The following is a 72,089-nucleotide window of genomic DNA, read 5'->3' as shown; positions in this document are numbered from 1 at the left end:
TGTAACATATGCATGATCCCTTCTGATGGGGGCTTGGCTGAGCCTAGGCCGGTCGAGTTTGAGGCCTTTTATCGCACTTTGACGGTGGGAGATGAGAGAGGAGTGTCGGCCACCACGACTGCTAGCTTAGACTTTCGTGCGGTACATTATTTTTCTTTATTTGTTGCTAAGTGTCTGCTTGCTGGAAAGAAAGTAGGCGCGCTCACTGCACCAGACTTTGCTGTTTTACGCCGCGCACTGGAGGGTGACAACACTTATAGCTTGGGAGCTATTGTGGCTCGTCGTCTGCATCTTAATAAATCTCAGGGTCAAATACATGGTGGGATTTTTGCTACTCGTTTGGTGGCTCACTTTGAGGTTGAGATACTCCCTCATGACTACCCTCTGACCAGGGTTTACCTAGACCGAGCAGCCATGGATCACCACCATTTTACTGATGACAGATCTCCTAACATCCATATTCCGTATAACCTGGTTTTTAGTGTAAAGACTCATGAAATTATTCTGTTGCCTACTCCTGCTTTGTTTGATCCTATTGCTAGGGGCGGATACAGGATTATGCCTGCAGACATCATTGCCTACCGGAACGCTCAGGCTGCTACAGAGGCAGCACATGAGGAGCCTCAGCACTGGGATAAGTGGATGCCTGCTCCTCAGCACCCCTTCTACCCTCCAGGCTACTGATCGATTACCAAGTTAGGCCAAAAGTCTAAGCTTGGGGGAGTATGTGTTTTCACCGTCCAAACATTCATGTCCGCATACTTCATTTGTCGGTGTTCACACTTTTTCATTGTATTATCCATGCTTAGATTTTTCTTTCTTTCTTTCTTCTTGTGTGTTTGAAAAACTTTAGAAAAAACAAAAAAATAGTTGTAGCTAGTTTACTTTCTATGCATGCTTAGTATTAGTATTAAAAAAGAAAATCCAAAAAGATTTCCTTGTTCTTCTTTTGTTTGTTGGGAGCTTTCCCGTGTAAATGTTTTTTCTCGTTTTCGCTTTCCCTTTTTATTTGCCCATTCTAGAAAATCAATAACTCCAAAAATATTTCAATGTATTTCTCTGAAGTTCTTTTCTTTTTATTCGAGTCTTACCAAGGAGAAGACCACGATGAAAATGTTGAGTGGCTCTCATACGAATAATTGTTGAACTAATAAGAGGACATTTTACCTTATCTTCTCCTATTGAATAAAATGTTTGCAGAATCCAGCTTAGTCCATGGCATTCTTGCACCATTATTATTTTCATATCATTCGGTCGTGCAAGTGAAGGGCAATAATGACGACATCCGATGAACTGGCTGTGGCAGGGAGAAACTGGTATGGACTCGACTTGTTCTGTTTTTTGTAAATATGTTTAACCTAGTATCCATGATTCAGACCATTATGATTAAACATGTTTGGAATGATAATTAGAGATTATAGTTTCTCATGCCATGCATAAGAAGCTGAGAGTTGATAATGATTTATCTTGGATATCAACATAGCGTTGAAATGATTGTGATGTATTATGATGATATGGTATCCTCCTCTGAATGTTCGAGTGGCTTGACTTGGCACATGTTCATGCATGTAGTTGAATCAAAACCAACATAACCTCTATGATATTTATGTTCATGGTGTTCATATCCTACTCATTCTAGTGTCCAATGTTACTTATGCATAATGCATGGTTATGATAGTTGTTGCTCTCTAGCTGGCCGCTTCTCAATCTAAATTGCTAGCATTCACCTGTACTAAGTGGGAACTCTGCTTGTACATCAAAAACCTTGAACCCAAAGTTATTCCAGATGAGTCCACCATACCTACCTATATGCGGTATTACCCTGCTGTCCTAAGTAAATTTGCATGTGCCACCTCTAAAAACTTCTAAAAAATTATCCTTTTTGTGTATCTGGATTGTTCATAGAACGACAGGAGGTGGTCAATATCTTCCATGCTAAGCGGGTTATTCTCAGATCGAGTGTTTATTCACTCGCCATCGCATGAGAAAATGAGCGGTAATAGGGATGCCCAGTCCCAAACTGCAAACATGAAAAAGAGTTCATCTCTGAAATAATCAAACAAAAACCTCCCAATGGAGTCAAAACCTTTACATTTCCACTTGGGAATTGCCACTAGCATGCTTAGCATGGAAGATATTGATAAATGATGATCGTGAAGTGAATAGGAAGAGTGCATGTCTCAAAATATCATTTATATCTGTTTTAAAAATTGAGCTCTGGCACCTCTGCAAATCACTGCTTCCCTCTGCGAAGGGACTATCTATTTACTTTTATGTTGTCTCACCACCTTCTAAAACAAGCGCCAGAAACTGAGTAGAGCACATCGGGTATGATTTATGCATTATGTGTAGCTCATGTTAGGTGCATCATGACTGGATCTTTTCTACCATGAATTACAATGTTTAGTCGCTGCTTGAACTTTGGAGGTGCTCTGCATTTATGTTTTGCGGTCTCAAAAAGGGCTAGAGAGATACCACTATTGTCATATTATATCACTGTTGTTTTGACAATGTGTTGCTGTTTGAGATATTTTGTTATTGCTCGCTAGCTGATTATGTCATTGACATGAGTCATTATAATCTTTAAATGTTATTGTTGACATGGTTAGTAATAATGTTGGCTACAAACCTAGGTGTTGTTTAAGCTTATTTATGCAAACTAGAGCAAAAGAGTTCGTAGAAGTTTTTCTTTCTCACTTTCAGTTTATCAACTGAATTGCTTGAGGACAAGCAATGGTTTAAGCTTGGGGGAGTTGATACGTCTCCAATGTATCGACCTTTTTCTCACGCTTTTCCTCTTATTTTGGACTCTAATTTGCATGATTTGAATGAAACTAACCCCGGACTGATGCTGTTTTTAGCAGAACTACCATGGTGTTGTTTTTGTGCAAAAATAAAAGTTCTCGGAATGGAACGAAACTTTGCAAGGAATTTTTATGGAATTAAAGAGGATTTTTGGATGGGTGGGCACAACCCACCAGGGCGCGGCCCCTCTCCTGGCGTGCCCAGGTGGGTTGTACCCACCTAGTGGCCCCATTGATGATCCCCATGATACTATAAAATCACATTATTCCAGAAAAAATCAGGGAGAAACAATTATCGCGATCCACGGGACGGAGCCGCCACCAAGCCCTGTTCTTCCTCAGGAGGGTAGATCTGGAGTCCATTTGGGGCTCTGGAGAGGGGGGTCTTCATTCTTCATCATCACCAACCCATCTCTATCGCCAATTCCATGATGCTCCCAATCGGGAGTGAGTAATTCCTTCGTAGGCTCGCTGGTCGGTGAGGAGTTGGATGAGATTCATCATGTAATCCAGTTAGTTTTGTTAGGGATTGATCCCTAGTATCCACTATGTTCTTAGATTGATGTGGCTATGACTTTGCTATGCTTAATGCTTGTCACTTTGGGCCCGGGTGCCATGATTTCAGATCTGAACCATTTATGAATTCATCATTATATCCATGTGTTAGATTCGATCTTGCAAGTTATAGTCACCTATTACATGTTATGAGCCGACAACCCCGCAGTGACAACAACCGGGCCCACTCTCGATGATGACCACAGTTTGAGGAGTTCATGTATTCACTATGAGTTAATGCTTTGTTCCGGTTCTCTATTAAAAGGAGGCCTTAATATCCCTGAGTTTCCAATATGGACCCCGCTGCCACGGGAGGGTAGGACAAAAGATGCCATGCAAGTTCTTTTAATAAAGCACGTATGACTATTTACGGAATACATGCCTACATTGTATCGATGAACTGGAGCTAGTGCCGTATCGCCCTAGTTTATAACTATCACATGATGAATAACATCCAACAAGTCACCGATCCAATGCCTACGAATTTATCTCATATTGTTCTCGCTAAGTTACTACTATTGCTACTGATACCGTTACAACTACAATATCACTGTTACCACTGTTATCGTTACCACTACTAATGCTGATATCATCAAAACTATCATACTACTATGCTACTAATCACTTTGCTGCAGATAATTAATCTCCAAGTGTGGTTGAATTGACAACTCAGATGCTAATACCTTCAAATATTCTTTGGCTCCCCTTGTGTCAAATCTATAAATTTGGGTTAAATACTTACCCTCAAAAACTGTTGCGATCCCCTATTCTTGTGGGTTATCAGACGTCGTCGCTGCCTCTTCATGTACACGAGCCCTGGCCGTACGTATGCGTGAGCAGGCGTTCAGACCCCGCCCGTATGTACGTACGTGGCCATATTTACTTTCTTGCACCCTGGCTGTACGTACGTGTACATGCTACATGTGCGCCTCTACTACGACACGTGCGTGCCTCTACTACGACACGTGCCCTTACTTACTTGGTCACGGTTCATCGCTACAGCCTACAGACAGACCGATCGACAGTATGGACGTACACGTTCGCGACTAGAATGACAACGCTATGTATGCTTCGACCAGGTGGGTCTCGAATGTCACGCACTTCCTTGCGTGTGAAGATGTAGCTGGTGGGTCCCAGAAGTCAGGGGGAACGTTTTTTCGCAAAATATGGTGACACGTCCGATGGGTCCCTGCTGTCAGGTGGAGGAATAATTATTTTGTGCGTAATAAGGAGGCATTTCCTTGCTGCGGTCGTGGACCCAGCTGTCAGCCTCTCCACATATAGTACTCTTCCAATGGAAGTTGTTCCTTGACCACATTGACCATGCCGCACCGAGAGAACCAAGGCGGTGGACGACGGCGAGGCCTAGGAAGGGGACGACGCGGAGCCAGGGAAGACGTGGCAGTGGATGCCCACGCGGAGAGGAGTATGAGGGTTGACTGGTTCGGCTGTGGTGTGAGGCTGCCGTCACCGCAAAATAATAGGGGTTGTGGGTGAGTAGAGGGATGGCCTGGCCATAGGATGGAGTAGAGTGGGGCGGTGAGGCCTGCGTGGCAGCAGAGCCGTCCATGGGAGGCAGGAGCAGGCGGCACGACTGGCGCTGGTTTGGGCGGCTGGAGCAAGAAGACCAGAGGTTGAAAAGCACTACGGCCGTTGGATGGACATAGTATGGTCACGGGAGCTAGAATCGTTCATATTGACTAAGTTGACAAAGCCCTCCGTCCGTGTAAACTTAGTAGGCCCACAAGTTAGCCTCCCACTATGGTGGGTCCCAACTAGCAGGGGGAGTATTCATTTTTTTCGCATAATAAGGAGGCACTACCTTGCGTGCGAAGATATAGCTGGTGGGACTGAGCTGTCAGTGGGAGGAACATTAGTTCCGCGAAATATAGAGGCCCTTCCAGTGGGTCCCAACTGTCAGGTGGAGGAATAATTATTTTGCGCGTAATAAGGAGGCACTTCCTTGCGTGCGGTCGTGGACCCTATAGTCGGCCTCTCCACATACAGTCCTCTTCCAATGGATGTTGTTCGTTGACCACGTTGACCACGCCACGCCGAGAGCACCAGGGCGGTGGACAACGGCGAGGCCTAGGAAGGGAACGACCTGGAGCCTGGGAAGACTCGACAGTGTGATACGTATCCAACGTATCTATAATTTATGAAGTATTCATGCCATGTTTACAATAGTTTTATATGATTTTGGTATGATTTGATTAGAACTAACCCGAACTGACGCTATTTTTAGCAGAACTACCATGGTGTTGTTTTTTGTGCAGAAATAAAAGTTCTCGGAATGCGCTGAAAATCAATGGAGATTTTTTTTGGAAAATATAAAAAATACTCAAACAAAAAGTTATCGGAGAGGAGTCCCGTGGGGACCACGAGGGTGGGGGGCGCGCCCCTGTGCCTTGTGGACTCCTCATGGGTCCCCATGACTTGTTCTCGACGCCAACCTCTTCTATAAATACCCAAACCTCCAGAAAATAACCTAGATCGGAAGTTCCGCTGCCGCAAGCCTTTGTAGCCACGAGAAATCAATCTAGGCCCTCTCTGGCACCCTGCCGGAGGGGCCATCATCACCGGAGGCCATGGGGAAGGATCTCGGAGGGTCCATCATCGCTATGAAGGGCAAGGACCAGAGGGGGGGCATCTCCCCAACTAGGGGGAGGCCATGGAGTAAGAAGCACAAGGGGGAGAACCTATCCTCCTCTCTCCCGGTGGCGCCGGAGTGCCATCGGGAGGGGAATCATCGCCATGGTGATCGTCTTTATCAACATCACCATCCTCATCCCTTTTATGCGGTCCACTCTCCCGCACCCCGCTGTAATCCCTACTTGAACATGGTGCTTTATGCCACATATTATGATCCAATGATGTGTTGCCATCCTATGATGTTTTGAGTAGATATCCTTTGTCTTTGGGTTGATTGATGATCTAGATTGGTATGAATTATTTGTTTTATTTTGGTGCTGTCCTATTTTGCCCTCCGTCTCGCGGAGTCATGAGGGATTCTCTCTGTAGGGTGTTGCAATATGTTCATGATTCGATTATAGTGGGTTGCTTGAGTGACAGAAGCATAAACCCGAGTAAGGGGATTGTTGCGTATGGGATAAAGGGACTTGATATGTTAATGATATGGTTGGGTTTTACCTTAGTGATCTTTTGTAATTGCAGATGCTTGCTAGAGTTCCAATCATAAGTGCATATGATCCAAGAATAGAAAGTATGTTAGCTTATGCCTCTCCCTCATATGAAATTGCAATAGTGATTACCGGTCTTGTTAACAATTGCCTAGGAAAATTCCGCGCACCGACCCATCACTATTCCACACTCGCTATTTATAATATTTAATAATTTATTCTAACTTTATGATAACAGCACCTACTTTTATATTTTAGCTCTCCTATATCATACAAATTTATCCTCTTCATACCCACAACATAGTTTTATTTCTCGTTTCTAGTTGGAAGCAAACGTTCGGTGTACGTAGAGTCGTATCAGTGGCAGATAGGACTTGAGAGAATATTGATCTTACCTTTATCTCCTTATGGGTTCGACACTCCATACTTACCACATCAACCTTTGGGAATTGCTACGATGAATCCCTGCACTTGGGGATAATCAAGCTCTTTTCTGGCGTTGTTGCTGGGAGCAATAGAGTGGGGTTGATATTCTCGTGTGTGCTTGGTTACTTTCTTCACTATGTAGTTTTTGTTTTCCCTTTTTTTTCTTAGTTGTGGGTTAAACATACGAAAAAAATTAAAAAGTTAAAATACCAAAAGATTCACTTGCCTCATATGCATACAAAGTTTTTCAAAAAGAGAAGTGATTGGAAAGTTATACATTGGAGAAGTGAGGGTCGACCTTGAACACTTGTGTTCATGCTCATGGAAACAATGTAGAATTTTTCATGGAAGTTTATCTGTAAATAATTATCCCCTTGTATATATCCATTGTATTATAAAAATAATGTGCCAAGCTTTGGTTTTATGATGATTAGATTGCTTGTTTACTTTGTGCAGTACAAAAATAGAAACTTTGGCTGTAGCGCATGAATTTACATTTTTTTACTGGAAAGTCAAATGGGTCAGAATTTTTTTTCACATTACTTTTGTACAATTTTTTTAAAATTTCATATTTTTTTAGAAGTTTTTGGAGTTACAGAAGTTTACTAAATTTCTAGATTACTACAGACTGTCCTGTTTTTGACAGATTCTATTTTCTATGTGTTGATTGCTTATTTTGATGAATCTATGGGTAGTATCGGGGGATATGAACCATGGTGAAGTTGGAATACAGTAGATAAAGTGCTAATATTAAATTTAAATGAGTTTTCAACAGTACCTAAAGGTAGTGATTTGCTTTATTATACTAACGGATCTCACAAAGTTTTCGTTAAGTTTTGTGTGGATGAAGTGTACGAAGAACGAGGAGTTACTGATGCAAAAAGAATAAAGAGAGGCAAGGGTTCAAGCTTGGGGATGCCCAAGGCACCCCAAGTAAAATTTCAAGAATACTCAAGCATCTAAGCTTGGGGATGCCCCGGTTGGCATCCCATCTTTCTTCTTCAACAATTATCGGTATACCTCGGTTTTTGTTTTGTTCGCATGATTTGTGTGCTTTGTGTTTTTCTTTTTCTTTAGGAACCATGCTAGTATGAGATAGCCCTTCTTCACTTAAATCTTTTGAGTATGGTTTTATAGAATGCTTCGTGTGCTTCACTTATATATTTTGAGCTTGGATATTGGTTAGTACTCCCTCCGTCCCAAAATAAGTGTCTTGAGCTTAATACAAATTTGTACTAGAGCTAGTACAAAGTTGAGACACTTATTTTGGGACGGTGGGAGTATATATTGATTGTAGAATGCTCCATGAACTTAACTTATATTTTTTGGAGTATGAATAAGACTATCATGGAAAGTGGGTTTGGAAGAGTGTCAACTTTAGGAAATAACGATCCCACTATTTTGGAGGATGTTTAATATTAGTGTGATATCTATGAAAGTGGATTTGGAAGAGTGTCAACTTTAGTTAGTAGTGATTCCACTATTTCGAAGAGGTTCCAATTGATTATGAGAACAAAGTTGCTATCTATGATGCTTGTTGTGATGACATGTATGCTATAAAGAATAATGTTAACCATGAAACTTGTCATCATGATTTTAATTTTCAATTGGATTATGCCTCACATGGCAGTTATTTTGTTGAGTTTGCTCCCACTATTCCGAATGAGAAGAATTTTTGCTTATGTGGAGAGTAGAAAATTTTCTATGCTTGTAGATCATGAAAAGAATGCTTTATGTGATGGTTATATTGGTGAACTCATTCATGATCCTACTGAAAATTATTATGATGGAGGAATATATGCTTGTAGGAGTTGCAATAATATCAAGTTTCCTCTCTACGTGCCTGAAGTTTTGAAGTTATACTTGTTTTGCCTACCTATGCTAGTTGATTATTGTTCCTAAATTGTGTGCTCACAAAATCCCTAGGCATAGGAAGTGGGTTAGGTTTAAATGTGCTAGTCATATTCTTCATGATGCTCTCTTTATGTTTTAATTCTTATCTTTTATGTGAGCACCATTGAAATCATCATGCCTGGCTAAAAGGCATTGAAGAAAAGCGCTTGTTGGGAGATAACCCAATATTTACACTTACTGTTTTTGTGTCTTCACATGATTAAGCTATTGTAGTAATCATGTTTTATAGCTTTTGTTTCAATAAAGTGCCAAGTAAGACCTTTGGGAAGACTTGGGTGAAAGTTAATGTGATCTTGCTGTAAAAAACAGAAACTTTGGACTCACGAGATTAGCGGTCAATTTTTTTACAGAAGAGTGCTTTTGAGTTGATTCTTTTTGAAGAATATTACCTCACGTCCACCAATTTATTTAATAATTTTTGGAGTAGCAGAAGTATGGTTGTTATTCAGATCATTACAGACTGTTCTGTTTCTGACAGATTCTGTTTTCATTTTATAGTTTGCTTGTTTTCTAGTTTCTATGGCTTATATTTCTCAATATAAATTTTAGAAATGATATGGTACAGTAGGCATTTTGTGAGAACAATTATGAATCTTGTCTTTGATAGTACCAAAGTGAATGATTTACCCATCTCACAAAGTTCCGTTAAGTTTTGTGTGATTGAAGTTTTCAAGTTTTGGGTGAGATATCGATATGAGGAGAATAAGGAGTGGAAAGACCCTAAGATTGGGGATGCCCAAGGTACCCCAAGGTAATATTTAAGGAAGACTCAAGCGCCTAAGCTTGGGGATGCCCCAGAAGACATCTCCTCTTTCGTCTTCAAAACTATCGGTATACCATACTTGGAGCTATATTTTTATTCGTCACATGATATGTGTTTTGATTGGAGCGTATTTTCAATTTTACTTGCTGTTTTGAATAAAATCATTGGATCTGAAATCTTGAATGAAAAAGAACCTCCCATGGCTAGTTTATTATTTGACTACTCATTGTTCTTCATTTATATCTTTTTGGAGTAGTTTGTCATTTACTCACGTGCTTCACGTATATCTTATGAGTAAATGGTTGAATGAATTGAATATCATAAATCTGAATTTATATATGTTTCATATGCTTATAACATGGGGAGTAATGACTTCACACATAATAAGTATAGGTAGTAAACTTATTAAAAGTTAGCAAACGCAGAATTGGTCAGTTGAACAATTCATGAAAGAATATTGAAGGAAGAGAGATTTCACATATAAATATACTATCTTGGACATCTTTCGTAATTGTGAGCACTCATTAAAATATGACTTGCTAAAATGTTGATGTTGGACAAGGAAGACAACTTAATGGATTATGTTTTCCTATATCCAAAACGTTATATTGTCTTGGATCATACAACATGTTGAGCTTGCCTTTCCCTCTCATGCTAGACAAATTCTTTGCACCAAGTAGAGATACTACTTGTGCTTCCAAACATCCCTTAAACCAGTTTTGCCATGAGAGTCCACCATACCTACCTATGGATTGAGTAAGATCCTTCAAGTAAGTTGTCATCGTGCATGAAATAAAAATTGCTCCTTAAATATGTATGATCTATTAGTGTGAAGAAAATAAGCTTTATACAAACTTGGGATAGGGGAGAAATAAAAGCGATGGACTACATAATAAAGGTCTTTATCACAAGCGGCAATATAAAGTGACGTTCTTTTGCATTAAGATTTTGTGCATCCAACCATAAAAGCGCATGATAACCTCTGCTTCCCTCTACGAAGGGCCTATCTTTTACTTTTATCTTCTACCCTTATTAAAGAGTCATGGTGATCATCACCTTTCCTTTTACACTTTTTCCTTTGGCAAGCACTTTTTGTTGGAGCGATCCGGATATATATACCCACTTGGATGTAGGTTTTCATAAATTATTATTGTTGACATTACCCTTGAGGTAAAAGGTTGGGAGGCGAAACTATAAGCCCCTATCTTTCTCTGTGTCCGATTGAAACTTTGAACCCATAAATATCACATGAGTGTTAGCAATTGTGAAAGATTAACTAATAGTTGAGTATGTGGAGTTTGCTGAATCAAAGCCCTTACATAGACCCTTCCCAAAAATAAGATGAATTGCAATTGTCAGATGACTAAGAGCATGGTTTGTTAGTTTTCAAGAAAGTTTATGATCTATACTTTAACATGTGGATAGCTTGTTACTTGATCATGAGAAGTTTTATGAGTTGAGATACTGTTATGATATATAATGATGCTAGAAAAAGTGATTGGAACTGTCATTGATCAAACTTCAACACTTGCTAGCATTCAAACTTCATAAATTATTTCTTTTATCATTCACCTACTCGAGGACGAGCAGGAATTAAGCTTGGGGATGCTGATACATATCCAACGTATCTATAATTTATGAAGTATTCATGCCATGTTTACAATAGTTTTATATGATTTTGGTATGATTTGATTAGAACTAACCAGGACTGACGTTGTTTTCAGCAGAACTACCGTGGTGTTGTTTTTTGTGCAGAAATAGAAGTTCTCGGAATGTGCTGAAAATCAACGGAGATTTTTTCTAGAAATATAAAAAATACTGGAACAAAAAGTTATCGGAGAGGAGTCGGGGCCCATGAGGGTGGGGGGCGCGCCCACCCCCTGGGGCGCACCCACCCCTTGGGGCGCGCCCCTGTGCCTTGTGGACTCCTCGTGGGTCCCCCCGACTTGTTCTCGACGCCAACCTCTTCTATAAATATCCAAACCTCCAGAAAATAACCTAGATCGGAAGTTCCACCGCCACAAGCCTCTGTAGCCATGAGAAATCAATCTAGGCCCTCTCTGGCACCCTACCGGAGGGGGCCATCATCACTGTAGGCCGAGGGGAAGGATCTCGGAGGGGCCATCATCGCTCTGAAGGCCAAGGACCAGAGGGGGGACATCTCCCCAACCAGGGGGAGGACATTAAGGAAGAAGCACAAGGGAGAGAACCTCTCCTCCTCTCTCCTGCTGGCGCCGGAGTGCCATCGGGAGACGAATCATCGCCGTGGTGATCATCTTCATCAACATCACCATCATCATCACCATCCTCATCTCTTTGACGCGGTCCACTCTCCTGCACCCCGCTGTGATCCCTACTTGAACATGGTGCTTTATGCCACATATTATGATCCAATGATGTGTTGCCATCCTATGATGTTTTGAGTAGATATCCTTTGTATTTGGGTTGATTGATAATCTAGATTTGTATGAATTGTATGTTTTATTTTGGTGTTGTCCTATTGTGCCCTCGGTGTCGCGCAAGCATGAGGGATTCCCTCTATAGGGTGTTACAATACGTTCATGATTCGCTTATAGTGGGTTGCTTGATTGACAGAAGCATAAACCCGAGTAAGGGGGTTGTTGCGTATGGGATAAAGGGGACTTGATATGTTAATGCTATGGTTGGGTTTTACCTTAATGATCTTTAGTAGTTGCGGATGCTTGCTAGAGTTCCAATCATAAGTGCAATTATCCAAGAAGAGAAAGTATGTTAGCTTATGCCTCTCCCTCATACAAAATTGCAATAGTGATTACCGGACTTGTTAACAATTGCCTAGGATAATTCCGCACACCGACCAATCATTATTCCACACTCGCTATTTATAATATTTAGTAATTTATTCTAACTTTATGATAACAGCACCTACTTTTATATTTTAGCTCTCCCATATCATACAAAGTTATCCTCTTCATACCCACAACGTAGTTTTATTTCTGGTTTCTAGTTGGAAGCAAATGTTTGGTGTACGTAGAGTCGTATCAGTGGCAGATAGGACTTGAGAGAACATTGATCTTACCTTTAGCTCCTTGTGGGTTCGACACTCCAAACTTATCACTTCCACCTTTGGGATTTGGTACGATGATTCCCTGCACTTGGGGATTATCACAGTGGTTTCCCACGCGGTGGGGAGTACGAGGGTTTACTGGTTCGGCTGCCATATCTGGAAAATAACAAGAGGTGTGGGTGAGTAGAGGAATGGCCTGGCCAGCGATGGAGTAGGGTGAGTCAGTGCGGCCTGTGCGGCAGCACAGCCACCTTGGGAGGCAGGAGCAGGCAGTCCCATCTGCGCTGGTTTGGGCGGCTGGAGCAAGAAGAGCAGATATTGAAGAAGCAGCACGGCCGTTGGATTAACATCCCACGGTCACTGCTACTAGTATCGTTTGTGGACTAAGTTGACAAAGCCTTTCATACACGTCAACCTAGTAGCTCACAAGTCAGCCTCCAAATCTGTCCCAAACAGCATACAACCCAAAATTTCTAGCCAGATTCAAATTAATTTAAAAACTAAACATACATTAATTTAAATCCAAAGAAATTTTACCCGCACAAAAACAATGAAATTTGAAATATCAAAATCAGAAAGAAAAAAGTATTTTGAAATTAATTGCCTATTTGTTGTATTTTTTTCATTTTACAACCCATTCCTTATTACTTATAGCCCATTCTCTGGGCAAGCCAAAATGCATCTCTCCTTGTCTTGAATGATTTCCGGCCCAGCAGGGCATAAAGCAAGTAGGCCTATGTTGGTTATTCTGCAAAAAACAAAAATAACTGGGCTAACCATTTTCAGAAAGGAAAAAAAACTGGGCTGGTCATGTGGTAAACATATGAAATAAAAGCGTGGGCTAGACGGGCCACAGCTCCCACACAACACAATTGATACCCTTCTCCGTCCCGAAAACAAAAAGAATTACTACACAGGCTACTGGGTCCCGGGTGTTTGCCGCTCCTTATGTAATCATCTCGCTTATTGACTACATTGACAGTGGCGTGCGACCCAGATGTCAGGAAACCATCAGGAGGAACCCCTTTTTCTTGTAATAAAGGAGGCACTTGCTTGCCTACTTCCATGATCCTGGTGGGTCCGTACTGTCATCCTCACCATGTACAGTCATCTCCTTATTCCTCTCAATTGTTGACCATGTTGACAAAACCGAAGGGCAGCACCGCGGCGAGCGAACGAAGGTGGAACTCTCAATTTTTTCCTCCTTCCTTCCTCGCAAAAAATATGAAAGAAAATTAAAGACTTGAGAAGGTGTACAGAACAAGCTAGTGTACCAGTAAAGAGACGTTGCTGAGTTTTGAAAAAAGAGTGACGTGCTCCTGTAGCTGGTTCGAATCCAAACCTAGACTATGACTATATATGGTGCTATGCTACTCTGCAAGTAATGAAACTAACATATCCAACGTTCGCTTCTCCTCTTCTCTACTTACTCTGCCTAGCATCAGGAGCTCTGGCCGCAGCAACCATGTCCGTTGGTTGCTCGTCCACCTGCTCTTCAGCAGGCAACAACCAGATATGCGCCAAGTCACCACGTGTACCATCGCCTGTGGGTGTCATCACACCCTCGCCGGCACATGCACCGCAGCCAGTTGCTCAACGCAACTCGCTGCCATTGGTCTGGTGCCACTACGGCAAATCACGCAGTCATCCGTCGCGTTTCAACCACAATCCTCAACCCTAGCTTAGTCTTCTACAAATGCCCGAATCATGGGGTAATAATATGTTTAAGTGTTGTTCTGCTGCTTCCAGTTGCTGATTTTTTTTAATAGTTTAGTTGATGATCTTCCAATTTGATTCTTGCAAAAAGGGGAGATTCGTGTGATTTGTATTTCTGGGAAGTTGCTAATGTGGGGGAATGCAACCATGCCGATTATTTGGTTAGCCGAGGAATCCCAATACCAGCAGGTTGGGGTGTTGGACAAGTAACTAAAGGAACGACAGAAGAGGAACATGCATAGCAGAAGGTTAAAGAGGCAGTTCCTCTGACCATGGCCAAGAAATAGTTGCTGAACGGCCTTGACAACAATGAGGAGATGAAACAGCTTGTGAAGATAATGGGCAAAATCGATGTGCTCTGTAGGATGATTGTCTCTTTTTTGCAGTGTATGTAGCACTCGTGATGTATTCAGTGGCTATGACATGAGCACTTTGTTGAAACTAGTAATGAATGAAACCTGTTTAGCAGGCTGGGCGTAGTGTTGTGAACATCTAATGATTTCTAGTAACAGAAAGCGGGGGGTATCCCCTTTTGCTCATAAATAAATAAATAGCAGAGGCCCTTTTGCTAATAAATAAATAAAGTAGCAGAGGCCCTGTCGGGTCAGCTTTGTTCCCATTCAAAGACGTCGAGCAAATTGCAGTCCAATAACAAACTATGTCATCAAATTCAAGTTTCATAGCCAAATATGAGTACAACTAAACAACAATGTCACCATGTTTTAGTCGTCATACAATCACCAAACACAAATCAACATACATAATAAGTGATGTTCTCACAGCAAAATACTAAACAACAAGTTCATCAGGTTTCAGTTGTCATAGCAAGCACAATATCACATAGTAGATAAAAAACGTTTTCTGACAGGCAAATACGACAAAAGCAATCTAATTATCATCCGCAGCAGCAGCGTCAACATCTTTATCATGTGTATCAGTCTGAATCATAATTCCCCATAGTGTCATCTTCTTCTTCATCCTCAATGTCCTCGAATGTTGGCTTCTTCTTGATCAACTCTTGTATGTCCACAGCTCGACAGGTAATATTTTCGCCAGCATCATTGACGTGATGGTTCTCAAAGATATTAGGAACATTTGTGGAATCTTGTACATCAGGAGCAGTGTAAGCATGATCTTGTTGTGCAACCTCATTAAACGAATTCCTATGCTCAAACCTTTGCAATACTCTCCAGTCATCACTGCGTGCAAATGTATCTTCCAAGAAAAATAATTGTATTGCTTGATTTGCCAAAATAAAAGGCTCGTCGGTCTGGTACGCCACCTTGACGTTGATGGATTTGAAATAATCATCAGCTCTGGATTTTGCGATCCTGGAAAACAGGTTATACCAACGACAGCACAACTGAACCACACACTGATGAACGTCGAAACTGGAGATATACTACAACTAAACAATGTCTGTTAAGTTAGCACACATCTCAGTTGTCTCTTTGTCGTACGTATCCATGCTCATGATGGCACTGTTTTGTGTCTTCCTACCTCCGTAGCGTGCAAGGGTGTTGTAGCGCACATCTCCAACAACGCAAGATTCATAATGTCTTACCCGAGTATCAGGACCCATTGCTAGTGCATAAAGGGAATCATTAACTGCCTGCCCATCCTCCTGCATCTTCTTAACCTATGGTTAGAAAATAGACAAGCTGATCATCTGATGTACTCAATATATTGAAAAATTCTCAATGCAATTCAAAATCTTACATGGCTCTTGAACCATTTCGCAAATCCTGCCATAACCAGTTTGTCAATGTTTCTTGGATTTTGTGGCAGTAACTCCTTTCTGTAGATGCTGCACAACATAGTGATCGCGTCAAACATCTAAATATATAAGAATGTGCTACCAGTTTAGTAGATTACAATGTATAAGCTGCAGTACTTAGCACTTACTCGATATAAGGTAGAATCTCATTACAGTTATTCAACACATACCAAACCATTTTGTCCTAATCTTTAGGTTTGTCGTCTTGACGACTCTTCCCTGTAACTCGAATAGAACAATCGAAAACATTGAGCCCGGGATTGTCTTCACCCTCCTCTTTGCTAAGCTGATCAGCTGTTTCAATGTATTTTGAGCAGAATGTCAACGCTTCTGTAGCAATGTAGGCCTCTGCAATGGAACCCTCGGGTCTAGCTCTATTGCCAACATAGCCCTTGAAAATGCCTAGCCGCCTTTCAATAGGGTACATCCAGACATACTGTACCGAACATCTAAGTAGTGCCTCATCAGGTAGATGAACAACCAAATGCACCATCACATCAAAGAAGGTTGGAGGATATATCTTCTCAAGGTCGCATATGATAGTTGGTATCTTGTCTCCAAGACGCTCCAAAGCATCTACCCTGATATTTCTACTGCAGAGTTCCCTGGAGAATTGTCCCAACTCTGCAACTACTCTATATAAGTCATAGCGGCCCAATCCTCTAAGGATAATAGGTAAAACCCTTTGAAGTAGGATGTGGCAGTCATGAGTTTTCAACCCTTGTACCTTGTTTCCATCTGCACTGACTCTCCTTTCAGGGTTGGAAGCAAATCCATGTGGGAATCTCACACGTGACAGGACCTCGCAGAATTCTTATTTTACCATGTCCAAGACGTACACAACTGGTGCCATATCTAGTGGTTTACCTTCATCTTGCACCTGCAAATCCTTTTTGACACCAGGTGTGTCAAATCAATCCTAGATTTTAAGGTATCTTTCATCTTGCCTTCAATATTAAGAAGCGTGCCAATAATGTTGTCACATATATTTGTCTTGATGTGCATCACATCAAGATTATGCTGCAGATCCAAATCTTTCCAATACTCCAAGTCCCACAAAGTGGACCTGTGGGTAAACAATAATCTCTATTCTGCCCTGCCATGCTTCCTTTTCCCACTACCATTATAAGGATGGTTTCTTGATTTAATATGCCTGACCTTCTTTAATTCCACTTGCAACTCATCGGCGGTGAGCCTCTTTGGCACATCACGGTTTTCATGCTTTGCATTGAACACATATCTTCAGTATTTTGTAGGGCACGGCTTGTCCTTGGCAAGGAGACGATGGTGTCCAATGTAACAGATCTTGCTAAGTATTGCGTATGACAGCGGATTCCTGTCACAATAAACACATGCATTGTAACCATATGTCGTCGCCCTGACATAGTGCCCAAAGCCGGATAATCATGGATGCACCAAATTATAACAGCACGTAGAAAGAAATCAGCTGGTGGGCTACTATATAGGTCCCGAGTGAGAACACCCCTCCATAGTTGTTGAAGTTCCTCCACAAGAGGCTCCATGAATAAATCAAAATCCTTTCCAGGACTTTTTGGACCCGGGATGAGCAAGGCCATCATGTAGTTTGATTGTTTGGTGCAGACATTTGGAGGCATGTTGTAAGGGATAACAAGCACTAGCCACATGCTATATGTGGCGCTCTGGTGACCAAATGGGTTAAATCCATCCGAAGCTAAGCCAAGTCTCATATTTCTCGGGTCAGCAGCAAATTTTTGGTGTTTGTGATTGAAGTTTTTCTAATCACTACCATGAGATGGATGGCTCATTACATTCTGATCTCTGTGCTCCTAGTTCCTAGAATGCCATAGTACATCCTCTCTTGTTTCAGCATCATGAAACAACCTCTGCAATTTTGGTATAATTGGAAAATGTCTCAGCACATTATGAGGAATCCTCTTCATAGCATCACCATCTTTCCATCTTGATGATTTGCATTTTGGGCATTCACTTAAGTTGGCATAATCCTTCCGGAACAGAACACAATTATTCGTACAAACATGGATCATATCATATCCAATTCCAACTGCACGAAGGAAATTCTTCATTTTACTGTAGGTGTGTGGCAGCTCAGATGCTTCTAGGAAAGATTTGCGGAAAGCAGCCAACATTGCATCGAATGATTTGTTGGTCATCCGCTCAGATGTCTTCACCTGAAGAAAGGTGACCATAGCTGAGAATACTGACAGCTTATTTCCTAGGGTGACAACCACGTTGCATTGTTCCAACAAGCGGGCCCACTATTTTTCTTCTACAGGTGAAAGCTCACGAAATGCACGAGCATTTCGTAGCATTGTTTCAATGTTGGTGAAACTCACTGGCTCCGCCACCACCACCTTGTCCTCCTCTTCCACCTGAGCATCAGGCAGATCAAGATGGTGATTTGCTGCTTCCACATAGTCAGTAACATTGACGTTCACAGCTTCACCATGATGAACCCACCTAGTATATGTGACTGACATCCCATACAAGTGTAGATGATTTTGCACAGTTGACTGGGGTCTTGTAACTGAATTCATACAACTGCTACACGGGCAGAGCACATCTGATTTCGGACCACCACACTCAGCTCTGATAAAGTTCATGAAGTTTTCAAACCCTCGACATATGCAGCGGAGAATCTTCGAGCAGAAGTTATCCAATTCATGTCCATCTGTTAGACATACAAATTAGTTCTTCTACTAGATATTACAGGAAAAACATATATGCTTTTTTATGAAGTCCAGGAAAAAAATACCTAGGTCAATGTCTAAAGCTATGGAAAGATATTTGGACAAGTAGATCTAAGTAATGAAATATATGGTAAAGCTAATTCAGCAAACAAATTTGAGTGCTAAATTATGGCAGACTGTTTCAGCAGTCAATGAGGCCGAGCACACAGCCATTGAAGGCCACCTCAGTAACAAAGATCGAGTATAAAACAGTGTAGAGCTATTTCACCTAACAGATTGGCTACTAGACCATGGCAATCTACGTCACAATAAATATATGGCAGGATATTTTAGCAACTAATAGGGCATGGCATGCCATCTCAGAGAAGCAGATTGAGTGCAGAACAGGGCAAGGAAGCTTCTTAAGCAGAGCACATTGACTGTAAACTACTTCGGCAAATAGTGAGATTAACATCGTATATTAGCTAACATTCAGCACTACTCCGACATGGACGGGGCCTCAATCTAGAATGCGCGTACCGTGGGAGAAGCTGACCACCATGCGTCTCCAGAAGAACGTCACCAACAGTGGCGGCGCTGCTAGAGGACAGTAGTCTACGAGAGCGTACTATGGGAGCGAGAGGATCGTCGTGCGTCCCCTCGATGAACCGCGGCGCCAACATATCGGCATGGTGGGGAGGGCGGCTCTGGCAGAGCGAATGGAGTGGAGGGGGCCGAGGGGAGGGGGTTTGGGAATATTATTGTCTAGTTCACCGAAGGGCGGTCGAATTTGGGATTTGTGTGAAATTTTAGGGGGGGGGGGATTTTCACGCGGTAGGCTGGGGAGTTTGGCGCATGGTCGGCTTCTCCAAGTGCAGTCTCACGTGTCAGTGAAGAGGCAAGCCGAAGCGCGTTCCGTTGGCGTGAGCCATGTGCCGGAACGACCATGTGACCGTGGCCGCCGTGCTGTGAGCTTACCGCCTTTTTTCCTTTTAAACTTGGTGCTCCGCCCCAAAAAAACAAAAAAAACTTGGTGCTTCGCGCGATCCATCGACACTACTACTAGTAATCCGGTAATCCCGGCTAATATGGTGCGGCCGGGTCTTTTCCCGCGCGATATGCTGGGAGGTTGGCTTAGTTGGTTTATTTTGGATGACTAATGCTACACCTATGTAATCCCAGTTACATAATTAACATAATGTGAAACGTGTGAGCTGTTGATTGGAGATTGGGGGAGGGAGGGGCCCACCACCATGAAAATCAGGGGGGAGAGAGAGAGGCAATTTAGGTTAACCCTTTCGTACGTTCCCGTAGATGTAGAAAGATGTGAAATGCGTGAATGTGTAGTGGACGTACTATTGGAGTGCCTAAGATAAATTGGGGAAGTAGACCCTATTTGTTTATTTACTTCGCATGTTAGCTTTGTCTCGGGTCAAACCTTCTAAGTTTATACACACAAAAACGAATCATCATTCCATACATTTTCATACTCCTACAATATATCTTACTATTATTGTGAAAGTTCATATACACCGGAACGGATTCATGGAAAAATGACATATTTTCATTACATTTCGAACTTTTATAGGACAGAAAAATAAAAGAAACCCGACCCTTAACCTATTCTATGACGGTGACCGACATCCTCCATCTGCGATCTTCATGTACGGTGGTGTGGTTCAAAATCCGTGAAGTGAAGGTGCGGTCTCCGGCGAGGAAGAGTAGAACACGAGAGATAGACCGACCAGCTGGCACACCATGCCCTATTGCCTCCCATGCCCTACTCATCCTCAGAGGAGTCCACAACCTTGGTGGTGCAGGTGGACGTGAGGTCGTTGATGATGTACGTGGACGGTCCGTCGCTTCACCTGCCACATGTGCCATAGAACGTTGGAAGGCGGCAAGTAGGACGTGTGGCTGACGGTGCTCCCATCATCGGCCGCCAGCGTGGCCACCGCTTGTGCGGTCGCGTCCGCGTCCGACTACGCTGCTATTGCATTGCGAGCGGCGAGTTGAGCGAGGGCGGCGACCTTGAGCTTCATCCCCGAAGACAAGCTCTCCCACAGAGTGTTCGCGCTCGCGGTCATGGCGGACGTGGTAACAGATAGCAGGACGATGCGCTATGGCGTGGAGTTTAGCTGGGAGTTGCCGCTTTAAGTAGCGCATTCCGGTGAGGCCAAGCGTCCGGATGCGTCATTAAGTCACCGGAGTTGGTTCCTCGGGTACCGAGCCTCTTAATGATGACATATGGACAGACGGCATGAATGCAGGAAGCTGACGCCACCTGGGTTGCACTGCGTGATGATGCGAGGGACGAGGGTTTTTTGTGTGCCAGTGTAGTCAATTGCGGTCGTGGCAACGTTGGAGATGCCCTTTGCTCACATGCGATCCCCACAAGTCATTGAAAAAGCAAGACGGACCATCATGGTCTCAGGTCCTGGGAATGCAGTTGGCCGCGTTACAACACTCTGCGGACGCGTCGCAGCGCGCGCACACTTCAGCGCCCCATGCATCCTAGACGAGCCGGGTGTTGATCTGCTGGTTGTGCCACAACGCTAACGCCACCCTCGGCACCCTGAAGCCGACCATGTCCAGTGACAATGAGTGTGTCGCACACCGCGGTCGCCGTGTCCAGAGGCGGTGTAGGAGCTGCACCACGTTGCTGGCCCCCACGACCCACATGAACGGTTGTCGGTGGCGAGGAGGTTGTGGGCTAGCTCCTCCATTGGACTAGTCTGCACCACATCATCCCGACAGGTGTGCCCCACATGTCCGTTTCATTATTTTCCCGACCAAATTCAAGCGCCAGTGCTCTGCATTGGGCATTAGGCGCAGAACAGGTGGTTTTTGTGCCCTGGTTCAAATGTGGTACAGTACCAAGTTCTTACCCTAGCCCCAATTGTGGAAGTTTTGGGTACGGTACCACCCTTTTCCTTTTCAACTAATGAAGTGTAACACTTGATTAAGTAGCCAGATGGTGTGCAATTGTAGGTGTCCGACTGTTGTAGGAATAATTGAGGTGTGCCCGGTCCGTGCCCGCATTTAGGGGTCCGAGTTACCATGTTCCGCAGTAGAAACTATACTAGTCCCTGCGTACTCCCTCTGTTTTTATTTACTCCGCATTTTAGCTTTGCTCAGAGTCAAACTTTGTAAACTTTGACAAAGTTTATAGACAGAAATAATAACATATACAATAACAAATCAATACCATTAGATTCATTATTGAATATATTTTCACATCATATAGATTTCCTATTGTAAATGTTCATATTTTTTCTAAAAAATTGGTCAAATTTTATGAAGTTTGACTTCAGTCAAACCTAATATGCCGATTAAATAAAAAAGGAGGGAGTATCTTACTCCATGACCAAGACGGAAGGGAAAACGAGACAACTTATTTTTTATTTGAGCCGTTCAAGTATAATCATGTGGCGCTGCCCACCTCGGGTGGACCCTGAACCACCTCTTTGCTCTATAAATATCCAAATATTCCATAAACCCTAGGGGAGTGGACGAAAATCAATTCCAGCCGCCGCAGAGTCCAGAACCACCAGATCCAATCTAGACACCGTCATGGAGGTGTTCACCACTTCCATTGGTGCCTCTCCTATGATGCGTGAGTAGTTCTTTGTAGACCTACGGGTCCGTAGTTAGTAGCTAGATGGATTCCTATCTCTCTCTCTCTCTATTGATTATCAATACAATGGTCTCTTGGAGATCCATATGATGTAAGTCCTTTTGCGGTGGGTTTGTTGGGATCTGATGAACTTTGAGTTTATGATCAGATCTATGTTTTTATCCATGAAAGTTATTTGAGCCTTGTTTGATCTCTTATATGCATGATTGCTTATAGCCTCGTATTTCTTCTCCGATATTTGGTTTTTGTTTGTCCAACTTGATCTATTTATCTTGCAATGGGAAGAGGTGCCTTGTAGTGGGTTCGATCTTACGGTGCTTGATCCCAGCGACAGAAGGGGAACCGACACGTATGTATCGTTGCTACTAAGGATAACAAGATGAGATCTATATCTCCGCAATATACAAAAGGGATCTCGTCTACATCATGTCATCGTTCTTATTGCATTACTCCGTTTTCTCATGAATTTTAATACACTAGATGCATGCTGGATAGCGGTCAATGTGTGGAGTAATAGTAGTAGATGCAGGCAGGAGTCGGTCTACTAATCTTGGATGTGATGCCTACGTAATGATCATTGCCTGGATATCGTCATGATTATTTGAAGTTCTATCAATTGCCCAACAGTAATTGTTTTCCCACCATTTGCTATTTTTCTCGAGAGAAGCCACTAGTGAAACCTATGGCCCCCGGGTCTCTTTTCATCATATTTTCTTTTGCGATCTATTTTTTCTTGCATTTATTTTCAGATCTATTAAACCAAAAATACAAAATACCTTGCTTAAATTAATTTGTTTTACGATCTAGTTATCCTATCTACCACTTTTACCTCACGTTATTTGCCTATCTTGAGGCGCCGTACTCGAAAGGGATTGACAACCCCCTTAACACGTCGGGTTGCGAGTATTTTTTATTTGTGTGTAGGTACTATTTACGTGGTGTGAGGAGGTTCTCCTACTGGTTTGATAACCTTGGTCTCATCACTAAGGTAAATACCTATGGTTGATATACTGCATCATCCCTTGCTCTTTGGGGAAATACCGACGTAGTTCTAGCAGACATCAAAAGGAATTTCTGGCGTCGTTGCCGGGGAGGATCTTCAACATCAACCAGGTTTCTAATCACAAATCTCATCTCCTCGCAATTTACTTTATTTTCCATTTGTCTCTCTTTTTCCTCTCCCCCACTTCACAACCATTTGCCGTTTTATTCGCCCTCTTTTCCGTTCGCCATTTTCTCGTCAGATCTTTTATTTGTTTTAACTTGTCACCATGAGTGACTTTTGTATGGCAGAAACAGATGATGGCCTATCTCCTAAAGTGGAGCATACAGGTAATCTGGATGCCAAAACTTTTGTTTTGGGGCAAGGAAATTTTATGGGAGAAGAACATATACAAGAATTTTTCAATTGTGTCGGAAAATGACGTCTTGATGATATCCCTATACTTAAAAGGACTAAATCTTATGCGGAAGCTATCTCGGCACTTGTTTTGAAACTTGAAACCAGATTTATTCGTACTCATCCTACCTTGCAAAGATTGTTTTATGAGTTGCCTGTTATAAAGGATCCTAAAGCTAAAAAGTTAGCCACTCTTTTTTGATGAATGAATTTGACTTCATAATATGGGAAGCTAGGGAAATCTTTGATTTTCATGGCATGAATCGTGAAAAACCTGTGATTGATGAAATTCTTTATAATAGTGATTATGGTTTGAGACATTTGCTTGGAGATAACCAAATCTTTGATGAGAATCTTAAAAAGCAAGTCCCCGTTCTAGATATGACCCAACAAGTTTTTAGCGATGTTAATCAACACTATTCGTGGATCACCGTCGGAAATGAAAGGGGTTATGATAAAAAGCAACTTGATAGTGCTAAGGTTTCCATGGACAATGTGTTTTATGTCTTATTTACGAAGCCTCCCGACACAAATACCTCCAAGGAAAACAAGGATAAGAGTGACAAAACTTAGACCCTACGCGTTATGCCTAGCTAGGGGCGTAAAACGATAGCGCTTGTTGGGAGGCAACCCAATGAATACATTTTATTTTTGCTTTTTTCTTTCTGTTCTTGTGTGTTAGAAAAATTATGCTACTGCTATGATTGTGTTTTTTGTGTTTTAGTTAGTGTTTTTTCCAAGCAAGACGTTTGGGAAGACATGGGTGAAAGTTTATTTGATCTTGCTGAAAAACAGAAACTTTTGTGCTCACAAGATTATTTGTCATTTTTTTACATAAGAGATCTTTTAAGTTGATTCTTTTTGCAGAGGATTAATAGACAAATTCCTCACATCCACCAACTTATTTCATAATTTTTGGAGTCACAGAAGTATTCGAAATTTTCAGATTCCTACAGGCTATTCTGTTTTTGACAGATTCTGTTTTCTTTGCGTTGTGTGCTTGTTTTGATGATTCTATGGTTTTCTTTGATGAGTTTTTGCTATAGGAAAGTTGGAATACAGTATATATAATGCAAAAACAAAATAAGAATAGGTTTTCTACAGTACTTATAGTAGTGGTTTGGTTTCTTATACTAACGGATCTCACGAAGGTTTTGTTTGAGTTTTGTGTGATTGAAGTTTTCAAGTTTTGGGTTATCTTACGATGGGTGAAGGAATAAGGATAAGAAAAAGGCTAAGCTTGGGGATTCCCGAGGCACCCCAAGATAATATTCAAAGAAGTAGCAAGCAACTAAGCTTGGGGATGCCCCCGAGTGGCATCCCCGCTTTCTTCTAACAACCATCGGTATTTTACTTGAAACTATATTTTTATTCATCACATGATATGAGTCTTTGCTTGTTTTGATTTATGTTTTAAGTGTTGAATCCTTGCTGGACACACCTTTTTAATAGAGCCAAAAATTATTATATGCTTGTTCCTATGCTTCACTTAAATTTTTAGAGCCATGGATTTGCTCTAGTACTTCACTTATATCTTTTTGAGCACGGTGTGCTTTGTTAATTTTGAAGAAATGCTCTCATCCTTCACTTAGATTTATTTGGGAGTTAGTAAATTTTTAAGAAATTCTCTCTTGCTTCACTTAGATTATTTTGAGAGGAAGAAAAAAAATTATGCTCATGATCTTCACTTATATTTGTTTGAGCTTATCAAAAGCAACTTATGAAAATAGTCCCAAAGTGATAGATATCCAAGGAGGATATAATAAAAACTTTCATGAAGATCATTGGACAAAATAAACCTGATTCTTAGTAATGGTTTTGAGATGTGACGATATGATATGTGAGTCATGTTGATGAGTAATTGTGCTTTAGTAAGAATATTGATGTTAAGGTTTGTGATTCCCTATGCAAGCATGAAAGTCAATAGTTATGCAATGAAATTTATATCCTACTTATGGTGCATTATTCGGTGTTACTTATGCTTAATGCTTGGGTACGAGATTTTTTGCTTTTTGGTTGGTCGCTTCTCAATCTTTTTGCTAGCCTTCATTTTGCGCTAAGTATGATCACTACTTGTGCATCCAAAATCCTTTAAACCACTTTTGCCATATGATTCAACTATACCTACCTATATGCGGTATTTCCATGCCGTTCTAAGAAAATTTGCATGTGCCATCTCTAATGTTCAAAATAAATTTCTCTTTTGTGTGCTCTACTACTCGCGAAGCGGTAAAGGGTAGCCAATATTTTCCATGCTAGATGTGTTATTCTCACGATGAGTGTTTACTCACTTGTCATTGCACGAGAGTATGGCAAAGTTATTAGGGATGCCCAGTCTCGAAATGAATAATGAATTTACTTTATGTTGTCAAATAATAAATTCCTTGGAAAGTGTTGGTATGGAGGGAACCCGTGGATACGGTTAGCCATGGAAAGTGAAAGTTATGGTGGAAAAAGGAATAAACTTTATTTTCTGTTTGGGAACCGCCTATGATGTATCTAGCATGGAAAGTGGTGGGATGCTCCAAGTCATTTTCGTTGGTGGGAAAAGTATGCCCCTAAAAAAATATCTCCCAATTTAAGCTCTGAGCTCTGGCACCTCTACAAATCACTACTTCCTTCTGTGAAGGGCCTTTCTTTTACTTATGCAATTTTTATTTTGAATTTGAGTCTCCATCTTCTCTTATAAAAGCACCAACTAAGGGGCACTATGATCGTATTTGAGCATTGGGTGTAGCTAATATTCGAGTGTATTTCATGAATGGATCAATGATTGAGCATAATGGGCTAGGGATAACTTGCTTTAGTGTTGATATTTTGAAAGACATGGTTGGTTGTTGGTATGCTTGAGTATTAAAGTCATCATGTCAAAACTAGACTATTGCTTTGAATCGTATAAAAGTCCATATGTCCATGCTACAAAGAAAAGAAACGTGATGAACATGTTAGGCAACATTCCACATCAAAAATTATATTTTTATCATTTACCTACTCGAGGACGAGCAGGAATTAAGCTTGGGGATGCTGATATGTCTCCAACGTATATATGGTTTTTATTGTTCCATGCTGTTATATTATCATTCTTGGATGTTTTACAATCATTTTATAGTCATTTTATATCATTTTTTGGTACTAACCTATTGACATAGTGCCCAGTGACAGTTAGTGTTTTCTGCATGTTTTTACATTGCAGGAAATCAATATCAAACTGAGTCCAAACGCAACAAAAGTCCTGCGGGATTTTTTGGGCCAGAAGAAAGCCAGTGGGACAAGGAAGCACCCGGGGGGCTGCTCGAGGGGAGCAACACCCACCAGGGCGTGCCAAGAGGCCCAGACGCGCCCAGGTGGGTGCTGCCCACCTCGGGTGCCCCCTGAACTGCCTCTTTGCTCTATAAATACCCAAATATTCCATAAACCCTAGGGGAGTCTACGAAAATCAATTCCAGCAGTCGTAGAGTCCAGAACCACCAGATCCAATCTAGCCACCATCATGGAGGGGTTCACAACTTACATTGGTGCCTCTCCGATGATGTGTGAGTAGTTCTTTGTAGACCTACAGGGTCCATAGTTAGTATCTAGATGGCTTCCTCTCCCTCTCTCTTTCTCTCTCTCTCTCTCTCTCTTGATTATCAATACAATGGTCTCTTGGATATCCATATGATGTAAGTCCTTTTGCAGTGTGTTTGTTGGGATCTGATGAACTTTGAGTTTATGATCTGATCTATGTTTTTATCCATGAAAGTTATTTGAGTCTTCTTTGATCTCTTATATGCATGATTGCTTATAGCCTCGTATTTCTTCTCCAATATTTGGGTTTTGTTTGGCCAACTTGATCTATTTATCTTGCAATTGGAAGAGGTGCTTTGTAGTGGGTTCGATCTTACGGTGCTTGATCCCAGTGACAGAAGGGGAACCGACACATATGTATCGTTGCCACTAAGGATAACAAGATGAGATCTATATCTCCGCAATAGATAAATGGATCTCATCTACATCATGTCATCATTCTTATTGCATTACTCCGTTTTCTCATGAACTTAATACACTAGATGCATGCTGGATAGCGGTCGATGTGTGGAGTAATAGTAGTAGATGCAGGCAGGAGTCGGTCTACTAATCTTGGACGTGATGCCTATGTAATGATCATTGCCTAGATATCGTCATGATTATTTGAAGTTCTATCAATTTCCCAACAGTAATTGTTTTCCCACTGTTTGCTATTTTTCTAGAGAGAAGCCACTAGTGAGACCTACGGCCCCCGGGTCTCTTTTCATCATATTTGCCCTTGTGATCTTTTTTCCTTGCATTTATTTTCAGATCTATTAAACCGAAAATACAAAAATACCTTGCTGGAATTTATTTGTTCCGCGATCTATTTATCCTATCTACCACTTTTACCTCACGTTACCCGAAAGGGATTGACAACCCCTTTAACACGTCGGGTTGCAAGTATTTTGTTACTTGTGTGCAGGTGATGTTTACATGGTGTGACGAGGTTCTCCTATTGGTTCGATAACCATGATCTCATCACTGAGGGAAATACCTACCGTCGTTATACTACATCATCCCTTCCTCTTTGGGGAAATACCGACGTAGTTCTAGCAGACATCAATACCTATGTACACGACTAACTCGTACACGTGGATGTGTAGGTCGACAAATTCTTGCAGGGCGAGGCACCTCGCGGTGAGCACGACCTCCTGGTGGACATTATTCGTTGCATCGGCGGGCAGTCGCAGGACCACCAGTGCTTGAAAGAGGTTCTAGCCATGGAGGCCGATTGGGGTGACAGGCAATGAGGAGCCCGGGCGCGCGGGCTAGAGGAGTATGGCGATGTCGTCCGTGAGCTTCTTGACGACGGTGAACTTGTTGATGGTGGTAATGATCATCTTGTCCAACTGAGAGTCGTAGCTGGCGTCGATGCTAGCCATCCACCAGCCGGTCACCAACACCGTCTGGAGATGAACCTCGGTGCATGACGCAGGCCGGCGTCGTGGACCATCTGGCACAGCCGCTGGCCGCTCACGCGCATCGCTATCATGGGTTTGGAGTGAGCACTTTTGCGCTTAGTGTAGGTGCTTAGGTGCGTACGATGTGGTAGATGCATTGGAACAGAGGGGCGCCTTTATATGAGTGCAAACTGCGTTGCATTCACATCATGCTGCCTCTTTTCCCGGTCTTCCTCCAATTACTTCCCTCATGCATTCACGATTCTAATTGAAGGAGGATGCACCATTGGCCGTTCAATATTTCGGGAACCGCTACCCTCTCTCTCATCTGCATTAAAGCCGTATCAAGAACTGTGCCGCCCGCTGTCAAATCGAATAGTATTGTGCCGCCCGCTGCATGCCTAGCTTAACACGCCTCCTGTCCTCCATCAAATGCCCTCGTTAAACCTGCATGCAAACCGAGAAATCTTGTATTTTAAGTACTCTGTGGGTTCCATTGTCAGTACAGTGTATACATGACTTGCAGGCTGGCTACAGATTCGTACAGAAATTTAAAAAGAAACAAATCCGTCCTTAATCTTGTATTCTAAGCACTCTCACTACTAGGGAAAACCCTAGTAGTAGCACGGATTTTGAGGCTATCAGCAGCGCGGGCAGTTGCGCTACTACCACGACACTACGCTAAGTGTTAGTAGTAGCGCGGTCCGCACCCGCGCTACTACTGTTGACTATATCAGCAGCGCTTTTCTGGAACGCGCTACTATTAATTAGCTGTGGTGGTTTCCTAGCCCCTCGCTACTGCTATATCTTTCATCATTTTCCCACCGCGTCCTACCCCGTTTCAGTTTCAATAAACTGCAATTTCCAGATACTAGGTACTACTAGATATCAATTTCATAAAGCATTATAGGTACTAGGTAGTACTCCCTCCATTCCAAATTACTCTTCGTGGTTTTAGTTCAAATTTGAACTAAAACCACGACGAGTAATTTGGAATGGAGGGAGTACTAGATAACAATTTCATATATAGTCAACATGCGTCCTCAAGCAATGCTAGGTGATATCGATGACGATCATCATATGTAGTTCTAGATGATATCGACGACGATCATCATATGTAGTTCTAGATGATATCGACGACGATCATCATATGTAGTTTTAGATGATATAGCCACACACACACATATGTAGTTCTAGATGTATCAACGACGATCATCATCCTCAAGCCTGGATGGTGGGTGTTCCTAATAGTAATTAGGATGGCATGTCCAACACGAAGATTCTTGCCAACGAGGAATCTCTTCCACCCAACCGAGTATAATTGTGTGCGACCGTCCGTGTCCATGCGGTAAGTACAGGTTGTGACGGAACCCCTTGCGGTAAGGCGTAGTCTAGCTGAGCCTTCTTCATCAGGCTCGATACCACAACTCACAGATAGGCTCTTTGCCAATTTATGAATAAGAAAAACATATCAATTAATAAATAGCCTTGCACATACTCTTTTTTTTACGGTTAACGACAGTGGGAGAGGCTCCCACTGACTTTCTATTACTCACAAGGGAACATTTACATCAAGGTTACAAGTGGGTTTTTGGTGGCCCCCCGGCCAAACTCAGAAGAAACAAAGCTAGGCAAGTGTTACAAGGGAGGTTACAGGCTTTGTATGTAAGCGTTTAGGTAGGGATGGAGATCCTCTCTACAGCTATGCAATAGAAGGCACAACAAATTTCTGAATCTAGCAAGCCATGAGTCAAGTGAATGTTGGACCCCTCTGAAATAAACATTGTTCCTTTCCATCCACAGACTCCAGGCTGCCATCAAGAATATGTCCATAAACAAAGGATGGTGCCAGCTTTCTTTGCCTCCATGAATCAAAGAGATTCTGTTTCCCATCGCTAGCCAAAGCATGCCAACTTTGGCCCAGCAGCGCTGGCTAAATGGGCAGGCGAAGAATAGGTGTTCCACTGTTTCCTCAGGTGGGATTTGGCAAAGCATGCAGGTATAAACGTTGTTAGCCACATTATATTGTCTACGTCTCAGCATGTTCCTTGTGTTCAGGCGATCAACTAGCAACAGCCACCCGAACATTTTGAATTTGATTGGGCATTTAGCTTTCCAGAGCCAGAGAAAGGCCCTGTCCGCAACAACCTCCCTGAAACAGTGTTCATAAAACTTCTTCAAGGAGTAAGTTCCATCGAGGGTGCACTCCCAGGCATCATATTGATCACTATCCAAGGCTGTATGCAACGAGCCCTGTTGGATCTCTCTAACCTCTCCCCTGGCCTGTGTTGACAGTGGCAGATGGAAGAGTAAGTTGGAGTCCGTGGTCGTGAGGACATCAGCGACAGATGCATCTTCATTCAAACAGAATGAGAAGGCTCGGGGGAAGAGCTCCATGAGGGGGGCCTGGCGGTCAGTACCGAACCAGGCATCTTTCCAAAAGAGAGAGGAGGACCCATCTCCCAGCGTGACAGTGGTAATCCCATGGAAGACGTCAGAGAGTTGCAGAACATCACGCCACCAGAAAGAACCAACCGGATCCACAGCGTGCGGAATCTTGCCAGTATAATACGCATCCCAAATCATGGTCACCCAGGGTACATCATCATGATTGTAAAATTTGAAGAGATGCTTCAAGAGAAGGGCCATATTCTGCATCTTGATGTCAATAACCCCCAGGCCACCCTTGTGTTTTGGTCTGCAGACTAACTCCCAGGCAGCCAGTGAGTTATTTTTGACGCCATCTTCAGAATTTTTAGCCCAGAGGCAGTACCTGCGCAATCTATCCAAATGCTCAATCACTCTAGGATGCAGTTTGATCGTGCACATGGAATAGATCAGCATCGAAGTCACTGCCGAATTGACCAACGTGAGTTTGGCCCCGGACGACATTAGGGACAGAGCTGTGGACATCTTTCTCTCCACATTATGCACTAGAGGCATGAGTTCCAGAAGTGTGGGTCTAGTCGTGCCCATGGGGAGGCCAAGATATGTGAACGGGAGACTCCCAACAGTGCAGCCAAAAACCTGCGCTATTTCAATTGCATATGGCTGATCTATGTTAATGGGGATCAATGTAGATTTATGGAAGTTGATCTTCAGTCCAACAGAAGTGGCATAGTCCTCCAGAATGATTTTCATGCAGGTTGCTTGATCAAGATAGGCTGGCATCACTAAGATGGTATCGTCCACGTATTGAACTACTGGGTAGTCACCACAGCGGTTATTCAGGATTGGCAAGTCCAACAGCCCTTGAACGAACGCATCATTAACCGCAACTTGCAGAAGATCAGCTGCGAGCACAAAAATTAGTGGCGATAGGGGGTCTCCTTGCCTCACCCTACATTTACAAGATAACTTTCTGCCCAGAGTTCCATTGAGAAGTACAGAAGAGACACCTGAACCAAAAATGGTTTTCATCCAGTCTAGCCACTTGGCATCAAAGCCCATGTGCCACATGATTTCCATCATTGGTGCATGTTCAATTGTATCAAAGGCTTTGGCAAAGTCAAGTTTGAGCAGTATAATCTGTCGAGAGGATGCCTGGCATTGATGTATATACTCAAATGTCCACACCAGACAGTCTTGAATGGTTTTCCCTTTAAGAAATCCATATTGATTCCTATGGATGATTTTCAGAATAATTTTTTGCAGACGATTAGCCAAAATCTTGGTGATGATCTTGAGGCAGCAGTTAAGCAGAGTTATTGGCCTGTACTCATTAGCGGTTTGCGGGGAATAGATCTTGGGGATCAAGGTGATATACCCCTCGCTAATGCTGGAAATATCCAAGTTCCCCTCATGAAAATCCTCACACAATTTATAGAAATCCTCTTTAATGATTGGCCAACAGCTTTTAAGAAAACACCCGTTGAAACCATCCGGGCCAGGGGCTCTATCAGCTGGCATTTCTTTGATGACAGCATCGATCTCGCCTCTTGAGAAAGGCACCGACAGCTCCTCCAAGCCATCGACCCGTCTGATGATCCGGGCGAGGTCAAAACGCATACAGGTGGGTTTAGAAGAGCCCAAGCGATCCTTGTATGTTTTATAAAGGATCCCATCTTTTCCAACATGATCGTTAATGATAGTATCCCCATCTCTCAGGCTAGCAATAGAGTTATGCCTAAACCTTTCGGTCGCAAGGGACTGGAAGAGTTTAGTGTTTTCGTCGGCAAACCGAAAGTATCTGACGGTGCACCTTTTCCTCCAGTACTCATTCTGATATTTCAACAAAGAATTGAGATGTGATTTGAGAATACACCTGAAATTCTTTTCTTGGGTAACAAGGAGATGCTTGTCCTCAATATCATCCAACCTGAGAAGAGCCTCGTTACTGTTCTGAATCATGATCTTCAGATTAGAAATACCCCGGTTCCAATGTTTAAGATCGTAACGTAAGTGTTTGAGCTTCTTACAGACGAGGGCCGCAGAATTAGGGGCATAGCATGGTTTGGACCAGGAGCCAGCAACAACATCAAGGAAACCTGCATGATTGACCCAATAGTTCTCAAATCGGAAGAGTTTGGATTTGGGTATTTTGGATTCGATAGCCACAACACAAGGAGTGTGATCAGATACAGGTTTGCCCAGAGCCAGCACCATGGTGTTGGGATATGACGTGGTCCAGTTAGAGGAGGAGAAAAACCAGTCAAGTTGCTCAAGCAGCGGGTCGTCCTGCATATTACTCCAGGTGAGTGATCGACCTTTAACTGCCAGTTCCATCAGAGACTGTGCACGGATTATTTCATTGAACACAAGCATATCATTGGCGTCTCCTCCTGGCTTGTTTCGGTTGGACGGTCAGTGGATGAAGTTAAAGTCACCGAGGATTAGCCAGTTCTCATCATCAGGTATATGAAGATCAAAAAGCCAAGAGCTAAAATCCAGACGTTTCTGACCAGTACAAGGGCCATAAACATTGACAAGTTTCCAAGATTCATTCGATTGTGTTGAAACAAAAGAAATACCCAAAGCAAAAGACTCCGTAAGCCACGGTGTGCCCACAAACAAAGAGCTGTTTCAAATAGTAATCAGGCCACCAGAGGCACCTACTGAAGGCACAAAGACAAATTTATCGAAACGCTTAGGACAGAACGTTTTAATAAAAGCTAGATCAAAGGACTCGCGCTTAGTTTCTTGGATACATAGCACCGTACACCCGCTAGTTTCAATAGCGTTCCTAAGAGCCAAAAGTTTACCATCAGAGTTTATGCCTCTGATGTTCCACGACAAGACATTCCACGATTTATTCATGACGAAGACAAAGATCAGTTGCCGCCGTCAGGAGCCGACGACTGGTCATCCAGCAGTTTCTCGGCAGAGAGATCTTCAGGAGGAATACCACACCGGGCGCCCACCTGCTGAATTTCTTCGACAGAGGTGGGGGCAGGGCAAGCAGTGGCAGCTGAAGAAGTAGGAGCAGCAGCCATAGAAACAGCACGAAATGTTGGCACCACACGAGCTTTCACTCGTGACCTAGGTTGCCTGTTGTCAGAGATCTGGTTGACCTTAAAGCCATCATATTTGTTGGATCTCGTACTTCTTCTGACAACAGTAGTGTCGAGGGGGACCCTGGTGCAACTGGAAGCTCTGGTAGCAAACAAGGACGAGGAGGCAATCATCTGTAGAGTAGACCCATGGCCCATCCGGACTGCAGGAGCGGGTTCAGTGCACACAGGCTCGGGAGCAAATTGTGCAGAGATTGCCTTGAGCCCAGGGGAGTGGGCAGCCTCCTCCCAATCCATAACTGCCGTTTCAACCGCAACATGTGGGCCACCTTGCAGCAAGAGACGAGGACCAATACAAACTCCTGACTGAAAACGATCACTAAAGATACGTGCCATGACATCAGGCTCAGGAACGACATTCATCACATAGGCAACAGCAATGGAATTGAAGTGATTCTGGATGACCCTAAAAGGATTTAGCGGGAGCATCACACTGCCTCTGTGTGCATCTGTAAGGGTTCGTGTGTATATGCGTTTAAGCATACCACCCAGCCAAGTCAAGAACTCCATATCCATCACAATCAGTAGATTAACAGCATCACCTCCAGCTCTGCCAAAGGCCAATTGTGCAGTAGGGTTACCAAGGACAAAACGGTCAGCGAGAGCTTCAACTACCTCAATCTCAGCTTCAGACGACCACACATCAGACGATTATCTTGAATATTGTGTTCCGGATCCACTCCATCCATTAGAGATGGCCCCTCATACTGAAAGAAAATTCTGAAACTGAAACCAGAATAGGGAGGGGGGATGACTGGCCAGGCTCGCCATCCATTCTCCTGCAGCTCTTCCTGCTTTGGCTCCGGAGCATTCCAGGTAGCTTTCCAGGCAGCTTCATTCAGAGCGTCTTGCGCAGCCATCTCATCAATTCGGGCTTGCTGCATGAGAGTGTAGAATGGCAATTCGTAAGGATGCGGAGAAGCATTTAGGAGGGGAGGAGCTTCCTCCGTGCCCAACAAGCCAGGGATAGTGTTTCTCCCATTCAGCACATACACGGGAACAGACCAAGAGCGTCCAAGACCAGGCAACAAACCAACTCGAGTCACCAATAAACTCTGAGGAACTTCCGCAACATCTTTGATGTGGCACTTGACAAGAACACGAGCCTTGTTCTGACCCGGATGCGGCCAAACCAAAAGTTTACCGAAATTGGAGACTGCCTTGTGAATATATTGTTCAGTCTGATAATCCATGGGAAAAGCAAGAAACATAATCCAGACTTCGTACTCAAACGCAGGCATGCGCATATTGATGCTCTCGTCGTGCGGAACTAATGAAAAGTTTGAGTCATCAGTGAGAGCATGGGGCCCTTCCCTAATCGCAGCATCTCTACTCTCCATATCCGCAAACACCACGCACCCAATACCAAGCGGGTAAACAAAATCATCCAGCAGGTCATACTCAGGATTAATGGTGATGATGCGGCAAACTTCTGCGAGCCAGAACTCCTTCTGATGATCGGGGACAGGAGGGTGAACAGAAACAATGGCGTACCTATCATGGTTGAGCGGGGGGTCATCCACCACCATGACATGGCGCTGCACGCGGTGATCTGGGCCTCTGTCAAAGGTTGAACCCTCAGGAGCAAAGGCGAACGGGCGCACCGGGAAGTTAGCCATCGTAGGTGTCGAAGAGCAGCCGGCTGGGGCGAAGGTGAGCGGCGGCGCAGCCCAGGCGGTGGTTTTAGGCGATGGCAGAGGTGGTGTGCTCGAGGGAGGTGTTACTGCGGTCGATTGGTGATTCTGGCCGGTGGAATTGACTGCCCGTGGAAAAGGGAGGCGTATCGACAGGCAATGGGAAGGAGCCACGTCCAAAGGGATTTTCTGTTTTTTAACCCAGACCATACACGCCTGTGGATCCGAAAAGCACGGGGCACACCAACAACCTCAGAATTATCCATCTTAGAAGATGCCGAGATATGCTGGGACAGGATCTTAGCCGATTTAGTTCCGTGTAGTCGCATTTGTACCCAACCTAGTTTAGGAAGCCTGCGGCATTGAGTGGGCTTATGGGCCCTATGGCCAAGATGGTTACAGAAAGAGCAACGGAGCAGCCCAGGGCAGTTCGCAGTCCGGTGGCCAATAGCAGAGCAAGCCAAACAGGTGACGGAACGATCAGACCGGCCCATTATGCATGGCTCATTACGAGACGAGGTGTGAGCAGCTCGGTTTGAATCCTGGCCGGAGATCAATGAAGAACAAGAGAACGATCCAGATGTATCACCACAAGCTTGACAGAAAAAACCAGTACAAATTGATGACGAGTGACCAAACCTATCACAGTTAGAGCAGTGCTTAAGCCGTTCATAGATATATTCCTTTGAGGGTATAGAAGAGAGACCCACCATGAGCTTAACGCTGGTGTTATCATATCCAGCCTGCCATCCATCGAGGATATGGAAAAGCGTATCCTCAGGAATATCATCCCAAACTTTGTGAAAAGCTCGATGTCCCCGAAAATATGGCAACGTGACATGAGATCCGGGCAATATCGGTACATTGATGGACCCAAAACGAAAACGAGAGATATCCTCCTGAGAATCCGGGCCCGAAAAACTTCCAAATGTGATCGTCGGCAAAGAACCCTCGCCGGAATGTCTTACCGTCGGCAATGGAGCGAGCCCCAAATTTTGGAAAACTGGTAACGATGTGGGATCAATAACATCTTTAGATTGATTGGTGAGCCATTTAGATTTAATCGCCGGACCCAGGGAAGAAGCCAAATCATTAAGCTCAAGCATCTGCATGCCACCCCATAATCTGAGGAGGGGTAGAATTCGCACCTCTATGGAGATGAAAGTGACAAACAAAGTCCGGCCAGATGCGATCTCTTAGGCCAAAATTGAAATGCCCCACTCGATTCGAGGCCACAGAGAACCAAAAATGGCGATCACCCAAACGAAGCACATTGAAACCATCACAGAGACCTCCAATGCAAGATTGCAAGGTGAAGCCCACTGATTCTTCCGAGAGGTGAAAGGAGGCTGAGGAGAAGGAAACTTCAAGGAAGAATTCCTTGGAGTTGGGGTTGGGGACGAAATGGACCGTAGATCCAAACCATGAACGCACCTATTCCTCCACACGAAGACCGGGTGAGAAGTCCCAATGGAGGAGGCCATCCATTGGTGACACCGGCGGTGGAGACTTAGGTCAGAGACCGGAGTCGCCATGGGAGTCGCCAAGGGAGGGAGAGGGTGGTGGAGTCGCCATGATTGGAGCCCGCCTCGCACATACTCTTGCAAATAAGTATATATGGATTATCTACACTATTAATAGTTCCTTAGATTCTAAACTAATAAGCATGTGATTGGACTCTACACTAAAGCATATCATCGACTAGATTCCACACAACATATCATCGGACTCTACACTAAGCATATCATCAGATAATTTGCTTTTATAAGTATAACATACCATATCATGTCGATCGGCCATGGTACTTATCAGGCGGGTTACGAATGGCACCCCGACAAAGTCATCACGTGGCGGAATTATGTCCCATAGGCTGCGCACCTCCTCCTCGCTCAACCTCATTCTTTGAGCTACAATGGCTTCATGAAGTGGGTCCTCATCATCTTCATCGAGTGGGTCCTCATTATCTACATCATCTTCGTCATCTTCATCAATTTCCACTAGGTTGATATAAAAGACAGCCAGCCTGGGTCTTTCTGCTCTGAAGGAGAAGCTGATCAACTCACCACCAGTAAGATGCATGCGGGCGAGGGAACGGGCCCATCCATCTCCTCCAATTTGCGACATATTGCGTCCTTTCTCGACCTCTATAGTGTACGGCCCCCAGGAGCCTCAAATGTCATAGTGTCTCCTGTCAGCTTGTTGAATTTCAACCTCACATTGCATGGGACGATCTGTGTAAAAAAGCAAAATGACACAATGCAGTAATGCCAACACTAAAAATAAAATAGTTGTTACATTTCGTATAATTTCTTACCGCCGCATGACGAAAACTCAGCTGGAAGTAGATGTCGAACAACTTGCCAGTTGCAAGGCTGCTAGCGCACCTTGACTTGCACAGTTGACACGGTGGTGGTGGTGGTGGCGCCATTTTCCTAAAGAAATATGAGCAAAGGATTAATTATCCACTTCACAAGAAATAAAAACAGTAGTATGTGATATTTTTGGTTCTTCTTTAGTTATATTTTCGTAGCTTACTAACACCTTCTAGAATAGAACCAACAGCTAGCAGGCAAACGTCAAATCTTCCACGAGAAGCAATTTGATTCTTCTTTCGCGAGAAGCAATTTGATGGACAACTATAATCCTAAGATCTAGCTAGGTGGTGCCAAATCTTCAGAGCTATCAACTAGCGTACTAAATCAACTAAATCAAAATGTTCTATAAATCAACTAAATCAACTAGCCTACTAAATCAACTTGCGTACTAAATCAACTAAATCAACTAGCCTAGTAAGTCAACTTGCCTATTAAATCAACTAAATCAAAATGTTCTAAATCAACTAAATGAACTAGCCTACTAAATCAACTAAATCATATGAACTAAATCAAAATGTTGCATATGAACTAGCCCACTAAATAAAAATGTAGCAGGGAGGAGGGGTTGTGGATGGAGGAGGGAGGAGGCAGAAGGAGGGGCGACTGGAGGAGGGAGGAGAGAGTAGGACGAAGGAGGAAGGGCGGAGCGAGGAGGGGCCAGCCGGCGGTGAGTGGAGGGAGGACGGAGGAGGAGGGTGGTATCGAGTCTGGCGAGGAGGAGGAGGTGACTCCGGCATAGAGGGAGGAAGGGTAGGCGAGGGCGGCCGGCGGGGGTGAGGGCGGCCGGTGGGGGAGGACCAATGCGGGGGGGGGGGGGGTTGAGGGGGAGATCGAGTGAGTGTGAGTGTGAGTGGATTAGATAGAGGAGAGCGTGGGTGGTGGGAGATAGTTTTAGCAGTAGCGCGCTATAGGGAAAGGCGCTACTGCTAAACGACCTAGCAGTAGTGCAGTTTGAATTAACGCGCTGTTGCTTGAACTAGCTTCGCGGTGGGGGCGTGGGAATTATAGCAGTAGCGCGTCTTATAGGAGGCGCGCTACTGCTACTTTTATTTCAGAAGTGAGTTCTGCTGGGGCGCGCTACTGCTACATTGCAGTAGCGCCTTATTTTAAAATGTGATGCTGGTAACATTCTGTTATAGGCTTTTCCCTAGTAGTGTCTATGGGTTCCACTGTTAGTACAATAGCAAAAGAAGTATATATTAAAAATATAAAAAACTAAACTTTAGAACAGAATTCGAACTTAGGTCGTCATGTTGCAAGCATCCAGCCCGGACAAGTACAATAGATGTTCGTTGTGACGATGCAAGAGAAATATCACTATATCAATGATGCAACAGATCCAAAGTAGAATAATACATATTCACAAATTTGAAAGAAAACAGTTTAGTTTTGATAGACATATCACTTAAAATATCTTATGTTTCACTCCAAATATATTCTTTGGGCTATTTTGATGAGGTAAGGGAGGAATGTGGTTGGTTTCAAGATACTAAGGGGTTTTGTGTAAACTGGAGCAGAGAAGTGTGAATTGTTGCAAAAAGGCCACAACTTACATCACAACCATTAGATGCTGATCTAATGGTCAGAAATGGCGCATGGCAGACACACCATCATCACCAACTGAGTCTTTCATAGGAGTAGAGATTACTTCGTCCCTCCAACTTAACTGCGGGAAAGGTGCGGCTTTGTGATTTGACGCCTCATTGCTCATTACTATGCCGACGCCATGATTGGGATGCTTCACCCCTGCTACTCTGCACTATTATATTAGTATGGCACGTGGACCCGGTTGCTTGATGTCCCACATCTCGGCGAAAGGGACTAGAACATTTGTGCAAGCGAGCACTCCACTCTTACGACGGAGGAGTACACGACACGGCGGCCCAGTGAACTGTTACTTGTAATGTAGTACTACTATAGTTTGCTGTTTCACACGATCCATCAATGAAACCCGATTAAACATGCAAGGGTGGGATTTTTCCCACGCGGTAGATGATACTAGCCATACATTTCAAAGGCAATTTTGATGTATGCAAACTGAATAATTAAGTAACAAAATGAGATCTAGTAAAACTAAAAACACATATAATTTATTGTGTTAGAGTGTAGTAGTAGTAGTGATGTATTGCATGGTTATTAGATGTAACATGCGAGAACGTGTAGAGGTGTACTTTGGAGGGCCTACAGAGAGAAATTGTGCATAAAGTGGATTCAAATATTTGTATTCGTCTTCATAGCATTTGTAACTCATATCTACAGTTTGTATAGTCGACATGAATGCTTGTTCGCTCTTACAAACAATAATGGGGTGGCGTGCGCCAATTTAGGCACTGGCACATTGCCGTACCCGGCTCCACAATGAGAGCAAGAGAAGAGATAAATACATGGGCGGTTAGTGTATTTCAAGCAAAAAGCGTAATACGGTCACCGGATTTTGGAATGCGCTCATTACGCTCACTATATTCGTTTTGCGGTGATTATACGTTCACTTGCTCACCGTTCAGCATCGGATTACACTCTATTGACCGGCCAAATATTCTGCGTGGCACTATGTTGACTAGTTAAATTGACCATGTTCCTTGTGGGTCCCACGTGTTAGTTCGCATAGGAAAAATGTTAGATAAACACAAATTTACGCATGCATGACAAGACTCCAAACCGTGCGCGGGAACCACCTGGTTGTGTATGTGTCATTCAGGGCCTGATGTGTGCGCATGCACGTGTAGGTTGAGCACTTGAGAGTGAGAGTATGTGTTGGTCGTGTGGTGTGTGCATGCATGCGTGCGTGTGTGCATGTGAGTGTTGCGTGCGTGCGTGGCTGTGTGTGTACGTGTGAGTGTTGCGTGCGTGTGTGGCTGCGTGTATTCGTGTGTGTGTGTGTTGCGTGCATGCAGTTCGTGTGCAAGCGTACGTGTGTGTATAATCACCACACCAGCTCATGTGTGTTAAAACGACAATTGAGTACATCATTGAAAGCAGAAACTTAATATTCTTACCCAGGCATAGTCTTGAAGACTGGGGTGTGAGTCCCCATTGAGCCGCCAGAGGAGGAATGAGATGTTCCCTGGTAATTTGAGTCAGAAGGATTAAGAGGTTGTCGAAAAAGACCTGCCTTGGGATAAGCTAAGTCAGAAATTGATGAAACCTCTGGACGATGCTTGTGAGGAGCTGGTGTGTTCGGTAAGCTGGAGGAGAGAATCCCGCCTCCGCTGTTCCAGGACGTGCGGCGAGCTTCATGTTGCTGCTTCTTCAAAATAAAGTTGGGATCCAAATAAGCTAAAGGATGAGAAAACCTTACTTTCCGGCTTGCTTGTCGAGTTTTCTGTTTTGGCAGAGGTTTTGAGCCGGAGGAAAGAACAATTACCTCTTCATCATCGGCACGGCTGGCCTCTGCATCATCCTGATAATGGTCATTGTCAATGAGATGTACAAAAAATGAGCCAAGAGAGTCAAGTTCTACCTCCGACTCTTCATCATCATCTTCATCCAAGTTAAATAACTCGGAGGGGTTGGTCTTCTTCTTGGCAGGCTTTTTAGTAGCCTTGTTCTTTGTCCGGGTCTTCTTGGCCGGCTTTTCTTGCAATTTCCTCTTCCAGAAAGGAGAGTCGGTCTATGGGAGTAAAGTTGGTTACCAGACAGTTTAAATGAGTGACTAAACCGAAAATAGCTTAAAAGCTTACAGCTGGCGGCTGGTTGAGAACATAGAAAGGATTCAGTCCAGCTTTGTTGTAGTCCGCCAAACTCTCGTTCAGCAATGACTTGGTCATATTATTGATGTCGTCTTTAGTTATCTCTATCTGGCAGCAGCGTAGCATGTCTTTCAAGTCGCCCGTATACTCACACATTAAGCCAGGACGACGGCTTAAGGGCAAGATTCTCCATGGAACCCAACAACGGACAAGGTCGATGCCAGTTAAGCCGTTAGCCATGTAGGCTCTAATTTTTGAAAAAATGGGCGCATATTTGGCCTGTTCCTTGGTGCTGATCCGATCTGGGAGTAGGTCTTGGTTGCTAAGCCGGTGTTCACGGTAGCCCGGCAGGGGATTTTCACCCTCTGGAGATGTTTCTTGGCAGTAAAACCAAGTCTGGTTCCAGTCCTTAGGATGACTAGGCAGCTTGGCGGCTGGGAAGGTGCTTCTTTCCGCCTCTGAATTGAAATTCCACCTAACTCCGGGCTGGGCCCGTCTGTGAATTCAGTCTGCCGGTTAAAGTAATAGAATTCCCTGAACAGTTAGACAGTGGGCTGTTCTTGAAGATAAAGCTCACAAAAAACTTGGAAGTTACAGATGTTTGAAACAGAGTTGGGCCGGATATCTTGCGGATGAAGTTTGAAGAAGTGTAGTACGTCACAAATTTTTTTGAACCGGGCGGGGTGAACCCCCGGAGCATATGATTAGTAAAAACAATTACTTCGCCCTCCTTGGGCTCAGGTTTTTTTCAGTGTCTGGGACCCTCCAATGGATGACATCTTTGTTCGATAAGACGCCTGTCTGTACGAACTTGTTCAAATCCTCCTCGGTGACCCGGAAAGCTACCTAGTTGCATGAAGTGATAGTCTTGGTACTTTTTGAGGATGAAGGTCAGAAAAGAAAATATTGCCGGTTTAGGACTATGTTATTAAGCCGGCCATTGATTCAAAGGTAAGAGCCATAAATAGCCAACATGTTAAGCCGGAAGACAGCACTGAGTTATGCAGATAGGTATGTTGGCGGCTTAAAAGGGGACTCATGCTATATGGCGGGTTACGGTTTATCAGCTAAGCCGCCCAAACAATTGTCATATTTCAGATCTATAAGTGAGGGATTGCTAAGTGTTGGACAAACAGATTCTAAAGATTGGTGTTATCATTTTGGATCTGTATCAGTTTAGAAAACAAAATAAATTCAAGACCTAAAGTGAGGGCAACGAAAGAACCCATGTGTTCAGATGGATCTTGTACAGGAAAAAGTATCTACTGTGATTGGAAAAATATGCTAAAGCTATTACCGTGCATTTTCAGTATCATGTTCAGAATGAACTACACGATCTAGAAAAGAACAGTGAGGAACTCCGATGAACAGCAGAACCCTAATGTAGATATGTAGCAAGGGACGATGAATACATGTTGGTGCTGATGGACAGTGGAGAAGTTCCGCGGTTTCTGGACGCGTTTAGGTTGATGCAATGGCCTGGTTCGGGCTATTGAAGAAGGACGACAGAGGCCGCAGAGCTCTGGTCGCAGTGGTGTTGAGAGGAAGAAAGAGAGGTAGCGGCAGGGGTAAAAGTGAAAATAGGGGCCCCTATCCCTATTTATAAGGTAGTGAATAGATGGCATGCGCGGGAATCGAGAAGGCCAAAAAATGATTATGTGGCTACACCGACGCCTCGATTTTTGGGAAGGTCATTAAAGATAAAGATATGTTGAGATATTCTGGGCTTTGTGCGAAGTTAATGTGAGATGATGTCATGGCGGGTTAACACCATTTTGAGGTATGATGTCATGGCGGGTTAGCACAAATTCATAAAGTTGATGATGAAAGATTATGCTAAGTTAAGTACCGAAGATTGATATGAACAAGTTCAAATCAACCTGGGGTCTGATGTTGGGGATATAACTAAGTGGTATGACCCGCCCAGGAGGGCCGGGTCATACCATTGGCGACTCAAGGATGAAGATGGAGGGTTATGAAGCAAGCCTATTGAAGGCCCAAGATCCAGAGGCGACTTGAGGCCCAAGAGGATAAACCGCCGTATGTGTAACTTGTATTGTAAGGCAAGCTTAGTTAGTCACCGAGCCGGACACGTTGTGTATGAACTGGCTAGGCATTAGCCTATGTATATGAAGGGTTGACCCGACGGTGGGTTAACTCAAGAAATAATAAGTCGAGAACTAGGTCAAGCGTATTCGCTCCCTGGTAATCGAAACCCAAGCAATACAACCTAAAGCAGGAGTAGGCTTTTACCTCGTTGAGTGGGGCCAAACCTAGGTAAACTCTCTGTGTCCTTTGTCCCGTTTAACCCCTTCAAGCTAACCTAGCGGCGATGGCCCCACTTCTAAGTCCTCTTGCTAGGGCATCTGCCATGTTAAGTCCACGATAGTGGGCCCTGCAAGCCTGTCAGATTGACAGTGTGCTTCCTGCCATCATTCGATTGTCGTGCGGGCGTCTTCTCTGCACTGTTCTTGAAGAACTTGGCACTGATCACAATGGCCTCACGGATCGAACGATGCCTTGGACACGTCATCATGGGCGTTGACCCACTGGTTCTGCCGATGTTGTTGCCGTTGAGGGGACTGCACCGTGGCCGCACCTCCTTCGGTCACCAGCGCACGCACCGGAACAATGGGTTGCCACTATGATGGTCCAGCCTGCTGCGGTTTGTCAATGTTGGTGAAGCCAACAAGACTTTGAATTGTGGCTGTCCATTCCTCCATCCTGTCTGCAGCAGGGGAAACTCTAGAAGCAATTGAGCATGTGCCTGGGCTTCTGACAGGTAGCTGGAGTGGACAGGTGCAAAGAACGGGAGGTGTTCTTACTTCTGACAGAGCCAGAAGGAACTCTGGCATGCTCTTGCCGTCATAGTCCACTCCCACCAGTGTGCTGGCATGCATGCTGGCCCTATGCATCTTGGGAGTGATACACGGGGGCTTTGCCGTGGGGACACTCGGGGTCGCCGATGCCATGGCGCGGCTTATCACGCGCGACCTAAGATGGCCGCGGCGTGTGCGCCGGCGTGGGCATCTTGGATAGCGCCCGACCCTCCTTTGAGTTTGCCACACCGCCCACAGGTAGCACGACTCCTCCTTAGACTTGGTGGCATGTGTGACGTTCTTCCCGTCGTGGACGATGCTGCTCGCATGGCTCTGATCGCCAGAATGTCATGGAAGTTGTTCACCGCCTCTGCCTCCTCCACCGCCGCCCGTGCCATCGCTTGTCTGTGTAGGCGTCAGTGCCTTGGATGTAGACGAACCGATCGCCATGGTGCCCTTGTTCTTGGGCGTCATGGTGACGAAGATGATGAAGAAGCTGGCTGACTGCTGAATCAGGTTCATGCAAGTGATCCCCCTACCAGGCAGCCCATGGATGTCGTGCATACGATGATCTATGGGACTAACAAAGACTCTTTGCGGTCTGACTTGGGAGATCAGCAAGCACAAAGAGTAGAATCAGCAATCGACATAGTGGTTTACTCAGGTTTGAGCCACTGTGAAGCATAAAACCCTACTCGTGCTTTGGTGGAATTATGTGGAAAGCACAAGTACAAGGATCACAACTTCCGGCAAGGTTGCACGGGAAGTGCTGCTACGCGCATAAAAGTGCAAATTGTCAACCCTTGTAAAGGTAGCCATGGACCTCCTTTTATAGGGAAAGGGGTTATCACAGTGGCAAAACAGTCTTTAGATAAGGTAAATAGTGGCTAGAGTGCGGAATACCTAACTTTGACAGGTTAGGACAAACACATTAAATCTGCCATGAGGTCTCGTGCTGATGAGTCTCCCTGCTAGGAATTGTCTCTCCTTCTGTGCCATTCCCCGACCTACCTTGTATTCCTTTGACATGCCCCTGGGACGAGTGTCATTAAAGTTGTCTCTTAAGCATCCAGCTGATATGTGCCCAAAAAGAGCTCACCAAACTGCATGCCCACTTGACACCTATATGACAACTGACAAGCTGGTCACTGAGCTGGAGCAGTGGCAGAACAGTGGGATCTTGCCGGGCTCGAAGCTTGCCGGGTCTTCACTTGCTTGCCAATAAGGACCTTGTTGTCTTCTTTGCTTCTCCTTAGCACATTCGATTAACTGCTTGGATGTCTTCTTCATAGTTTAACTAGTCCTGGACTTGTTTTGAATTGTCCTCCAGCAAGCCTTGCCATCAATAAGGCTTCCCACTGCCTGTGCACAAGTCTTGGGGTACTAAAGTACCCAAACTTCAGTACATAGGCATTGTGCAGCTTGCCGGCATCGGGGAGGAGCAGAACGAGGTGAGGTGGACATGTGGGAGGGTGTTCAGTCGCGGAGGCAAGCTGCGGTGGCACGAGGAGGAGGAACGAACGGCAGCAGAGGACCCCGATGCCTAGAGAGCGGCGACTGCATGTCGAACACCTCGCGCCCAGTGTGGTCACCGTGTGCACTGGCACACGCGATGCTTTTGCAAAGTGCAAACAATGTCTGGCGGGTAGTCCTTTCAAAGCTGGTCAGAGGAGTGCCCTTGGATTGCCACCTAGCTCCAAGGACAAGACTTGAGCCAAGCATAAATTTTCTAGAAAGAAACTTGTTCAACAAGCTGTGCTCAAATGACTTGGTGAAAAGTCTGGATTTTAGTGGTTAAGATTCTCTTAGGAAGGTGATGAAGTGGTAAAAATTTCAGCTCCAACAGATCAAAAAAAATATACTTGCTTCAGAAGGTGTCATTTCTGACCTGAAGCAAAATCATTTCCATAGCTGAAATTTTTCAAAGGATAGTGCCAAAAGTTTTGGGATTTATTGAGCAAGAAAAATGAGGTTTGCTTCATATCAAAGAGGGAAAATATTCATTTTCAGAGAGAAAATGAATATTATGCCATAAAAGAAAATTATGGGATGGCAATATTGTGAGTGGGATGATGACTTGGGAGGGTTTAAGGATGATAGAACCCACTTGGACGAAAATCAAAATGATTTCCAAGTGGTAATTCCAGAAGAATTGACCGAAAAACCCAAATGCAAATTAAATATTCCATAAATCCCAATAAAAAGGAAAAGGAAAAATCCAGGGTGTCACAAACCTCCCCCCTAGGATGAATCTTGTCCTCGAGATTCGTTTTCTCAGGAAACAAATATGGGTATGCAGTCCTTAAGAACTCCTCTCATTCCCAGGTGGCCTCATCCTCGGTATGGTGTTCCCATTGCACCTTGTAAAAATTCATGGCCTTGTTGCGGGTGACTCTGTCCATCTCATCCAACATTCGTAAAGGTTTCTCCTCATATGTTAAATCCTTAGCAAGCTCTAGTTCAGTCATATCTGTCTGTTTTGTAGGCTGTGAGATGCACTCCCGGAGTTGAGATACGTGGAAGACATCGTGAACCACGGATAACTCGGGTGGTAGTTCTAACTAGTAAGCCACTTTGCCAACTCTTGTCATGACTAGGAACAGACCGGTGTATTTGGGTGTGAGCTTTCCCCGAGTGCGAAACCTCTTAATTCCTTTCATAGGGGTGACTCGAAGATAGGCACACTCTCTTGGTTCAAAGCTGATATGTCGATATTTTGAATCATAGTAGCTCTTTCGGCAAGACTTTGCTACTTGCAATCTGTCCCAAATTTCCTTTACTTGTTGTTCTGCTTCCATCATCAAATCATTCCCAAATATGCAGATGTCTCCTATCCGAGACCAGTTCAGAGGTGTGCAACATTTACGTCCATATAGAGCCTCGTATGGTGACATCTTGAGGCTAGTTTGATAGCCATTGTTGTAAGAAAACTCCACATAGGGCAAACTGCTTTCCCATTTGGGTCCATGAGCAAGAGCACATGCTCGAATCATGTCTTCCAAGATTTGATTTACTCACTCTGTCTGTCCATCTGTCTGTGGATGATAAGCGGCTCTATGCTTCAAAGCGGTTCCCAAAGCTTGGTGAAGGCGTGCCCAGAATGCAGAGGTAAACAAAGATCCTTGGTCTGAAGTGATGGTCCTGGGAAGACTGACAATTTTGGATACATAGAGTTGAGCAAGCTGGTCTGCATGGTAGGTGGTCCTTATAGGAATAAAATGAGCCAATTTTGTAAGCATGTCAACCACAACCCATATAGCATTATTTTCTCGTGGTATCTTTGGCAAACGCATGAGGAAGTCCATACAAATTTCATCCCACTTCCATTGTGGAACAGGCAAAGGTTGTAATAGTCCAACAGGTTCTAGTGTCCCACCTTTACATTGTTGCATATGTCACAGCAGGCGACGAAATATGCAATGTCTTTCTTCATACCATCCCACCAGAATGTCTACCTCAAATCTTGATACATCTTTGTACCTCCAGGGTGAATAGAATATGCTGACTCATGAGCTTCCTTCAATATCTGCTGCTTTAGATCCCCCTGAGTGGGTACACAGACTCGATTCTAAAATCATAGAGTACCTTGTTCGCCCATATGAAAGTCTTGTGTCTTCCCTTCTCGCATTCAGGAGATCATCTTAAGCAAAAAATGGATCCTCAGTTTGAGACTTGCGGATCTTATCTTCCAGCGTAGCGGTGATTTCCAAATAGATGCGCATGTTGCCTCATAAATGACCATATTGAGCTGAGTTATCTCTTCTTGGAGCACGGGAGGCAAGGACTCAAGTAATGCATTTACAGTGGCTGGTTTGCAACTCAGAGCATCGGCGACCACATTTTCTTTTCCCAGATGATAGTTGATACCAAGATCATAATCTTTGACCAGTTCAAGCCATCTTGTTTGTCAGAGATTCAAATCCGGTAGGGTGAATATGTATTTGAGACTCTTGTGATAGGTGAAGATTTGACATCTCTTCCGAATGATATAATGCCTCCAAATTTTCAAGGCATGCACTACTGCGCTCTGAAGATTTTATGTGCTTGGGACTTTGAGAGAAATTTTGACAACTTCCTCTTCAGATTTTTGCAGACTGATATACATACCAAAGAGTCTCAAATCGCCGATCTTCAAGAAAACATCAAATCCCAGCAAGAAGAGACCTCTAAAGCCAAAAAGTAGCTAAAGGGCACTTTGACAGCCATGGAACAATTGAAGGATGGCTTCAAAACTGAACACACCAACTAGGAAACCGAAAAGGCTGCTTTGTTGAAGCGGGCTGAAGACGCCGAAGCAGCTCTTAAACCGGTGGAGGAAGAGCTGACTGGGCTGAAACATCAAGTGAACGCCATGATAGCTGCAATTTTTGGTAAGTACTTTATAATAGCCAGTTCTGAAGTATCTTCAACTCCGCCGGTTTAACCTTAAGTTCTTAAACCGTTGCAGGTAATCGCATTGCTCATCTAGGCGCAGATATGCGGATGAAGTTGAAGGCAGCTTACATATTAATTGAGCAACTATATACTGGTGCACAACGAGTCATCTGTGCAGCTTCGTACAACAAACCGACACCAACCTTGATCAAGGATACTTTGGCCAGGCTCTCAATGACTCCTGCTCAGATAGAGGAGCTGAAGCAATCTGCTGCCAGGGCTGGTGCTTTGTTAGCACTGACTCGTGCCAAATCATTGATAGCTGACCTGGATCCAGTTGATATCGCCAAGGGCTATCAGGATGAACAAGAAAATGGATCAGCATTTGATAATGAAGCCCTCAAAGCCCTAACTAAGGAGATGCGTCCAGTAGCAAGTCAATTGGCTGAAGAGGTGAACTTGACTTCTCATCGGTCCTTCTACGATGCTAACAACCATCGAGTTGACACTGCTGTGAAGGAAGTGCAGAATCTTATTCCGCCAATTCATAAGCACACTTATGCCCCTGATGTTGAACCTTCGAATCTTATAAGTGAAGAGGATGTCTTTCAAGCTATAACCCGGATTGACTGGACCACCGTTGACTTCCAGCCACTGTGTGGGGAGGAGGAGGAGGTTGAACCGACGCCTGAAGATCCATCAACATCACGTCAACCTGGCGATGAGTCTTGATCCGGCAATCTGGTTATTGTCACAGACTTTGTTCTGTGGAAAAACAATCATTATTTTGGGCCTCAAAGCGCCTTGTAATAGGCTAGTTAAAATACTTTGATCTGTGGCATTGATGCATGACTTTGTTGATCTGCCATGATATTTGTTGTGCTTGTTTATACTTTGGTAATTTCATGCGATTCTGATGTCTGCATAAAAAGAATTGTCTAGTCGGTTTACCGCCGAACAGGTCATAATGCCCAAGACAAAGCCTGGTTGATTACCAAGGCTGAATAAATATTAAAATATGAAATAGATCATACCTGTGATATTAAATCACTTAGTTGGTTTACCAACTTTGATTGTAGTAAGGGTGAAAACCCAAATCTTGAGTAATGATAACTCTCACCATGCAATGCTGGTGTGTAATAAGTCATGCCGGGTTACGATGAACACCAGATGAACAAACTGGCGACATGTAGTCAAAGCCAGACCAGGTTTTGTAACACCAGTTTGATAATTAATATGGTCAGACAACTTGTAGTTGAAAGCCAAGCCGGGTTAACAAACACCGGGTTATTATAACGACTGAAAAGCCATACCGGGTCAACTGACACCGGTTTAACATAAATTTTAACAGAACGGGAATACTTGGCAAAAAGCAAATAAAACCATGTAGTCGAGGCTTTTCAAGGGCTGCCAGGCCGCTGAGTTAAACCATTTCGCTAAGCTTTTAAGATGGACCTCCAACTAACCAATCGTTGTTTTAACTTTGACAAGTTCAGGGTCTGTATAAGATTGACTTGTCAAATGTTCGGCGGGTCCTGCCAGGATTACCTGGATAGGAGTGGCTTACTTGATGAAGGAAGGTTAACCCAGGGTTTTAGGTGAATACACCAGGCTTCCAAGCCGTGCTTGATAGCATATTACAACAGTCCTTTCAAACTCTTTGTTGCAGTGCACAAAGAGCCCCCAAGTAACTTTGTGAGCTGTGCTCAATGGGTGCCTATATTTGAGCTGTGCATAGCATCCAGACTCTCTTTGGCCCCTTGGGTGTGAAGCTCCCAAGCTGTAATGTGGCATGATAGCCGGTTTAACAGGCAGTACTCTGCTTTGTCAGCTGAAGCCCCCATGTAACCAAAAGATATTTGAGGAAAACAGCAGAGACGTTGCTTATAGCAAGGATGCCGGTTTATTATATTGATCATAATATATACATTGTCAAAATATGTACATAAGAGAAGTCTATGGGTCAAGTGTAGTAAGGCCGAAGGAGAGCTATGTTCCACGGCCACCGAGTCTCCTCCTTAGAAATGTGTGAGTTGTCTCGAACATCAATGAGGCAGTATGATCTGTTGTGCAGATTCTTGCTGACCACAAAGGGCCCTTCCCAAGGTGGGGATAACTTGTGCATATCGGTCTGATCATGGATGAGCCGGAGCACCAAGTCACCTTCTTGAAAGGTTCTTGTTTTAACCCGGCGGCTGTGATAACGCTGCAGGTCTTGCTGATAAACCGCTGAACGAGCCAAAGTCATGTCCTATTTTTCATCTAACAGGTCCAACGCCTCTTGGCGTGCTTGCTCATTGTCCGCTTCAACATAATTGGCAGCCCGGGGCGAATCATGATGAATATCACTTGGGAGGACCGCCTCTGCCCCGTAAACCATGAAGAAAGGTTCTAACACGTTAATCTGTTGGGGGTGGTGTTGATTCTCTATAACATAGAAGGTAATTCTTCCACCCAACAACCTGGCGTCCGCTTTAAAGGAACCATGAGCCGGGGCTTGATACCCTTCAAGATTTCTTGATTGGCTCTCTTAGCTTGACCATTGGACTAGGGGTGCACCACGGATGCTATATCAAGCCGGATGTGCTCTCTCTGACAGAAGTCCTCCATCTCACCTTTAGAAAGGTTTGTGCCATTATCCGTGATGATGCTGTGTGGAAAGCCAAAGCGGAAGATAATTTATTGAGAAATTGAACCGCCGTAGCTGCATCGCACTTGCTTACGGGCTCCGCTTCAACCCATTTAGTGAACTTGTCAACCGCCACCAATAGGTGGGTCTTCTTATCCTTGGAGCGCTTAAAAGGTCCCACCATATTAAGCCCCCAGGTAGCAAACGGCCAAGTGATGGGAATTGTCGAATTTTGGGTTCCGGCAGACCCTTGAGGTTCGAACTCTGGGGTGCGCGCGAAGATCTCTCCTCTACCGACTCACATCTCGTCGCCTCGCAAAGGATCTAGACTACCAAAGATCAACAACACAAGAGACACGAGGTTTATACTGGTTCAGGCCACCATTATGGTGTAATACCCTACTCCGGCGTGTGGTGTGGTGGATTGCCTCTGGGGCTGATGATGAATAGTACAAAGGAAGAACAGCCTCGCGAGGGATGTTCTTGTGGTGGTGTTGTCCCTGTGGAGGGGTCGATTCCAGATGCCTCTATACTATGGTGGCTAGCCCTATATATAGAGTAAGAGGCCCTGGCCCTCTTCCCAAATATTGAGCGGGAAGGGCACCAACAATTGGCCATTTTGAAGGGGAACATCTAGTACACTTACCCTGACTAAAGTTGGTCCTCACCTGCCAAAGACTCTGACGATGACGCCGTGTTGGGCTCCACGGTGACCTCCATCCTGCCATTCTGCTGGTCTTGGTCTTGTTGCACCGAAATGGAAGCCTTTGCCTGATACCTTGGCCTGTACTCGCCCCCTTTGCACCAAAGAGGAAACAAGGACACTGTGCAGGCCGGCGCCCGCCTGGCTTCGGTCGTCATGGCTTGCGTCATGGGCACCTCACGAGGTACCCCTGCCTTGATCTCTCCGCCTCCTCGCGAGCCTTCCTGACGAGGCTGCGCCTGAGGAAGCTAGTTGTCGTCCAACCCTCGAGGCTTGGCCCCTCGCGAGGGTCTCGAGCTTGTGTTGATGAAGATGGGCCGTACTGGGCCACTCCTTGAGCCACGCTGCAGGCCGCAGGCAGGCAAGTCTGGGTACCCCCGTTCCCAGAAGGCCGACAGTAGCCCCCGGGCCCAAGGCGCGCTCGGACTTGGCTTAGCAGAGAAGCGAAGGGGCAAGTGCGAAGCGCCACGGGCCCCAATAGCCTGCGGCCTTGGGCGCCGCGTGGCGGTTGATTGGACGTGGGCACCTCTGCTCCCCGACGACGCCTCGGAAACCGTCCGACGTGACAAGTCCCTGCACGCAGTATGAGTCATGATTACCCATGATCATGGAGGCAGACGTTTGGCCTCCTCCGGCTATAAGTATGGAACGGCGCGTGCCCTTCCAGTCCATCTCTCCTTGTTATGCTCCTTCTTCTCCACCTCTCCCCTTAACCTCGCCGCGTCCCATGGCATCCACAAAGAGGTTCTCGGCCGCGAAGAAGGGGAAGACCTGCTGGGAGGGGCCTGACTCTCCTCCTGCCAAACGCGACCAGGGTCGCCCCCGCAAGCATCCCGCAACTCCTGCGACGGCCGCCCGAGGCCTTGGTGGAGGCCCCTCGCTTGGTAGAAGCCGCTCGATCGGAGGGGAAGAAGTGCCACGGCCGCTTGGCCTCCCCGCCCCCGATTCCAATCTACGGAGATGCGGTCGGAGTTCGCCGTCTGGTCGGCGGACCCGACTAGTACCTGGCTCCAACTTCCTCGCTTCTTCGCTGGCAAGCTGGCGGCTGGCACCACAGGGGGGCTCTGGCTCCAGGCAGACGGCTGCTGCAGCAGGGTCTCATGGGTGGCGGTGGAGGTTTCTATCGCCAGGAACATGGCGCTGACCCGCAGCTGGCAGACGTTCGCCTGCGTGCGTGGTCTTGGCCGTTGATGCACTCTCCACTTTAAGTTTGACGGCAACACTACCCTCTTCGTGAGGGCGTTCGGAGGTGATGGCCGCCGTGCTGGGTGTTGCCCCGAAGGTGATGACGACGGCCGCACGCTCATCCTCGGCGACGGCAGCGGCGAAGACGAGGCCGGGCATGCGCCCGGTGGCGCCCGCGGTTCTTCAAGCTTCGGCGATTCCCCTTCAGACGGTAGCTCCTCCGGCGGCGGCCGCGACTAGCCACCGCGCCGCCGTGCTCGCCTCGAGGGGGGAGGAGGATCATCCCGCTGCCGCGCCCAGGTGAAGCATGAAGAGGGAACTGCTTGAGCTCCAAAGGGTGACGCAGGTCCTCTTCTCCGGGCTGTAGTTGGTTGAGTCGTGCACATTTTGTCTTACCTGCATGGAGAGAGAAGTACGGGGCCCCACGGGGGCATGCTAGACCATTGCTTTTAAATATCATGTTGTTCTTATTTTGTGTCGTGCTACGGTGTCGCGTGCTCACGAGTAGGAACAACTTAGCTTAGTGGGAAGGGTTTGTTGCGGCGCCAGCCTCAGGAGGCCCTGGCTAGAAGCCGCGTCACGGGTCTCGAGGCCTGCAAAAAGGACTTGCCGGTAGGTTAGGATTCAATTCCCATCCGCAGGGGTGGCCTGCTCGGGCCCAGCGTTCGCGTCGCGATGCCTGTGGGGCATTGACTGGGAGGAGTGCTCCCGCTGCAAACTTAGGTCGAGGAACCTCACGAAATCAAACCAGGCGACGCTCGTGAGGGTGACCGCACGGCTTCCCTCGCGAGGGTCGCAAAAAGAAAGCAGGGTCAGGCGAGCGACAAAAATGGGAAACACAGGCCGGGTGCCGCACAACACCGAAAGCAACTTCAACTCAAAGCTCCAAGCAACGAAAAACTTAGCCAACTGCAGAAAGCAAATGAAAAGTCGCGTCCGGCACCTAATCTAGTCTTCGACGTCTTCTCACCAGCGCGGAGCTAAGTGCTACCACTGGGTGTGGGCGGGAGCCCCCGAGGCCCATGGCGGCTCTTCGGAGACTCCGGGGCATGTACAGCCCCACTCATTATTACGTGAGAGTGTCACGGGCGGCGAGCTTCATAGGCGTTTGCCTTCTTCACAGGCTCTTGGCCTTTTCTTGAGAGGGGAGAGCTTCACAAGCACCGGGCCTTTTCAAAACGGCAAGCTTCACTGGCATTGGCCTTCTTCACAGGCTCTAGGCCTTTTCCATAGGCACTGGGCCTCGCTCAAGGGTAGAACTTCCGGAGGTATTGAATGTTCCACGAGTTCGGGATGGGCACCCCCTCCTGGGTTTCCAAGCGCGCGGAGCCGGGCCTGGAAACATGAACAACCATGAACGGGCCCTCCCACATGGGAGAGAGTTTGTGCAGCCCTTCCCTAGAGAGGACCCGCCTGAGCACGAGGTCGCGTACCTCGAGGGTCATGGGGCGGACGTGGCGGCAGTGGTACCATTGCAGCGCCTGCTGGTATCAGGCCGCCCGCAGCGCGGCCTCTTGATGGCGTTCCTCCCCCGACACGAGGTCTATCCCCCGAATGGCGTCCTGCTACGCCTCATCAAACGCCAGGACCCACGCGGAGCGACCCCTAACCTCATGGGGGAGGACGGCCTCAGCTCCGTAGACAAGGAAGAACGGGGTTTCGCTAGTTGACTTGGTTGCGGTCATGCGAATAGACCACAGTATGGACTGGAGCTCGTCATACCAGCCCCTGCAGCAAGCCTCCAGCTTCTTCTTGAAGGTCCTGGTCTTGAGGCCCTTCAGGACTTCTGCGTTGGCTCACTCAGCCTGGCCGTTGCTCAGAGGGTGCGCCACTGAAGCATAGCATATCTGCGTTCCAAGGTTAGCATAGTATGTTTTGAAGAGATTGCTGGTGAATTGCGAACCGTTATCGGTGATGATGCGGTTAGGCACCCCGAATCGGCTCACGAGGCCCTTGATGAACTTGATTGCAGAGCCTGCTGGGATGGTGCGGACAGCTTCCACCTCAGCCCACTTGGTGAACTTGTCCACGGCAACGTAGAGGTAGCGATAGCCCCCTAGCACTCATGGGAACGGGCCCAAAATATCCAGCCCCCAAACCACGAACGTCCACGAGAGGGGTATGGTCTGCAGGCCCTGCACTGGCTGATGGATGTGCTTGGCGTGGAACTAGCAGGCTTCACAAGCTCTTACCAGCTCGACGGCATCATTGAGTGCTGTGGGCCAGTAGAACCCGCTGCGGAACGCCTTGCCGACAAGGGTCCGTGACGACGGGTGGTGCCCATAGTCTCCGCCATGTATGTCCGCCAACGGCTCCTTCCCCTGCTCCCTGGATATGCAACATAGGGACACGTCGTTCGGTCGCTTCCTGTAGAGCTCTCCATCTTGGATGCAGTACGCCGTGGCTTGTCGCGCCACTTGCTCTGCGTCTTCCTCCTTTTCCGGCAAGGCCCCTTGCACCAAGTAGCTCTTGAGTTCTATGGTCCAACACCCCTCCTGAGGCTCCAGCTCCAGGAGCAGGCGTGCTCCCGAGGTCGGCCCATAGGCCGGGGCTCCCGAGGCAGGCGGCTGGGGAAGCTCCACCTGAGGTTGCGTTCTGTCCGATGGTGGTGGCATCGCCGAGGACTTAAAGAGCCTCTCTTCAAAGACTCCGGGCTCCTGAGGCAGCCATCTGGATGCCCTTTTCGTGATGTCATCAGCTTCCTGATTGGTGCTGCGTGGCACATGTTGCAGCTCCAAACCCCAAAACTGCTTCTCAATTTTGCGGACCTCTGCCAGATATGCCTCCATGTGCTCGTCCTTCGGCTCATACACCTTGTTGGAAAAGTTGACGAGGAGCTGTGAATCGCCCTTAATGACTAGGCGCTTTACCCCCAAGGCCACTGCAGCCCTCGGGCCTGCTATCAGCCCCTCATATTCTGCTATATTGTTGGAAACCTTTTCACCATGCTGGAAACAGAGTTGCACTGCGTAGTGGAGCTTGTCGTGAGTGGGGGATATGAGCACTGCTCCAGCCCTTGCACCATGCAGCGAGAAAGCTCCGTCGAAGTACATGACCCAGCCATCCGGCGCTTCGCTTCCTGGGGAAAGTGAACGGTCCTCGCCTACCTCAAGCCCCGGTGCCTCTGTCCATTTTGCTACAAAATCCGCTAGCGCTGCTCCCTTGACGACCCTAGTTGTGCTGAACTCCAACTGAAACGCTTGCAGTTCGATGTTCCACTCAGCGACCCTTCCTACTGAGTTGGGACTCCTGAGTACCCTTTCCAATGGGTACGCTGAAACGACCTTGATCGGATGACCCTGGAAGTAATGTCACAGCTTCTGCGAGGCTACCAACAGCGCGAGCAGGAGCTTCTGAGGTATGGGGTATCGTGCCCTTGCGTCTCTCAGCACTATGCTGATGAAGTACATGGGGTGCTCGACGAGGGTGGGCACAATGGCGGAGTCTGCACCCTCCGGAGGGCCGAGCGCCTCCTGAGGTGCAGGAGTCACTAGCTCCTGACAAACCGGTGGAGCCTTCTCTGTTGTGACGACGCCTCCTTGCTGAGGCTGGCTTGTATCCACCGAGGGCGCGATACTCGAGCGATCTTCCTCCCCCGGGGTTGCCGTGACGGGCATAGTCTTGGATCGGCGCTCCTCTCGGACGACCACTTGGGCAGTGCTGGTGGAGTACGGTGTGGCTGCGAGGTAGAGCACTAGGGGCTCTTGTGGGCGTGGTGCGACCATCACAGGGGGGCTGGTCAGGTACTTCTTGAGGTCTTGAAACGCGGCGTCAGCCTCTTGAGTCCATTTGAATGGGCCCTTCCTCTTTATCAGCTTGAAGAAGGGTAAGGCGCGTTCCCCTAGCTTGGAGATGAAGCGCCCCAGCGCAGTTACCCGTCCGGTAAGCTTCTGCATTTCCCTGAGGGTTTGAGGCGGAGTCATGTCTTCAATTGCCTTGACTTTCTCTGGGTTAGCCTCGATCCCTCTGTGGGACACGAGGAAACCCAGAAGCTTGCCCGAGGGAACACCGAACACACACTTCTTTGGGTTGAGCTGCAGGTCCACTTCACACAGGCTCGCGAAGGTTTCTTCCAGGTCCTATATCAGGGTTTTCGCCTCCCGAGACTTCACTACTATGTCATCGACATAAGCCTCAGCGTTCTTCCCGAGCTAACGGCCCAATGCGATGTGCATCAGCCGCTGGAAGGTCACACCTGCATTGCGCAATCCGAACGGCATGTAGGTGTAGCAGTATACCCCGCACGGGGTCAGGAAAGCTGTCTTCTCCACATCCTCGACTGTCATTTTGATTTGGTGATAACTGGAGAAGGTGTCCAAAAAGCATAACAGGTCGCACTCTGCAGTAGAGTCGACAATATGGTCGATGCGGGGGAGCGGCAACAGATCCTGTGCGCATGCCTTGTTGAGGTTCGTGAAATCGACGCACATGCGCTCCTTCCCCCCCCCCCTTCTTCGGCACGACGACGGGGTTTGCCAGCCACTCCGGGTAGCGGACCTCGCGTATGACTCCCGCGGCCTCCAACTTGCGGGTTTCTTGGATGATGAAAGCTTGCTTCTCTGTGGACTGCCGTCTTGCCTTTTGCTTCACTGGGCATACGTTCGGACAGACGTTCAGGTGGTGCTCGATCACCTGCCTGGGGACCCCTACCAGCTGTTTGGGTTCCCACACGAACACCTCCTTGTTTGTGTGCAGGAACTTTACTAGGGCCTCCTCTTGCTCGGTTCTAAATTGGCGCCTATGGTGAAGGAGGCGCCGGAGGACCCATCCTCGTCGACTGGTACTTGCTTGGTCTCTGCTTTGTCTTGTGTGAACAACTTCCTGTTTTTGGTGGGCGCAGCCCCTTAGCCTTAAGGGGATCGGCACCGGTGGGCTGCGTTGCTGCTGCTGCCTTGAAAGCGAGCTTGAGTGCCTGCAGGGCATCCTTCGCATCTCCGGCTATGGTAAGGACACTGTTATTCCCGGGCATTTTCATCAGGTTGTAAGCTGAGTGAGTTGCTGCCATGAACTGGGCCAGTGTCAGGTAGCCGAGGATGGCGTTGTACGGGAGGCCAATGGGGGCGATGTCGAAGTCAACCATCTCTATCAAAAGTTGGCTTGGGTCCCGAATGTCATCGGGAGGTGGATTTGCCCCAAAGAGCCGGTGGGGCTGCCCCGACACCCGAGAAGGGCTGGCTGGGTCGAAGCCGCTCCAGCAGCACATGGAGGAGACTGAATGCCTCGATCGAGAGTACATTGAGGCCGGCCCCGCCATCGACCAGGGTCCTGGGGACGGCCACCTGGCAGGTGGTGGGAGTGCACAGCATCGGGAGTGCGCCTGAGCAAGCGGTGTTGGCAGGGTGATCATCCAAACTGAAGGTTAAGTCGGCCTTGGGTGACGCCCATCCTGGAGCAGCCAAGCGGCGAGTCAGGGCCGCACCAACCTGACGGACGAACGACTTAATGTGGAGACTCGAGGGCGGTGCTTGAGAGCCACCAAGGAGTGCCGCGACGACCGGGAGCGCCGGGGCTGCGTGATGGGCGAGGAAGAGGCCGCAGAGCTCCTCCCAGGAATTCACTGAAGATGCTGGCAAATGGAGCAGCCACATGCGCTGGATATTAGTGAGTGCCATGGGCAGCCAGTTGGCCATGACCTGGCCATCGCCTCCGGCCTCGAGGACGGCCTCCTCGTACGCTAGATGGAAAGCTAGCGGGTCTGCCATGCCGTCGTAGCGCGGCGGCATCTCTGGCTTGAACTTGTCCGGCCACCGCACCTGTCGCAGGGCGGGGGTAAGTGCCCGGAGCCCCCGGGGCCCCGGGCTGGCCTCCGCAGCTGGAGCGGGCAGTGCATTGCTGGCCATGGTGGCGAAGCGCGAGGTTGACGGAGAACGGGCCGCTGGCAGGGAGAGCTCCAATGCACCCCTACCTGGCGCGCCAAATGTTGGATTTCGGGTTCTGGCAGACCCTTGAGGTTCGAACTCTGGGGTGCGCGCGAAGATCTCTCCTCTACCGAGTCACGTCTCGTCACCTTGCAAAGGATCTAGACTACCAAAGATGAACAACACAAGAGACACGAGGTTTATACTGGTTCAGGCCACCGTTGTGGTGTAATACCCTACTCCAGTGTGTGGTGTGGTGGATTGCCTCTGGGGCTGATGATGAATAGTACAAAGGAAGAACAGCCTCGCGAGGGATGTTCTTGTGGTGGTGTTGTCCCTGTGGAGGGCTCGATTCCAGATGCCTCTATACTATGGTGGCTAGCCCTATATATAGAGTAAGAGGCCCTGGCCCTCTTCCCAAATATTGAGTAGGAAGGGCGCCAACAATTGGCCATTTTGAAGGGGAACATCTAGTACACTTATCCTGACTAAAGATGGTCCTCGCCTGCCAAAGACTTTGATGATGACGCCGTCTTGGGCTCCACGGTGACCTCCATCCTGCCGTTCTGATGGTCTTGGTCTTGTTGCACCGAAATGGTAGCCTTTGCCTAATACCTTGGCATGCGCTCGCCCCCTTTGCACCAAAGAGGAAACAAGCACACTACACAGGCCGGCACCCGCCTGGCTTCGGTCATCATGGCTTGCGTCATGGGCACCTCACGAGGTACCCCTGCCTTGATCTCTCCGCCTCCTCGTGAGCCTTCCTGACGAGGTTGCGCCTGAGGAAGCTGCTTGTCGTCTGCCCCGCGAGGCTTGGCCCCTCGCGAGGGTCTCGAGCTTGTGTTGATGAAGATGGGCCATACTGGGCCACTCCTTGAGCCATGCTGCAGGCCGCAGGCAGGCATGTCTGGGTACCCCCATTCCTAGAACACCGACAGGAATCATCCGTAGCTCTTGAGCCAGAACATGAGCTCGGTGTGAAAACTTCTGACAAGCGTCACACCGCTTTACCAGATCCTCGGCATCAACATGAGCTGTCAACCAATAGAAGCCATGACGAAAAGCTTTAGCCACCAGGGACTTTGAACCGGCATGGTGACCACAATCCCCTTCATGGATTTCCCATAGAATCTCTTGGCCTTCTTCAGGAGAAACACAACGCTGGAATACGCCTGAAATGTTGTAGTGGTGTAACTCGCCATTGTGAATAACCATGGATTTTGATCGCCGGACTATCTGTCTGGCTAGGACCTCATCGTCTGGTAGCTTGCCCCAGTTCATATATGCCAAATATGTAACCGTCCAATCCGGAATTACATGTAAAGCGGCTACCAATTGGGCCTCCGGATCAGGAACAACTAAATCCTCCTCTGTAGGCAATTTAACAGACGGGTTATGCAAGATATCTAAAAAGGTATTGGGTGGTACCGGTTTACGCTGAGATCCAAGACGGCTTAAAGCATCTGCTGCTTCATTTTTGCGCCGGTCAATGTGCTCAACCTGATAACCTTCAAAGTGACCCACCACAATATCCACCTCGCGTTTGTAAGCCGCCATGAGTGGATCCTTAGAATCCCAAGTGCCAGAAACTTGCTAGGCCACCAGATCAGAATCTCCAAAGCATCGTACTCGGCTTAAATTCATTTCCTTGGCTACACGTAGACTGTGGAGTAACGCTTCTTACTCAGCTGCATTGTTAGTACAAGGAAACATTAAGCGGAGAACATAATGAATTTTATCACCTCGAGGGGAAGTAAGGACAATTCCAGCCCCCGAGCCCTCCAATTGCCTGGATCCATCAAAGTGAATAGTCCAGTATGTGTTATCCGGTTTGTCCTCTGGTGCTTGTAACTCGGTCCAATCATTGATGAAGTCAACAAGCGCCTAAGATTTGATGGCCATTCGAGGCATATACTTCAACCCATGTGGACCAAGCTCAATTGCCCACTTTGCAACTCGGCCAGTTGCTTCCCGGTTCTGAATTATATCGCCCAAGGGAGCAGAGCTGACCACCGTGATGGGATGGCCTTGAAAGTATTGTTTGAGCTTCCGACTCGCCATAAAAACCCCATATACCAGCTTCTGCCAATGCGGATATCATTGCTTTGACTCGATAAGCACTTCATTGATATAGTAAACCGGCCGTTGAACCAGATATTCCTTTCCAGCCTCCTTGCGCTCAACCACAATTGACACACTGACAGCATGGGCATTAGCAGCCACATACAATAACAAGGGCTCCTTGCCGAACGGAGCAGCAAGGACCAGCGGTTCAGCCAATTGCCACTTCAAGTCTTCAAACGCCGCATCAGCCGCATCACTCCAGACACAAGTGTCTGTTTTCTTCAACATATGATATAGAGGGATTGCCTTCTCTCCCAAGCGGCTAATAAACCAGCTTAGAGCTGCAATTCGACCTGCTAGGCGCTGAACATCATTAATACATGCCGGTTTAGCCAAAGATGTAATTGCCTTGATCTTTTCTGGATTAGCTTCAATGCCTCTGTTGGACACCAGAAAGCCTAGAAGCTTGCCTGCCGGAACACCAAAAACACACTTGTACGGATTAAGAATCATCTGATAAACTCGAAGATTGTCAAAGGTCTCCTTGAGATCATCTATCAATGTCTCCTTCTTCCTGGATTTTACTACAATGTCATCCACATATGCATGAACATTGCGCCCAATCTGAGTGTGAAGACAATTCTGCACACAGCGCTGATAAGTTGCCTGGGAACTCTTGAGCCCAAAGGGCATAGAAACATATCAGAAGGCTCCAAAGGGAGTGATGAAGGCTGTCTTCTCCTGGTCCTTAACTGCCATATTGATCTGATCATAACCTGAATAAGCATCCAAGAAACTCAAACGCTCACAACCCGCCGTCGCATCAATGATCTGATCAATACGTGGGAGAGCAAAAGGATCTGCTGGACAAGCCTTGTTCAAATCCGTGTAATCCACACACATGCGCCAAGTGCCGTTTTTCTTAAGGACCAACATCGGATTAGCCAACCGCTCAGGGTGAAATACTTTGATGATAAAACCAGCAGCCAACAGCCTGGCTACCTCCTCACCGATTGCCTTGCGTCTTTCCTCGTTAAAGCGGCGAAGAAACTGCTTGACCGGTTTAAACTTGGGATCAATATTGAGAGTGTGCTCAGCGAGTTCCCTCGGTACACCTGGCATGTTAGAAGGTTTCCATGCAAAAATGTCCCGGTTCTCACGGATGAACTCGATGAGCGCGCTTTCCTATTTCGGATCCAGATTCGTGCTGATCCTAAACTGCTTGGATGAATCGCCAGGAACAAAATCAACAAGTTTAGTTTCATCTGCCTATTTGAACTTTAGGGTCGGGTCATGCTCAGTGGTGGGCTTCTTCAGAGGGGTCATGGTTGCCGGATCAACATTGTCCTTATAGAACTTCAACTCCTCTGTAGCACAAACCGATTCAGCATAGGCCGCATCACCTTCCTCGCAATCCAAAGCGATCTTACGACTTCCATGGACTATGATGGTCCCCTTATGACCCGGCATCTTGAGCATCAAATAAATATAACAGGGCCTCGCCATGAACTTTGTATAAGCTGGCCGTCCAAACAGTGCATGATATGGGCTCTGGATTTTCACCACTTCAAAGGTCAATGTTTTAGACTTGGAATCGTGCTCATCCCCAAACACAACCTCCAAAGCGATCTTGCCAACAGGATATGCCGATTTACCTGGTAATACACCATGAAAAACAGTGTTCGACGGTTTAAGACTTCTGTCTGTCAACCCCATGCGACGGAAGGTCTCATAGTACAGGATGTTGATACTGCTCCCTCCATCCATCAGTAATTTAGTAAACTTATATCCTCCCACCTGAGGTGCCACCACTAAAGCCAGGTGACCCAGATTATCAACCCGGGGCGGATGATCCTCTCTACTCCACATAATGGGTTGTTCGGACCACCGCAAGCAACATGGTACTGCCAGTTCAGCAGCATTAACTGCCCTCTTGTGAAGCTTCTGATCATGCTTGCACAAGCTGGTAGTGAACACATGATACTGCCCGCCATTCAACTGCTTTGGGTGAGTCTGAAAACCTGATTGCTGCTGATTCCCCTAATTATTCTGTTGGCTATTGCCACCTTGATTGTTCTGGTTGCCCTGATTATTCTGAAATCGAGAGTTTGAACCGCCGCCACCATGAAAACCTAGACCTGAACCGCCTGACAGACCCCGATCATATTGGAAGAGATCTGAGTTTTTGAACTCCTTCATGATGAAACAATCCTTCCAAAGATGTGTTGTTGGAACCTCCTTGGTCCCATGCTTTGGGCAGGGCTGGTTTAACAGTCGTTCCAGATTCATACCGCCACCGCGCTAGGGCGGTTTACCTTTACGATGCTGCATATTAGTGTTAGCCACAAAATATGAATTATCTGCTTTGCTCTTACCATTATTCCCATATCCCCCTTGGTTGTGTTGTTGTCCCTTTGCACCGCCATTCTTCTTTCCCTTCTCCGGTTTCTCCTCATTAGAATCGGGATCCTTGGTATTATCAGAATCAGCATATTTGACCAAGGCTGCCATAAGTGTTCCCATGTCGTCGCCGTGGCGCTTGAGCCGTCCCAACTTCATATTTAATGACTTAAACCGGCAGTTACACTCCAGTGTTATGATTTCTTAGCCAGCATTAATCTGGTCCGACGAATGCAAAACTTCTGATACCCAGTGCACCCAATGAGTTGTTGACTCATTCTCTCCTTGAACACAGGCATCCAGAGCTACAATGGACATTGGCTGTTTGCATGTATCCTTGAAATTTTCTATAAACCGGGCCTTCAATTGGTCCCATGACTCGATGGAGTTAGCTGGCAGGTTATTCAACCATGTACGGGCCGTCCCTTCCAACATCATTGTGAAGTATTTTGCACATGTCGCTTCATCCACATCCAGCATCTCCATCGCCATCTCATAACTTTCAACCCACACCTCAGGTGGTTGATCGACGATGTAATTAGGCACCTTACGTGGACCCTTGAAATCCTTGGGCAGCCGCATATTACGGAGAGCCGGAATGAGACACGGCACTCCCCAGGAACTGAAGGCAAGCCCGATGCCTCGGTATACTTACGCTGCTGGCTGAACCGGGGTGGGTTGATAACGACCCACATATTGTGATGCTAAAGCGGCGTCCCTTCATGCTCTGCCATTATCCACCATGTCCTGAGCATTTACTTCACCGCGCGCCAGATTGGGTCCTTGAGGGACATTACGGTGCAGCGCACTGCTGGACACCTCTGGTTCATCTATGTGCCTACTATAGCTTTTTCTCGGACGGGGGGTTGTGTGAATCCTGAATCAGCTATATGAGTAAGCATGCTGCTACACCATAGCAGTCTAAAGAAGATCCCTGGCCCGCCATGCCTCAACCGCCGCTGGCGATTCACCCTCCATCGGAATAGCTGCCAGCCGAGATGCCGCTGCTATCATGTTATCCAAAGGGGTAGAGAAGTGACCCGGCGGGGGTGTTGTGTATCGCGGTGGGTTGTCTGTTCGTCGGGGTGGACCCATCACCTGAGGTTGATCTGATGCTCCGGTCCTTGGCACGATAGTCCGGTTTACCGCTGCCGGGTTGCTGGTTCCTGCCCCTGGCGTACTAAAGAGGTTCATTGCATTATAATCCGCCGGCAAGCGAGACTGATGTCTCCTCCTCAATACTTCATTCGAGGCGTTTTGATCTAGCAAAAGTCAATAATTCTCGGCCTGAATCCTCTGCACCTGGGCATCTAAAGAGGCACGTTCCTCAGCCATCCTGGTTTCCTCAGCCACCAAGTCCTCCTTGGCCTGCGTTATCTGATCCCGTAGCTTAGTGACCTCTGCGTTATGCCGATCTTGAGTCTCCGGGGTAACTACTGTGGCCAATAACATCGTCTAGGCGTCCAACAAACCGGACAGAGCTTGAGCCGGCCGGCGCGCGAGGCCTCCTGCCCCAGCTGCTGGTCCGGAACCCAATGCCGCTGCAGTAGAATTTTGCAAGGTTGGCTGTGTACCGGCCATGAAGATTGCGACTCGGGTTGGAGGTTCAAGAAATTCTGGAATACTAGTGCCATCGGAATACCCTTCAAACACACCGCCATGAACTTGGTACAGGGACTCGGTTTCACCAGTGGATGATTCGCCGTCGGAATAAGCAACCGTCTCACCTTCGGACACCGGTTTAGACCCGATCCCATGGACACATCCTATGAACGCACACTTCATTGCGGGCTGAATCCGGGCGGGACTCGCACGCTGAGCCGTCTCGATGAGGTCGGTACATATGTCTGGCTCAGGGCCCGGTTCGCCGATCTTGCCGATGAAGACGTGAATTCCTCCGAAGGGGACCCGGTACCCGTACTCGATTGAGCCGGCGTCGGAGCCCCAGCCTGCATCGTCGATGTAGAGCTTGTCGCGACGACTCTTGGTCATCCGGCCAACTGCGTACCCTTTGAGTCCTTCAAAGCTGCCCTTCAAGAACTCAAAACCATCATGCGGTAGCCCCACGGTGGGCGCCAACTATCGTGGAAATATCACGTCAGATGTCCTCATGAAAGGACTTAGTTGTGGAGCCATCTTGACGGGTTAGCTTGAAGGGGTTAAACTAGACAAAGGACACGAGGGTTTTATACTAGTTCGGCCCCTTTATGATGAAGGTAAAAGCCTACGTCTAGTTGTGATGGAATTACTGGGGTTTCGATTACCAGGGAGCAAACACGCCATGCCTAGCTTTTGAGTTGTTGTTGTTATATTTTAGTTATGAAGTAGAGTACTTGTCATCTTGCTAATATGTGCAGTATAGATCATATCATATGCTTATATTGAATATGGTGCATTCATCACCCACATTCATATTCACATGACCCGTGCACTTCATTGCATACTATGGCTCAAATCATTTCAAATTCAAGTTGAACATGATGTTAAATTCAACTTGAACAAGTTGTTGATGGATTCATGGTGCCACCAAATCGAGCTCACCAGTGCAACCACACTTGCCTGGATGGGGAGGCCCTAATTCGGTCTACTGTCATGCCTCTCGTTGGTGCCTCCAGTTAGGGAAGGTTATGCGCTTACGCTACCCTGGCACAGTAGCCAGGCATACCCCTTTGTGCCTAAAGTTGTATGGTACCATTGTCCCCATTTGGGACTCTTTGTTTTGTTTTGCCACGACGGTGGCCGGCCACATAGGTGGCATATGTCAAGAGTTGGCACCCGGGGCCACCCAGGGCATAGCCCAAAGGGGAGTTTGTCAGAGTGGATGGGAGAGTGTCAGGCAATAGGTTAGCTTTGTCGGAATGTTGTTGGTCCACCCGTATGGGAGCACGAGACCATGAGTTTCGTGGTGTGGGTACATTGTACTAACCTCTGCAGAGTGTATAATCTATTGATAGCTGCATCCTTGGATATGGACACAGTTCGTAGTAGGTCACACTATGGGTCAACAAAAATAAATAACATGCACACTTAATCACACCAACTTGGCACATGTAGATGTTGGTGATCTTGTGAGGATCACTATGGTTGGTTTGACATGATCGAGTGATGATCATGATGGTTACGAGGTAACCCAAGATGTCAAGTTGGTCTGAGGGACCATGATCATGATCCACACACACTTCATGGAGATAGTATCATGTTCATACTTGCGTTGCTTGCTGTGAGCTTGCGAGTACATTCAAAGTACTCACCTGGCGTGTCATGCCAGACGCAGGAGAAGCCGTGCAAGGAGTTGATGTCATTCGATGCATCACGATCTAGGTTGTGTTCCAAGAGTGTGCTTGTGCAGTCGAGTCCCACTAGTTCGTCGTTCCGCTGCCGAGTAGGAGTTTCCCCTATCACCGAGGCCCCTGATATATCTACTAAATAATATACGTAACTGTAGCCGCACCGTGCGTGCCGCTTGGCCTCGACTATCATGTAATATCTGAAACTATGTACCCACAAGAGATCAATCAAGCAGTTGTTTTCTGTACCAAGTTATTGTGTTTTGCCAGAAGACTTGATCTCTAGGCTGTTTATGCAAGGTAAACTGGCTGCTCTAAGCCGGGTGCCACAATGCTTGGTATCATAGCCATGTTGACTATAGGACGCCCTAGACAGCCGACACGTTAGAAAACAGTAGATAGAAGTCATTGGTTGTTTTGAGTGTGCATTTGCACTTGGTTGTTGCATTGTGTGCATATAGCTATTTTTGTTGCCGACCAACTAATGTTTTGAGTGTAGATAGCACCAGTTCTGTATCCATATCAGCCTGAGCCAACACCTTCTACCTTTCCTCACCTGCTTCGTATCATATGGCGCTGACTCTACCCCGACGGTGATGACCCGGTGTATCAGGTGTACCAAGAGCAGCTTGCTGATGATGTGTACGAGTATCACACAAAGATCATCATGCACAACCGTACCTTGGTGGGCACCTACACCCGCTCCTCCAAGGGCGGGACAGCTTCTACACCCGATCAGGTAGTCCAGTTCACAGCTTTCAAGGCTCTCACTGATTTGTGTTACAATGAGATCCAGATGCAGACACACCCAGGTTTCTATTTTTTCCTGTCCATGTTTGACACAGGACGTATCCGCTTCCCTATCATTGACCCGGAGTGTGATCGTTCTGTCATCCAGCTTTCTCGCTACATTACGGCTGGTATCTTCTGATTCACAGCCTATGTTAGGAGTTGAACCATACTTGAGACGCACTTGCTGCCGTTCGATCTGCGTTTGCTCCACCTTCACTTATTTATACCCCACATGTTCCTCCAACTACTTTATCGCCACCCACACTAGTTACCCCTATCCCCTCTTAGACTAACTCGTATACTTTGATGGTGTGTCCTCATGAGTCCCCCGCCGAGTGGGATTTACTTCTCACTACTCCCACCACTCCTACGCTTCAGAGCCAATCTGCTCCTGACCCTGAGGGAGAGCCACCTCGTCAGCGGTATCGTGTTTCTTTCGCTCCGGAGGTCTCCGTTAGTATTATCAGTTCTGACTCAGAGTTCGAGACCGACGAGACATCAGCAGGACCATCAGAGTGCCATTGTGATCATTGCCACTACAGTTAGATGAGTATGATGTGGTGTATGGCTGTATGTGTGTTGTAGTACTATCCATGATGTCGTCTTTCTTTGTATGATGTGCGATGCTACGTATAATTATGTTGTTGTCTTTTATTCTCCTTGGTTTTTATTTCTTTGCCTTTTTCTGGGGGCGTTGATTTGCCCTCTCCATAAATTTTCCTCTTAATGGATGTTGATCATCTCAATGCTTCGTATTGGGAAACAAATATAGGATGACAAGGTGTGGCAGCAATAGTCATGGTGGCCACGATATCTCAATTTGTCGATCCGCTAGACAAGCAGGACAATCTCCAGAACCATTTTAGCGACCCCCTCCTCCACCTCAAGCACCCACAACAAAGCAGATTATGTGAATGATTGAGGAGAAGAGGAATCATGATTTGATGGAGTTCTTAAGAAGCATGCAGACTTTGGTTGGGCATAATAAGCATAGTGGTAATCACTCGAAGTTCTCAGATTTTTAGAGGACCAAACTGCCAAGTTTCAGTCAAGGCACCAATCCTACCGATATCGATGATTGGTTACTGATAATCGAGAAGAAGCTAGAGATTGCTCGTACTGAGGATGCCGATAAGGTTCCTTTTGCCACTCATTATCTTGAAGGGCCAACCACTATATGGTGGGACAATACTAAAATTATGTGGCCTACTAAAGCTAATATTACTTGGGATAAATTCAGAGATAAATTCCGCAAGTATCATATTCCTGCTGGTATTATGAAGGTCAAGTAGCGAGAGTTCCTTGCTCTTATACAAGGGAACATATCCGTGCATATATAAATGAGTTCAATAACTTGGCCCCTTATTCCACTCATGATGTAGCCACTAAAGAAAGAAAGATAGACTGGTTTCTTGGAGGGCTCAGTCATACCCTTCGATGCACGCTCAGCATGTTGGACTTTCTATATTTCCAAACTTTGTTAAAAGAATCTCTCAATGCCTAAAGGGAGCACAAGCTTGCCAATGATCACAAGTATTCTTATGAAATCGTAAATGCAAGTTTGAACCCAAGAAAGACGGACAAGTTTTTAGGAAGGATCGTACCTAGCATTAGCCGCTGTTTGAGTTCAAGCCAACATGGCATCAGGGCGACACCAATACTGAGAATCGAGTTAAGAACATTGTTACCAACCCTGTAAGGGAAGACTATCAGCGTAACAATGCATGATTCACTTGTGGTAAAACTAGGCACTATGCCAAAACGTGTCCCAAGAACGGAAAGCCACCCGCAAACCTCAAGCCACAAGTCAACAACATGGGACCCTTCCCTAACCAGAAGCTTATTCAAGGGCAAGTTCATCATCTCTCCGAAGCCCAAGAAACACCGAAGGTGGTCATTGGTATATTTCCGTTTAATAACATACCTACAACAATGTTATTCGATTCCAGGGCTTCCCATTCTTTTATTTCATGGAGTTTTGTTGCCCAGCACCAGCTTTCTTGCACTCTTCTGGACAAATTTATGGTGGTACAATCCCCAAGATCTATGCTCGGAACAAATGTTGTATGTCGAGGATTGGAAATAGCAATCAATGGAGTCATTTTCCCCATAACCCTGCTATCCATTGAAATATGCAAAGTTGGATGTAATTTTGGGAATGGATTGGTTGACGAAGCATCAAGTATATATCAATTGAGCAACCATGGAAGTCACATTATTAAATCCTTTAGGACAACCAACTCGGTTGTTTGCTTGTAGAACCATGCCAAAGAAGAAGGAAAGAAGGGTTAGGAGACGTAGGATATTCATCCAACCGTCTGAAATGGTAGACTCAGGCCACTTGCATAACAAATAGTATGTTTTTACACAGCAAAAGATCCATAATAATAAAAACAACAACATAAAGAAAAACTATCACTGCTCGCGGAAAGAGACGGCCTCGTCGTCTTTGGCTGGCAGCACGAACCAGCCGTCGCTGCCGACGTGCGTCTCTGCACCGTGGTTGTCCTCGGCCTCCAGCTACTCGTTCAAGCGGAGCGTGCAGGTGCTCTGCACGGACGAGAGCACAGCCCGGTTCAAGTCGAGGACGTCCGGTTCCGCCTGCAGGAGGACCTCGATGGCAGTGGCATCCACGCGCTCCGCGTCGAGTCGAGCCTCCGCCGCCCGGTTCAAGTCCAGGACTTCCGGTTCCGCCTGTAGGAGGGCGTCGATGAGAGCGGCATCCGCGCGCTCCGCGTTGAGTCGAGCCTCTGCCATCCGGTTCAAGTCCAGGACTTCTGGTTCCACCTGCAGGAGGGCATCGATGAGAGCGGCATCCGCGCCCTCTGCGTTGAGTCGAGCCTCTGCCACCCGGTTCATGTCCAAGACGTCCGGTTCCGCCTGCAGGAGGGCCTCGATGGCAGCGGCATCCGTGCGCTCCGCCTCAAGTTGATCCTCCGCCGCCCGATTCACATCCATGACATCCGGTTCTGCCTGCAGGACAGCCTCGATGCCAGCGGCATGCGCGCGCTCCGCATCGAGTTGAGCCTCTGCCTCCCGATCCTCCTTTAGTATCGCCATGTTAAACCGCTGGTCCGCCTGCACCATGGGGGACTCGGACGCCGGCACGAAGTCGACGTCCATCATATCATACCCATCGAGGGCCTTCTGCGCCGCGACCTCCACAGTGAACATTGGATCGGCTTCCTCCTCCTCGTAGCTTGGCTCCAAAGAACTCGGGGATTGGCCCGCCGCAAAGCGAGCTTGGGAACAGAGGTTTGTGGCGCCGACCGCCGCCGCGATTTCTGCGCGGCGCTCCGGCGTCAGCATCTTGTAGTAAGTGATCCTGCGGCGCACCATGGCTTTCCGGCGAACTAGGGGACGCTTGATGTGGGCTAGGGGATCGAAAGGTGGGGGAATGGGCTGGAGATTTTGTGTGGTTTTAGGGCAGTGGCTGGCGTAGGCCAACCAGCGAAGGTTCTGGTGTGAATAGTGGTTCCGGTGACGATCGGTCAATCGGTTTTGACTGTACATCACTCTTGTCGTGTTCGCATTGCAGCCCGGCACGCTGGACCCTCCATGTCGCTCACCGAATGGAACGCGCTTCGTCTTGCGTTTTCGCTCGCTTGTGGGACCGCAGTTGAGAGCAAACCGACGTCCCTCCCCCTACCCGGCCCGCGTCATTTATTATACCACTAGTCCCTCCGTTTTATGTGGAGTAAATAAAAACAGAGGGAGTATACTACGGATGAGGATCCCCTGACGTGGTCGAACCCATTGAGTAACTGACATGCGGGGCCTAGCAAGCATGGGGTCCGCCAGTAAGTGACCGAAAGGGAGGGTAAGGCAGGGATACCTACATCAGAGGATCCACTTCCACTATACTACTTTGACCAAATGTTAGAGCAATAATATATGACATGCAACTTACACAAATGTTAGAGTAATAATATATGACATGCAACTTACACAAAGCATACAGGGTCTAATGCGTTT

Source organism: Triticum aestivum, chromosome 1B (genome assembly GCF_018294505.1).
Source record: "Triticum aestivum cultivar Chinese Spring chromosome 1B, IWGSC CS RefSeq v2.1, whole genome shotgun sequence".
Classification (NCBI taxonomy): domain Eukaryota; kingdom Viridiplantae; phylum Streptophyta; class Magnoliopsida; order Poales; family Poaceae; genus Triticum; species Triticum aestivum.
Note: the sequence above shows the minus strand (reverse complement) of the source record.